Source organism: Papaver somniferum, chromosome 8 (assembly GCF_003573695.1).
Source record: "Papaver somniferum cultivar HN1 chromosome 8, ASM357369v1, whole genome shotgun sequence".
NCBI classification, from domain to species: domain Eukaryota; kingdom Viridiplantae; phylum Streptophyta; class Magnoliopsida; order Ranunculales; family Papaveraceae; genus Papaver; species Papaver somniferum.
The window spans coordinates 108,723,020-108,795,108 of record NC_039365.1 but is presented as its reverse complement, the minus strand read 5'-3'; the positions used below and the strand labels follow the sequence as shown (position 1 = coordinate 108,795,108).

Sequence of the window (72,089 nt, the reverse complement as noted above, 5' to 3'; positions counted from 1 at the left end):
TGTTATTAGCTTGTTTTATTTATTGTTGCCTAGTATGTCTTCTTTTTGATTTAGTTGGAAGAATAACTAGTGCTTTGAATAGAAATGATTGTGACTACACATAGCTATTATTTTTCATCTTCTTGTTCTTTTTTAGGTTTATTGGTTTAAATTCTAAAACTGTTTGGAGGATGATGTTTTGCAGTACTAATCTTTATGATTTGGTATATTGCAATGTGTTATGGGATATTGGTGTTTACGCCCGTGAACTATGTTTGTCCCATACTTTGTCAAAAGTAAAGTCATTCGTGATCGGTATTCACGTATTGATAAAAGAATGAATGAACTTTTGACAAATAAAAAAGTTAAGCCTATGTTGTCAATTATTTGATGGAAGATAGGTTAAAATCTTTTGTTTTCAAGGATTATGTCTATTAATATCGTTATGCAAATAGTGGTGGAAAATAGAATTAATCCTTATGTATTCCGCAGTATTGATCATCCCTGATCCATATCTTATGTATTACCGTGAGGCTCTGTAATGTGTCTTATGTTGACCACTATACAACCAAGTTGATTTGTTAGCTTAGTTGGTGTTCCGTGAGATATTTTATGTCGAGCATATTGAACTAAATTAACCATCTTGTTTGGTTATTTAGTTATTGCTCCGTAAGATTTCTTATGTCGAGCAAAACAAATGACAATTAAATTGATTACTTTTGTGATTAGTTTGGTTGTGTATTCCCATTAGATTAATTATGGGTTCACTTGTAATTAATATAGTTGAGTATTTTCGTGTCTCCATAAGTTCTCTTATGTTGAGCATAATCAATTGAATTTATCACTTTTTATGTTTAATTTGATTGCGTATTCCGATTAAACTAATCATGGGTTTACTTGTGATTAATTTGATTGAGTTTTTGGATATAAAAATCATCCTCATGGTTTTTGGTGTCCAATAAAAATCCTTTCTTTCTTTCTAAATTAAGGTCGCTCTTGTTGTTCTTTCGGGAACGACATCAAATGGGGGAGAGTTCTTTTGAACTTGTGCTTAATCGTCATATCTTGAGGGGTGTGCGGCTGTGGAATTTTAGAGGGGTTATCTTGTATCTTTAAACTCCTTGATGAATCCATTTAGCTTCGGCTTTATGATTGCATCTAAATAAGTTGGTATGTATTTTTTTCCTTTTGTACCTTTGCCAATTTCATTATGATCCCGTTCTTGTACCTTTGCCAATTTTATTGACAAAAAAGGGGAGAATTAATATGTAGTTCACACTACAAATACATATGGTTTTCGGATCATTGTGTAAGGGGCAGTGGTTTCCATGTGAGATGGAGTATTGACTAAGGGGGAGTGATACATATCACCGTAGTATTATTGTTGAAGTTGTGATACAATTGGACTTTGACACTGTGTAATAATACTATGACACTGTATAACAATGATCGAGACTGATGCTTTCTCATTGTTATAGCTATGGATCTTCAACATCGGTGATGCTAAACTTACAACCTTTGGGATCATTGGAGTACTTGGAAGTAACGAAGATTTCGAGGAATGTTTAAGATTAGACATGTGGAATAGGAGCTACTAAAGTTTCTTTATCTTTTTTGTATTCCATATGTATTGATAGTTTTGTCACTAAAATTGACAAAGGGGGAGATTGTTAGAGCATTGCTCGGTCGAACTCGCATGTGTTGCTATCTCAAGTATGTTTGTCAATGTTAGTGATCAAAACTATAAGTCTTGATTTCTAGTCTATTATAGTTAAGTCTCGGACAAGAATAGAAAGTGTAGTTGAGCTCAAGGCCTTCATGGCGATTCATCATACAAGTAGAAGAACTACTCAAGGAACCGGTGGAACGTCTCGACAAAAAGGTATGTGAAGACTTGAACTTATCTATCACTCAAAAGTATATATACTCTATCTCCTACTCTTTGAGACAGGAAGTCGTATGCTATATATATAGACTTTGATTATACACATTTGGTATTTCGAGCCGAGTATACCTCGCCTATCTATATCTCGAAATATGAGTTGGTAAGATTTTCGCTTTTGCCAAGTTTATCTTTACCATGTGACGAAATTCATGATATGTTTCAATCATCTTGAAAATTGCTTTGACGAGAAATGGTGTAGCAACTATATAACGTCCTCTAAGAATGTTTCAATGATTGAAATGAGAGTTTAGATTACATAACCAATGGTGGACATAAGCATTGTTGTGGAAACACATTTATGTATAAGTCCTATTCCTTGAACCAAAGTTTGCGAACTTTGTTGATCAAGAGAACCGGAAGAATGGCGTGAGCCAAGTCCGCGAACTCAGTCCGCGAACTTCCGAAGTTCTCAAACCCGAGAATTTCTACTGGAGTTGACAAACTACTTGCGTGAAACTAAGTCCGCGAACCCAGTCCGCGAACTGGCGAAGTTCTCATACCCGAGAATTTCTGCTGGAGTTTGTAAACTCTGCCCGGTAACTTAAGTCCGCGAACCTAGTCTGCGAACTTGAGAAGGTTATATATCTGAAGATGATTTATGAATTTTAAAAATACTAAGGAATGCAGTTTGCAAACCGTGGCTATAAAAGTTCATGAACCAATTCAAGTGAATCAAATCATCTTTTCTTCAATTGTGTCTTGTGTAGTACATGAGATTTCCTTGCAATTGAACAACTCTATAACTAGTTCATTTGAATTCATTTGAACTAGTTATGGTGAAGAAGAACGTGGTTGATATGAAATGCTCATATGGCTAACCTTTTAGTTAACTATTGTTGAACCAACAAGTGCATACGTTAGGGTACGGTTAACAAACCTAGAAGCGTGCATTGTCAAGTGTGTATAACAAGCTAAGTTTTCGATCTAACGGTTGAGAAATATTTTCTTGAATCTAAATCAGGTTTTCATCTAATGGTGGATATTTATTGCTTTGTTACCAAGGTAACTTAATTGCAAACCCTGATTTGAAAGACTATATAAGGGGAACTCTAGAATCTGTGCAAAACTAATCCCTACACCTCATGTGTGATACTAGTTTGCATATTAGAGTTGGTTCTCCTTTAACCTTTGGTTTTCTTCTTCTAAAACCAGGTTAACGACTTAAAGACTTCATTGGGATTGTGAAGCCAGACCGATACTACTTTTATCGTAGTTGTGTGATCTGATCTTGCATCTTCTATCGTACGAGTATAATCAGATTGATTGGCTTGGGATTGATATCTCCGATAGGCAAGATATAAAAAGTAATCACAAACATCTTCGTCTCATTGTTTGTGATTCCGCAACATCTTGTTTCGCTACCATACGATTAAGATTTTTGTGAGTTGATTGATAACTATAGGGTGTTCTTTGGGAATATAAGACCGGATTATCAATTGGTTCCTGTTCACCTTGATTATTATCAAAAGACGGAACAAAACCTTTTAGGGTTTATCTGTGGGAGACAGATTGATCCTTTGATAGACTTGTCTGTGTGAGACAGATTTGTTTATTGTCAAAGCCTGCGATTTTGGGTCATAGCAACTCTTAGTTGTGGGTGAGATCAAATAAGGGAATCAAGTGCGCAGTATCCTGCTGGGATCAGAGGCGTAGGGAGTACAATTGTACCTTGGATCAGTGGGAGACTGATTGGGGTCCAACTACAGTCAAGTACGAAGTTAGCTTGGAGTAGGCTAGTGTCTGTAGCGGCTTAATACAGTGTGTGTTCAATCTGGACTAGGTCCCGGGGTTTTTCTGCATTTGCGGTTTCCTCGTTGAAAAAATTTCTGGTGTCTGTTTTATTTCTATTTCCGCATTATATTTGTTTATATAATTGAAATAATACAGGTTGTGCGTTTGAATCAATGAATTGGAAATCCGACCTTTGGTTGTTGATTGATATTAATTGATCCATGGATATTGGTCTTTTATACCATCCAAGTTATTCCTTGTATTTGATTAGAACTCGCAGTTCTTGCTTGAGTAAATCAAATCAAGAAGAGAGATATAAACTTGTTGATATACTTTTGATTGATTGATTCTTGTTGATTCTCTTAAAATTATAACGAGTTTGTCCATACAGATTTCTAAGCGAAATACTGGGTGGTGTTGTTAGACCCCCGCAATTTTCATATGATCTTATTCAGAATTTCATCACGAATGTAAGATGAACATGTCTAAAGAGAAAGCTTTCCAACACATATTTCGAGAAATATATAAGCAAGATAAACTCAGCTCGAAATCTCAAGTGTGTACAATAGAAAACTATATCGTAACACGACTTATGTCTCAATATAGGAGATAGAGTAGAAGTAGACTTTCCAAGTGATAGATGAGTTTAAGTCTCCACATACCTTTTGTTGATGAAATTCCACAATCTCCCCTTAGTAGTTCTTCGTCTTCAAATGATGAACGCCGAGAGATCTAAGCTCAACTACACTATCTATGTCCTAGTCCGAGACATCTATAAATAGGATAGAAATCAAGACATATAGTTTTAATCACTAACATTGAAAAACATGCTTGAGATAGCAACGCATGCGAGTTCGACCGATCAATGCTCTAACAACTTGATTAACACTTGGGTATTGGTCTTTGGTACTGTCCAAGTTATCCTCATATCAATCAGGCTCTTGGATTTCCATCTGTTCGATTTGCTGATTGTATTGCGAAGGAGATAAATCTCTTTGATATATTTCTTGATTGAGTCTCACTTTTAAGTTGGTGCTCTCGAAATTATATTGGAGTTTAGTCCATATAGATTGATAAACGAATTATTGGGTGTGGTTGTTGTACCCTCACTTTTTCAACCTGCACAACAACACTTGAATCCTCTTGTGATCAATCACACACAGAACAGGGTCTGTTAACAATGGATTATCACAAGATATCTTTAGATCCGAAGATGGTTCTCAAGATCCCGTCAATACTTTGATCTAGTTTGAGTGAGCCTTATGTCAAAAGAGAGGGTTCTCAAGAATAAACAAACCAGGTGCAATCAAAGTTCCAACAACTGTTAGTTAATCAAATCAATAATGGAAAACTAATAACACTACAATTATCGAGTTTCCCACCAACGGTACTCATGGAGCTTCTTGATCCCACAAAAGTCTTTAAACGAGCGGTCATAAGAGATTTCTCCTAATTAGGGTACTTTCCTCTCCAGATAGACGGCTCTACCAGAAACAACAAGAAATGAAGTTTGACTGGCTCTTGAAATAGTTTGCTGTATGGGCTGTCGTAGGCTCAAAAAATTAATAAATATATTTCCCACTAATTAACTGGTAATATAGAGGTAGTAAGAGATCGTTCCCACAGAGAGATGTGTAACTGATAGGTTATTTGATCAGTAAAATAAAGTAAACAACAAAGGGTTTTTTGTTGTGAGATAGATAAAAAGACAATAAAGAAGAAAGAGATGATTAAGTAATCCTTCGCCGTTACCAAGCGATAGCTGGATTAAAATACTTATCTATTGTTCGTAAGAACCATTCATCACCAACCGTAAAATAACAGCTAGATCAGTGTTATCCCCAAAACTCCTTCAATCACCGGATACAGAAGTTCTCGACTACCAGATTCTATCCAACGAACCACCAAGTATTAGATCCCTCAAGGTGTAATCCAATCGAACGCCTTAAGCTTTGTAAATTTAGGTTGATCTTAGTAGTTAAACTCTTAGATCAAGGTTCACTTGCTGGTGTTGTCTTCACACACGATTGCTCCATAAAATCCCTTTGTAAGGTCTCGCGATTTCTACTTGTGTAGAGAGTTAATCGACGATTACTTATCTCATAACTTGTATTAGCAATAGAACAATCAATAGACTAATATAGTATGCATCCCAAATCAATCTAAGAATCACTCATAAACCCTAGATATGGTAAAGACAAACGATGATGATAAAAACTCTCAATAGATTTGTATTATTAATGAAGCTCCACGCTTAGAACATTGAATTCATCCTTAATCAACAAAGGATTTAGCTACTCATATTACAAAGAAGATGAATAATGGTGGTTTCCCCCTAAAGGGGTAAACCCTAGGTTTTTGATGTAGAACTTGTGATATGAGATTAGATTTTTTTTTACATAACCTAATACCTTTTGTGGATGGGGAAAAACGAGCCGCCGATTTTTTGGGAAAGTGAAGAGTCGAGCGTGCTGTCGAGACTCCTCAACCGGGAAAAATGTTAATTCTCACGCAGATGCACCGCTGCAAAGGGGGTGCTTAGATTCAGGAAATCAATCTGTATGACTCCGGCCTAAACAAAGACAATGGACGTTCCAGAGTCAATTCGGTCGCAAAGATGGAGATGGGTTGATCTGTAGGAAGGAAGCTGAGAGTTGTATGGGATCAGTGATGATCAAGGATTGTGGGTGTGTTGAAGGTTTCTGCAATATTGTTGAACTGCTGAAGTTGAGTTCTGTGAATAAGTTTATATCGAGTTGTTGACGGATAATGATGATAATCGATGATTGATGATATCCTGATGTCCTCGATTTAGACTTATTTATATTTCAAGATGTACCACTAATCTCTGTAAGTGTGATAGTTTCTTGAGTGAAAGAGTGGGAAAGTGGGAGATCATGGTAAAGTCAGTTCCATGTCGTGCGGAGACTTGACTGATCGTGCACCCACTACTTTGCTAACTCCTTCAACCGTTTACACGATTTACGAACATTTCTCGTTGTGGATGAATCCACGTGCCGTAGACCGCCAGACCAAAACCCTAAGTGATATCCCCCCATTTGTGACATGTTTGATATTTCACGAATCATGGAGTCTGCAAGGCAGACGTGTATTAGTTAGTCCGTTGTTGACTGATTTAGACTGTGAGTCTAGTTATGTTGAATCGAGCATAAGTGGTGAATGCTCAGTGATTCATGGATTGAACATGTAGTTCTCTGAGATGTCAATGAATTACTGACTAGACTGGCTGAGCAAGTATTGCTCAACTCGAAGAATTGCTGAATATTAAGAGTTTGTCGAGCAATTGAGCAAATATTGCTCAATTCGATGAATTTGATCATTTTGGCGTGCAGCTGAGCAAGTGTTGCTCAATTCAACAAAATATTGAATATTGATAATTTGACGTGCAATTGAGAAAGTGTTGCTCAATTCGACAAACTACTGATGAATTACTGAACATTAATGGTTGGATCACTATTCGAGCAACTGAGCAAGTATTGCTCAATTCGACGAATTATTTACTGGTGCCGTGACCCAATAAAATATTAATAAAAAATATTGGTGAATTACAGAATATTATTAATTTGGATGTTGATTGCTGAATCAACATTATTTTGTGTTTGAACTTGCTCAGAATGGTGATTCGTGGAGCGTTTGTTCGAAACCCTAATTTTATCAATCCTTCATCAATTGTTGAATTGCTGAAAATTGGTCATGAGTGAGGAGGGACCGACCACATGGAGTGATGAGCTTCCATGGGTGCCCAGTGCTCGAGTGAGCACGCACCAGGGTTCTCAGTTCGAGAGTTTTTAAAAAAACGATGATTAAATGCAGGATTCATTATTTATTGAAATATTGTTGGATTCAACATTAGGTGATAAAACCTAGGTATGAGAGATGAGGACCAACTAAGAGAGCATGGTACCGGCTCTTGGTGTTCCCGGGACCAGTTGTTGGTCATTTGGAGAATCCCTCAGTTGGTTGGAGAGAGTTCGGGCCCAGTATGAGCAATTGAGCAAATTAGGTCAGAATTATAAAAACGTGTGGGACCGGGCTTGTGAAAGCCTTAGGAATGACCCTGGTCGATCATGAAGGCGTGCACGTTTTGCCGTCGTGTCCGTGATTCCATACTGAGGGTTTCAGTATTTTCTGATGCGCGTTCGAGCAATATCGTGAATTTTCAGAAGAGTTTCATCTTGACTGAGAATTCTCGATTTTTGTTGGAATGAGCATGTATGCTCAATTCATCAATATTTTGAAAATATTAAAATAAAAGTGTTTTAATATTTAAAATTGTCATGAGAGGCTAGCCAGTCGTATGACTATGTTGGCTTTTGGTTTTTCGTGATTTGAGCAATATTTGAGAATATATGTAGAAATCATGAATTTTGCTCAAACCCAGGAGTTTCATGTATTGAGGAAAATAATAATTATGCAAGATTAGGAATTGCAAGGTGTGGGACCGACCATGGCTAGGGCATGGCCGTCCGGCTAGGTTGTCCGGTCCCACGCACCTTTCCCTATTTTATTATTTTTCATGAATCCTTGAAGTTATGGAGAATCCATGAGTTTTTGTTGAAATAGAGGAGTTTCGTGAGATTAGGGAACAATAATTATGAAAGCTAAGGATTGTGAGGTGTGGGACCGACCACATCTCGGGTATGGCCGGCCGGCTAGTTTGCCCGGTCCCGCACACCTCTCCTTATTTTATAATATTATTTCGTGAATCCACGAAGTTATGGAGAATTCACGGGTTTTGCAAAAACAAGGAAAGTTGCTAAAACCAAGGAATTTTCGTGAGTTCACGAAATAACAAAAAATAAGGAAAATAATGGGAGAGGCACGGACCGACAAGGGCTAGGGCACGGCCTTGGGCGCCTCTTATTATTTTATTAATATTTATTGTTTTCTCCTGTTTTGCGAAGGATTCCTCAATATTTCATATTTTTGGACACTCGTTCGTGCATCCGGGTGCTCAGTCATGCATCATTGTCGAGTACACTCGCACCATTTTTGTGGGGCTTAGTCAGTGATGTTCCAGATGCCCGGTTGTTGAGTATTTATTACCAATCTATGAATTTAGTGGAGAATAATTCATGAAACTGAGTAATAAAAATGAATAGTTGTTCATTATTAATTCGCGGGATCAGCTGTGGATTCGACTACGAATTCAGAATAATAAAATAAGCATTACCATCCTATGGGATCGTAGATTCGACCATAGAATCAGAGTAATTAAGATTATCTATTACCATTTCATGAGATCAGTGGATTCGATCATGAAATCGGAGTAATGAGATAGCACAGTTGTTTTATTGCCATTCTATGAGATCAAGCAGTGGATTCGATCATAGAATCGGAGCAATTGTTATTGCCATTCCATGGGATCAGGCCGTGGATTCGTCCATGGAATAGGATTATTCTGGGAATTCAGTAGTGAATATCACGGCAGGATTAATCTATTACAGAAAATATATTAGCCAGTTAAAGCGTCACATCTATTCTGAATGGTGCATAGTCAGGGAGTCACGGTGTTGTTTACAACCTGAAGGCGTTAGTGATCTCAATCTACGGAGAACCGCCTGAATCTATGCACAGTCTCTCCACATAATCAGGGAACGATGAGTGTCACCAACGTCCTGAAGGCGTCCGCCGCCCAACTATTTTTTTATGTGGAGGTGGGTCTCTCTCATGCAGTCAAGGAACAGTGAGTGTCACCGACGTCCTGAAGGCGTTAAGCTCCCTATCTACGGAGAACCGCCCAATTATGTTATTCTGCACAGAGGTCACGATGAGATGCCAGGGATCAAAACGCTCAGCTAGTGGAGGCTTTTCGAAAACATACTCATCATGGCTTCGTAAAATATGAATCGTTGCATGCCTGAAAGCCGTGTCGAAATATGCCTCACGATTTTACGGTGTTTCCCTTTATTGAAAATCCACCATCAACATTAAGTCCCCCGCTTAGTGGGGAACATTCATGTTTCGCAGTAATGCATTAAATGGTGATTTTCAAGAAATGGTACTTCTGGGGCCTCTGAGTGATGGTGAGAGATCCTTCATACTGAGTTGTACTCTTGATTATTTCATTAAATGTATCACAAGATGATCGTATAATGAGGTTTCGGATCAATGTAGACTCCTCGGAAATGGAAGAAAGTCTTCGGGGCGAAGCACCCAGAAGTAAGGACTACAGGATGTTAGCAAATGACATGCAGTACCCAGCCATTTCTTTGGTGAGTTGTTAACACACTCATGACTTTTTCTTTCCCGTGCAATTAGGATCACGAGACCAAGGTTTCGTTATTTCTTTTCAGACTTTTTCTCCATCGATTGACGGTCTTGAACTTGTTCCCAGGCGAACAATTCAGGAATCCAGTACTGATGAAGAAGTCGACATTAGTATCTCTTTCGTGCAGGTGATCGCGGCATCTCCTTGAATGAAATAATAATAATTTTTGTTGATGAATCCATGAAGAAACCATTGTAGATAAGCAGCATGTTGATGAAGCGCACTCTTCTTTGGGACATGGGAATATGGAGAATTCCCGACATCCAGAACCGAATGGAGATAACGGCGTTTTCAACGGAGATTCCGGCATTGTCGAGCCTTCAAATGATTTAGAGACTCCCTTAGTAAGTATATCTCCTGGAAATTTTAGACTTCAGATTTTACTAGAAACGCTGCAGAATCCTCGTCCGAAGTCGGATTTTCGCGGTCTGCGTATGTAACTTCAAGCCCAGGAAATTTACAAGCTTTGTCAATGAATTTTTTTGAATTTGGAGCATTTTTAGGGCCTGAAAAAGGCGAAATAGTGAACTTCCAGGAGACCTTCAGAACTTTTCTCGATTGCATGTTGTTTGATGTTTTGGCCACATCTGTTAGCTCGTTCATCCGATTGCTATGAAATTTTGATATGTTGTAGACAACATCCATACGAAAATAATGGTATGGTATATTACCCAACCTTAAATTCCTTACCAATTGCTCCCAGTTCGTCGTTTAATATAGGGCAGTGTAGAATCTCTTCAGATGAGCTTGTTTGAAAAACGTGTTTCATGGCTTCTACACTATTTTCTCATGTTTTAGATGCATAGTAAAGAACTTAGATGATGTTAGTTCACTTACATGCTGGATTTTATGGTTGTGTTGGGTTTCCACGCTTGAATCACATTAGGTTCCAAATGCTGAAGTTGGGAATAATGGATCCAACAATGATGACTTGAGCAACCATGGAGCCGTCGATAATGAGACCTCCATCCCTGTACCTCAAGGTCATGTAATGCTTGTTGTGATGCCGTGGAGGTGACTGAAACTCCAATTATGCGTGAGATGGTGGAACCCGAATCGAGAATGGAAGAAGCTTCTCCAACCGAAGTTGTTCATATGATTGCTGACGCTGCTCCATCGACTGAGAAGCGGATAATAGCGCATGAGTATCCCAACGCAGGGACTGATTTTACTCCTCCATTTGGTGAGATACTCCCATATCACAGGTTTGTTGGTGGATTTAGCGTTCCCATTGGATATGTTGATATGTACAAGAAACCGTGGAAGATGTATGGGCACATCTTCGTTACCAAGGATCCGGATCATAGATGTTTCTTGACGAGGCAAGTAGAAGCCATCTTGCGTGTTATAAATGATATCCGCATCACAACTAGAAATATTGTCACCCGGGATGTACTCTTTGATTGGGAGTACAACTTGAAGAAAGCTGAAGAATTTGGCTTCAATCTGAAGTGGCTTCGTCAAAAAATTGATGCTATCAGGAAAGCAGTGGAAGGTGACACTCCTTTCACCACCAGTGATGCCGTGTTTAAGAAGATGGATGAAGTTGCTGAGCTGACCAAGAAGCTGGAGACGGAGAAAGCTTCTTTGCAAGTCTGGAGGATGCAGAAAAGCAGAAATCTTATTTTGCTGACTTTCTTTAGTTTTCTTTCCATGATATCTTGAACCTTGGACTTTTGAGAGATGCGATGTTTTATTTTGGTCTTGATTTCTTGATTGGTTTTGGATTGTGGAATCGATCACCTTGACCAGTGGACCTTCAGTCCCAAGTATTTTGTTAAGTCTCTCCCTTTCGTTTTCCCTTCTTCTGGTGAGACCTGGTGGACATCGATCGACTGTGGAGGTTATGAATCCCGTCTAAGAATTGCTGCTTGCATGTTGTACGCTCTGGAAGTTGTAGGAACCTCATACGACGTCGGAATTCGATGCTTGACCCAAACTTTTGAAGTTAAGAGAATGAATTATCACACGAGCAAAGAATCACTCAATATAGAGTTGCAGAGGTCAGCCAACGAAGCGTGCACATTTGTAATTTGTAATCCCGTACAAATTTTTCAGATTTCGTAGACCTGACAGTAAAGGCCATATATTTCAGCTCGTATGTCCGATTGATGCGCCTTTTTGGTATGTTATAGAAGAGACATAGACGAACATATTTCGTTGAGGAAGTATTGTCCCATTCCCCACCCATTGGTACGTTTTTGTAAACCCATGGACTGAAGTGTGTTGTATCTCATTTGTAGAAGTGATGAAAACATCTTGTGGGAGACTTTGGTTTATGCCCGCCTGTCATGTAAGTTTTGGGAAGACGTTCATGTTACCATGTTTTCAGGTATAAATATCTTGATATGAATCATTAGAGCTTGAAGAAGTACGATACATAGAGTAACGCTTCAGAGAATGGATAGTTGATGAAGCCGGATGTCATGAGGATGTTGCTCCTGGGACCGTTGTCGATGCTGAGATCACGATCAAATTTTCTCTAGATATTCTTGTTGATGCTGAGACCATTGGCTAAGTTCCTCCAAATATCCTTGTTGATGCCGATACTATGGTTGGAGTTGCTCCGGAGACCGTGAAAGCTAGAACCATGATTGTGGACATAGTCTTGCTCCTCCATCTAGAGCCGCGAAGTGACTTTGTCAGGGAATTGATGTTGTTGCGCGGTAGATAGCAGTAGCAGTCTTCATTCTGAATGCGATCGGTGAAGAGAGGAAGTTCTTCAATCGTGCAAGGGCTTGTGATGTAGAGAGGTCCCGTTGATGAAGTTTCATGAAACTACATAGGTTGCAAGAACTTGTTATGTGGATAACATTTATTGAAATTGATTTGAATCGATTTCTCCAATAAGATTAAGTCCCCAGTGTATGTTCAGGAGCTTGTGCCATCCATGGATGAATGATGTTGCATCTACTTCAGAAGTCTTATCATGGGATAATGAAGACTTATCGATTGTAGTTTAGTTACACTTTGATCGTGCTGTTGTTGAATCAATGTGTCATCGTCGAGATATTTGTGCTGAAGCCAGAGGAGCCAATTTGAAGGTGTACTCTTTGATTGGGAGTACAATTTGAAGACTTCTTAGATGCTTGATAGTTGAAGATTTATACCCCTTAAGCTTTGAATGTCTTAGGCTTGATCATCTCGGCCCAGAGTATCTTCTGTCGATTCAGCATTCCTTTCGTTGCGGTAGTGGGATTCAACACTTGTGCAGACATCAGAGCATTCTGATTTTGTGGCACAGATGGATACTCCTGATAGACTGTGGAGAAATGACCAAATTGTTCTTCGCCATGCTTGAACATCATCCCAATGAATGTCTCAGTGAGACGCTCGATTCGGAGAAGTGTCAGATTCAACCACTTGGTAAAGTATTGCTGAAGTGAGATTACCCACTTATAACGTCTTGCAATAGCAGAGATGCTAGAAGAATTGAGTCCCCGTACTAGAATAGCATGCGAGGAAATAAATGACATAATCACGGGATGAATAAAACTTTCCTGAGTGCGGAACCTCTTGATGAATGTCTATGCATCTTTACAGGTTCTTGTTTCAACCTTGTCACAGTTCGAAATTCCTCCAAGTCCTTTGATGATGGAACGTCCGCCAAATCTTCTGGATCAGAACTTTCTTCGCTGGAGAGATGTGCAACCAAAGGACGCTTTGTTTGTAGTCATGTTTTCAGCATGGATCCACGCTCGTCTGAGGATCGTGTCATATCTTGGATCTTCCTAATTATGTGAAACTTGGTATATGTTCAGGTTGAACATATTTTCACCTTGAGAGTGATGTAGACATAAGCATCTCTGAGCATTCCTTCATGGTCTTTAATTGAAATGGGAGCATGAGTATCTTCTTGTCGAGTGATGCCAGCCGCTCTGAAGGTTTTCAGTAGAACGATGTTGATGAAGGTGTCAGCATCGATCAACATTCTTTCGAATTCATTTCCTCTGAGATGGACTGGTAAGCAGTCCCCAGTCGTGCATCTCCTTGTTTGTTGCTGGAGGTTCATGGAGTGTAAAGGTTCTGTCTGGGAAGGATTCTTGTGTACTCCTTCAGTCCCCAGTTGAAGCTATTATGAATCAACCTTCTCTTTGAAAATATTGCAGTCACCTGTTGGATGATTGGTGAACTTATGAAGACAGAAGTACCTGGGAATATTCACTTATTCTTCAGTTGGCTGTCTCCTGATGAATGTCAACTGGGTTGCACCATCTTGAATCCAGACTTCCAGTAACTCGATCACTTCTTCAATGAGAAGAGGGAAGTTTGAATCTGTCTGATCATTTCCTCATTTGTTGATGCAGGGTTGAGGTTTGTGCATTTCAGGATTGACTATCCTTTCTTTGCGCTTCCGAAGGATCCTGAGAGATTGGAGAAGTATGCTTTTGGTGTGGTGCTTCGGTTTTCCTTTTGCTTCCTTCAGCAACAATGTTCATGGAAGTTTGGAGGTTATATTTTCTGTTGAAGAGACGCTGAGTACCACGAGGTTCTCAGTCTAGGTCTTCCTCTTTCCAGTAAAGCATGAGCGATAATTGCTGATCGCTTGGTTGCTTCATGAAGTTTTGAGAAAGTCTGGAATAGCAGATTCTCCAGCAAGGCTCTGTAAATTGGGATCATTCCGTTGTGTTCATGCTCTCCTAGTGCCTCCATGAATAGACAGACGTGTTCTCGAGCGTTCCATGTTCCGTTGTACAGCGTTGACGTTGGAGAGGTATAACCCTTCAGGAGAAGAATTATTTGAGTATAAGCAGGATATGGAGGTTGATGACGGTGGAAAGATGGTGTCTTGTCTTTTCCTCGATCCTCCATGAAGCGTTCCAGGTTCTCGCGAGTGATGAATCCTGTAGGTTCCTTTGTTGGTGGATTATCAGCCTTGTGAAATTCATCATCGTCTACTACATGGATTGGAATGACTTCAGGATCAGCAGTCGAGGATGTCTCTTTGGCCTTTCCATTCTCTTGAGTTTTCTCTGACATCTTGTCGGTGAGAGTTTTGAGATAATTGCATAGCTCTTTCTGTGTTGCATCCATGTCAATCTTATTTTTGGCAAGAGTCTCTTGCACCTTCGTAAGATCACCTATGGTAGGCGAATTATCTCTGATTTCCTCAGGAGACCGGATTAAGAGAGGATGGTTTCCGACGTTGGTTTGAGGAGGAGTGGTATCAACAACACCGATGTTGGAAGCATGAGTAGTTTCTGGAGTACCACCGTCGTTGCTAGTGCTAGCGTTGTTTGTGTTAGGATTTGTAACTGAACCTGACCTAAGATAAACCATTTTGTGAAAATATGAAATTCCAACCGAGAGATTAATCTCCCACTATGGTCGCCAATATGTGGATGGGGAAAAACGAGCCGCCGGTTTTTTGGGAAAGTGAAGAGTCGAGCGTGCTGTCGAGACTCCTCAGCCGGGAAAAATGTCAATCCTCACACAGATGCACCGCTGCAAAGGGGGTGCTTAGATTCAGGAAATCAATCTGTATGACTCCGGCCTAAACCAAGACAATGGTCGTTCCAGAGTGAATTCGATCGCAAAGAGGGAGATGGGTTGATCTGTAGGAGGGAAGCTGAGAGTTGTGTGGGATCAGTGATGATCAAGGATTGTGGGTGTGTTGAAGGTTTCTGCAATATTGCTGAACTGCTGAGTTGAGTTCTGTGAATAAGTTTATATCGAGTTGTTGACGGATGATGATGATAATCGATGATTGATGATATCCTGATGTCCTCGATTTAGACTTATTTATATTGCAAGACTGATGTACCACTGATCCCTATAAGTGTGACGGTTTCTTGAGTGAAAGAGTGGGAAAGTGGGAGATCGTGGTAAAGTAAGTTCCATGTCGTGCGGAGACTTGACTGATCGTGCACCCACTACTTTGCTAACTCCTTCAACCGTTTACACGACTTATGCACATTTCTCGTTGTGGATGAATCCACGTGCCGTAGAACGCCAGACCAAAACCCTAAGTGATATCCCCCCATTTGTGACGTGATTGATATTTCACGAATCGTGGAGTCTGCAAGTCAGACGTGTATTAGTTAGTCGGTTGTTGACTGATTTAGACTGTGAGTCTAGTTTTGTTGAATCGAGCATAAGTGGTGAATGCTCAGTGATTCATGGATTGAACATGTAGTTCTCTGAGATGTCAATGAATTACTGACTAGAGCGACTGGGAAAGTATTGCTCAACTCGACGAATTGCTGAATATTGAGAGTTTGTCGAGCAATTGAGCAAGGAATACTCAATTCGACAAATTTGATAATTTTGGCGTGTAACGGAGCAAGTTTTGCTCAATTAAACAAAATACTGAATCTTGATAATTTGACGTGCAATTGAGCAAGTGTTGGTCAATTCGACAAACTACCGATGAATTACTGAACATTGATGGTTGGATCAATATTCGAGCAACTGAGCAAGTATTGCTCAATTCGACGAATTATTTACTGGTGTCGTGACCCAATAAAATATTAATCAAAAATATTGGTTAATTACCGAATATTATTAATTTGGATGTTGATTGCTGAATCAACATTATTTTGTGTTTTAACTTGCTCAGAATGGTGATTCGTGGAGGGTTTGTTCGAAACCCTAATTTTATCAATCCTTCATCAATTGGTCAATTGCTGAAAATTGATCATGAGTGAGGAGGGACCGACCACATGGAATGATGAGCGTCCATGGGTGCCCAGTGCTCGAGTAAGCACGCACCAGGGTTCTCAGTTTGAGAGTTGGTGAAAAAACGATGATTAAATGCAGGATTCATTATTTATTGAAATAATGCTGGATTCAACATTAGGTGATAAAACCTAGGTATTAGAGATGAGGACCTACCAAGAGAGCATGTGACCGGCTCTTGGTGGTCACGGGACCGGTTGTTGATCATTTGGAGAATCCCCCAGTTGGTTGGAGAGAGTTCGAGCCCAGTATGAGCAATTGAGCAAATTAGGTCAGAATTATGAAAACGTGTGGGACCGGCCTTGTGCAAGCCCTAGGAATGACCCTGGTCGGTCATGAAGGCGTGCACGTGTTTCCATGGTGTCCTTGTTACCATACTGAGGGTTTCAGTATTTTCTGATGCGCGTTCGAGCAATATCGTGAATTTTCAGAAGAGTTTCATCTTGACTGAGAATTCTCGATTTTTGTTGGAATGAGCATGTATGCTCAATTCATCAATATTTTGAAAATATTAAAATAAAAGTGTTTTAATATTTAAATTGCCGTGAGAGGCTATCCAGTCGTCTGACTATGTTGGCTTTTGGTTTTTCGTGATTTGAGCAATATTTGAGAAAATATGGAGAAATCATGAATTTTGCTCAAACCCAGGAGTTTCATGAATTGAGGAAAATAATAATTATGCAAGATTAGGGATTGCAAGGTGTGGGACCGACCATGGCTAGGGCATGGCCGGCCGGCTAGGTTGTCCGGTCCCACGCACCTTTCCCTATTTTATTATTTTTCATGAATCCTTGAAGTTATGGAGAATCCATGAGTTTTTGTTGAACGGAGGAGTTTCGTGAGATTAGGGAATAATAATTATGAAAGCTAAGGATTGTGAGGTGTGGGACCGACCACGGCTCGGGCATGGCCGGCCGGCTGGGTTGCCCGGTCCCGCACACCTCTCCTTATTTTATAATATTATTTCGTGAATCCACGAAGTTATGGAGAATTCACGGGAACAAGGAAAGTTGCTAAAACCAAGGAGTTTCCATGAGTTCACGAAATAACAAAAAATAAGGAAAATAATGGGAGAGGCACGGACCAACCATGGCTAGGGCACGGCCGGCCGGCCGGCTTGTGGGCCCGGCCTTGGGCGCCTCTTATTATTTTATTAATATTTATTGTTTTCTCCTGTTTTGCGAAGGATTCCTCATTATTTCATATTTTTGGACACTCGTTCGTGCATCCGGGTGCTTAGTCGTGCATCATTGTCGAGTACACTAGCACCATTTTTGTGGGGCTTACTCAGTGATGGTTCAGATGCCCGGTTGTTGAGTATTTATTACCAATCTATGAATTCAGTGGAGAATAATTCATGAAACTGAGTAATAAAAATGAATAGTTGTTCATTATTAATCCGCAAGATCAGCTGTGGATTCGACTACGCATTCAGAATAATAAAACAAGCATTACCATCATATGAGATCGTGGATTCGACCATAGAATCAGAGTAATTAAGATTATCTATTACCATTTCATAAGATCAGTGGATTCGATCATGAAATCGGAGTAATGAGATTGCACAGTTTTTTTATTGCCATTCTACGAGATCAAGCCGTGGAATCGATCATAGAACCAGAGCAATTGTTATAACCATTCCATGGGATCAGGCCGTGGATTCCTCCATGGAATAGGAGCAATAATAGATTATTCTGGGAATTCAGTAGTGAATGTTACGGCAGGATTAATATATTGCAGAAAAGATATTATCCAGTTAAAGCGTCACATCTATTCTGAGTGATGCATAGTCAGGAAGTCATGGTGTTGTTTACGACTTGAAGGCGTTAGTGCTCTCAATCTACGGAGAACCTCCCGAATCTATGCACAGTCTCTCCACATAATCAGGGAACGGTGAGTGTCGCCGACGTCCTGAAGGCGTCCGCCGCCCAACTATTCTTCTATGTGGAGGTGGGTCTCTCTCATGCAGTCAGGGAATAGTGAGTGTCACCGACGTCCTGAAGGCGTTGAGCTCCTAATCTACGGAGAACCGCCCAATTACGTTATTCTGCACAGAGATCACGATGAGATGTCAGGGATCAAAACGCTCAGCTAGTGGAGGATTTTCAAAAACATACTCATCATGGCTTCGTAAAATATGAATCGTTGCATGCTTGAATGCCGTGTCGAAAGCATGCCTCATGATTTTACGGTTTTTCCCTTTGTTGAAAATCCAACATCAACACATTTTTATAGGTTTACATTGCTTGATCTCCAAGTATTTAGTTTGGTTCAAGAACCCGACCCGAAATAATAAAATCAAACGTGCCCTTAGGATTTCCAAGGTGTGCATAAACGTTTTCCACTTTCTAAGTACGCGAACCCAGTCAGCGAACTTCAAATTCCAGCAGATATTTTCAGAATTAAAGTATGAAACCCGTCCGCGAACTTTACTGTCTTCGGTATTCAATAAAAGCTTGTTTTGGCCACAACTTCTTCATCCAAACTCGGAATGACCTCATTCTTTTTGAATTATTTTTTATCTTTTAGTTCTCTTTAAGATGATGATGAGAAATCCTTAATTTGAATGAGTTAAGATCGGCCTTTGGCCCTTCTCTTGATTTTGAACGTTTTGCTCCTTTTCGTCGCACTTCTTCCGCTTCTCTTGGACTTGGGCACTTGGATACTTGGAATACTTCTCTTCCTAGATATTTTCAGCACTTTGTAGCTCATTTTTTTATGATTCACCTAATATATACAAATAAGAGAAAACCAAAGTAATAATACGAAAATATGCAAGAATAATAGCTAAAGCAAGTATGGAATAGACACTAAAATCATATGAATTATGCACTTATCATTTGAAAGAAATGCAAACTCATGTATTTATAGACCAAGGTTGTTTGGACAACAAGGAAATTCCAAAACCGAAAATATTCTCAAGATATGCATTAAAGTACCTAAATTCGGTTTTCCTATTTCCAATTAATGTTAACCAATATTTCCGAAAACTCTCATGGAAAAACTTCTATTATTAGTCTAGCACATCAACTAATAATATATTCCAGAGGATATGCTTTAATTGCTGGTAATTAAAACATATATGATGAAATCATAATTAATGCTTTTCAATATTTCGTACCACGATCACCTTGAGCATCAAGGAATATCTTTGAACAATAAATGATAAGAGTTATGTACATGTTCAAATATGTCGATATCTGGAAGCTTCTCATCTTGACAAACCTAAAACCCTAATTCACACACACCATGAAGAAATATGTGAACCATGGATATTGGTTTTGTACATAGAACCGATTAAACCATCACTCCAAAATATGTTGTGACCGGTTATAACATGATTCCCAATATAGGTTGTAATCGGTTACACCTTGCTCCACAAAGTAGCTTGTGACATGTTACACCTTGCTTCCAGAAGTATCTTGTGACTTGGTACACCTTACTTCCCAAAGGTAACTTGTGACCGATTACAACTAACTTCTCAATTCATTTTGTGACCGGTTACAAATTGCATTCCAATATAGATTATGATTGGTTACACCTTGAATTCCAAAGTTACTTGTGACCGATTTCAACAAACTATATGTCATAGGCTATGACTGGTTATACCTCAAGTCTCCGCAACAAATTTGAGATAGGTTCTGCCATAGTCATCTTCCATTTTTCATCCAAAAGATATTCAATGAATAACAAGACCAATCATGATTTCCCTTTCGATTATGAAAACAAGTTCATACATCTGCTTCCTTAAACTAATGTAAAGATACAAAGTTTTCTAGGATGAAATCACACCTATATAATGCACACATAATCAAATAACTATATACAATAGATTATGTCGTATTTATGAAGTTCCAAAAGACAAGCGTTTATACTTCGTAATATGTTTCCTTGATACTTTGATCATACTATTATGACCAAGTCTCACCACTAGAGTTCCATAATTGGAAGAATTCATATTCAATTATTTAGATACGACTAGATTGATCTTGAATATTGATTTTTGAGATCGTCCAAGTACTCTTCTACACAATCGGGTTCACGGATTTTGTTGTCTTGACTTTTTATTTGTGAAAAGGTAAAGATATAAACTTTATATACATATTATTCAAGAATCATTAAGTTGGTCTAGTTGCAATTTCCCGTGTCGTAACGACACTGGTTAGAATGAACCAATATTACGTGTAGCAGGATTCTAATAATTTGGTCGCATTTTTAAAAGTGTAACATGATTCTAATAATTTGATCACGGTTTTATTTTAAAAAGTGGTATAAAAAACATGGTAAACTATCTTATCAATATTCCTTTAAAGAATTGTCATAAGAAAATTATGAAGATTATGAGTTTTTCCTCTCAGTGTTACGGTTCCTTTGAGTAGAATCAATGGGTGGAAACATTTAGTTAATACTGGAGATATTGTGCCCGGCTAAGAATAATTATTCATATTGGTGGAACATATTATATAACCTATTAAAAGGTTACATGTAGTGGGAATATAAGAGTTTATAAGTGGTAACACAACCTAAAAACAATGACGACTTATTTAACTAGCATGCTTAGGATCGTCATAGCTAGATATAGCTAACCACGTAATGGGAGATTATATTCCTTTAAGCCATGTATGGCATATTTTGAATACTTATGTCATATTTCCATATTTCATGTGTACTTACTGAAATGAACTGTGCGTCTAGGAATGGGCATATCGCGATTATGTTTCTTTTATTACAACAATTCTTATATCATCAAAGCTTAGATAAGCATATTTTCAAATAAATATATTATTTTCAATTTAAAAAACAAAATGAGATTTTCTAAAAAAATTAAACAAATTAATTTCCTTTTAAATTTTGGGAGCCCAGCTCGTTGCTAGGATCCCCACCAATTTTTTATTGGACCCTCTTTGTATTGATTAAATTCATTAGAAGTGATACATTTTTCAAAACAATTAAATTTTATTTTTTATTTTTTATATTTAGAGGATTTTCTCTAAATATGATTTACTTATAAATAAGCCCACGCTAATAGAGAAGTACTCAAATAAATGTCACCATTGTTAATAATTTGGGATCCTTACATGTTGAGAACCCAATTTATTGTTTTTAACTCACTTGAGTTGTTAGGTGGTGTCAAAATACATAAATTCCCTAGTGGAGGTATGTTGAGAAAATCCACCAAAGGTTAATCAATATTATACAATTATCTAAGTATTTATTAGTTTGTAGACGGAGAATACAATGAAAAAAAAATCAAATAATGAGATAATTAAAGTTAGTGTTTTTATTTATATTTTTCTTTCCATATTCAGTTTTTTTTAATGATCTAATTATGGGGCAAACTAATTGATGCAAAGTCATAATGAAAAGAGGTTATAACTCTTACATTTGTCAGATGTCTTTGGCTGAGATGAAATTGAGATGGTTGGATGCAACGTTTGTCTCTAAAAATGTTATGCGTCCGTCCAAGGCTCAAAACCCATTTTTTTTTGTATTATAGATATACAGCCTCGCATGTTATGTTTTCTATATATCACGAATTTAAAGATATGTCAGGAATGGAAACAAGATCAAGTCAATATTACGAACCTCAAGTGGAAGGATGATGTCGTTGTTGTAGTCGTTACTTCTTCTCATTCTTCAAGTATTCGGAGTAATACTTGTACGTCTCACCATTCCTAAACTTTCTAGTCTAACCTAAACGAAGTTGACTCTAGTATTTAATCAAGGGGAAAAAAACGGTTTAGTCCAAAAATCAATCCAAAGGTACAGTTTAGTCCAGTACGAGTCAACTAGGTACATATTAGTCCAAAAATATGGAAAGTACACTAATAACCCTCATTATTTATTATTTAGTCCAAATATTTTCAATTTAGTCCACACTGACTCATGATGATGTCAGCAATTTTGAATAATATAAAAAATAATTAAAAACAATTTATCTTTTGAACCGCTCGTCCAAAATCGACAAACTTTATATATTTGGAAAGCATTTTCCGAGAGCTACAAAAAGAGTACCCATATGACTATATAATTTTCATTTTTAAATTTTTTTAATTTACATTGGTTTGTACAATTATGTACACCGCTCCAAAGATCCCAAAAATCCAGAATCCATGATAGCCAAACTGCCACCCTAATCCGCACAGACTGAGAAAAATACCAACCACACCAAGCTCCAGTTGGATAACATCCAGATTTGCAGAGGTAAGTTTAGCAGATAACCTGCATCGAGGACAAAACTTTGAAAATAAGAAATTGCAGCTTGAAAAGAAAGTGATTATCCTTTCACTAACATCCACATAAGAAAACAAAACAAGAAAACGATCAAAATAAAAAGTTACTCAGTTTATGGTCAGAGACACAATCCTTGTTGGCATTACTACACAAGCTTAATATGGTTTTGAAACATCCCAGTACCGTGATTCATTGCACTTTACCAAAAAGGAGATTACTAACATGCACAACAGATCAATCATACTCACACCCAGACCTACTTTTTCATGAGAAGTATATTGGTGCATCAATATATTCATCCCTATGAAACATACCTAAAACCGATCCTTCATAGACACAAACAAACCTACTTTTTCATTGAAAATACACTGGTGCACCAATGTGTACACCCCTGCAAAACATGCATAAACATGTATAAAATCGATCATTCATATTCACACTCGAGCACACTTTTTCATGGGAATTATACAGGTGCACCAATGTGTACACCCCTGCAAAACATGCAGAAAAACGATCATTCATAACCACACACAAACCTACTTTTCATGGGAATCACAGAAGTGCACCAATACGTACACCGCTTCAAAACATGCATAAAGCTAATCATTCACAACCATACACAAACCTATTTTTTCATGGGATTTACTTCCCACAGGTGCACCAATATGTACACCGTTGTAAAACAAGGGAAACGTACTTTTTCATAATATTTACACAGGTGCACCAATATGTACATCCCTGTAAAACATGCACAACACAAATCATTCATATTAACAATCAAAAAGTGTACAACTATATACACATTAGTTATCTACATGTGTACAATTATATACACATTAAGAATCAATATGTTATTTCATTAAAAAAAGGTTGTACTTATCAAATTTAACTAAGAAAGCCTAAAGTACACAATCGTGTTATCAGTTAAGACCAATATTAAGATAGGACTCATCAAGGGAACCAAAGTATATAACTAGATCAAATACCTTGCACCGTGTTGCATCATCTTGGGCTGCAACCATAGCAACATAAGTTGGGAACTCATCGTTATCATCTTTGACCTTCACTACAACTGCAATTGGGATAAAGAAAAAGGTTGAGAACTTGAGATACTAACAACGGTATGATTTTTGTTATTTTTTCTAAATATAGGAAGTTTGATTCTCAACATTTATATCGACCCCAGAACTATTTTATAGGCAATGCTCTAATTTGCGGTTTATAATAAATACTAACCAATGTCTAGAAAATCTCAGAGGAGGAAAGTTTACTACTATTACAAAATGTAGGGGCGAACCTGATCCGTAACTTATATTAAGTCCGGATTTTTCGGTACTGGCTTCCCCTCCTGTCAGCACGGTGTACAATACAGAGAAGCTTTACTTCACATATTGCTGATTCCATACTCAGGTGAGTTACCCGAGCCAATCAAAAAATCTGGACAGTTGGAGCTTAAACTCAACATCAACAGTAGTTGAAACCATAAATGCTATAAGCATACCGAAAACTAAACAACATGCACAGTAAAAATAATCTGGAACTTTGGCAACATCATCAATCAAGACAAAGGAATACATTCATCCAAGTGAAATACCTTGGAAAGCTACATGGAGATGAAATGCAAATTCTGCATGTAATCATGTTGACAGTAATGCTTCGTCGACATTACATATATCAATATGTTTACCTAATTTCTTAGACTTCAAAATGAATAACATGTATACAACTATGTACAACTATGTACAACTAAATAATAAATATGTGTATAAATATGTGCAACAGAAAAATAAAATATTGCACATCAATAAATTGATCTAACGGAAAAAACATAAACAACTAATTACAGAATTATGCCCAGCTTCAAAAAGAATCAACACGGTTTACAATTAAAATGTAAACAAAAAACAACTAAACAAAAAGATATCACAATGGTGTATAACTATGTACACAACTACAATAGTGTACAAGTATGTACATATATTAACGTGTACATGTATGTACACATGTTGTCCACATAAGTACAACTTATCAACAATCAACTTATCAAAAATGTATTATATTATATGGTGTACAAGTATGTACATATTAACAATCAACATGTACACATGTTATCCACAGGTAGGTAGTTTCTATTTTGAGTAAAATAGGAAAGTGATAATGCTAAAGGTTCAGGAATCTGATTTGCTTTCGTGTAATTATGTACAACTTATCAACAAAAAAACAGAAAAAACCCAAAATGCCAAAAAAGATAGGAGATTGGAGATAATTAAAGTGAAACATAAAGATCTTTGGGTTTACAAACATAGATTTTGAGAATATAAATACATACTGGGTTTCATTAAATCATAGAACTCATGAAGATTCTTGCGCACATTGCATGTTTTTTTTTAACTGGTCTTGTACTAGTCAACATGCACGCCCATCCCAGCTAATCATACTCCCAAAAAACCTACTTAAGTTCTTAACCAACATAACATGTTCTTAGCTAAATGAGAACTGGTAAGAGATATTCATGCAAAAACTACAAGACAAAATATAAGCATTAAGCTGGAGTGAACAGCCTATCAACACCTAGGTTGAGTTTGTTATGATCCTTACATGAACTCCACTAACCAGTGAAGGGTCATGTATCAATATTGACTTTGTGACCATAGCAAGAGGCCAAGTATGATCCTAAGAAAGTATTGCGTTAGATGTTGTCATTAAACAGATCTTATAAAAAGTAAAATATCCAATCCAAGAACCAATATGTGCCATCATTAACAACCAACAGGTGTACAATTGTTTGCACGTTAACGATCAACAGGTGTACAACTATGTACACATTAAAATCAACATGTGTACAATTATGTATACATTAAGAATCAACATGCGTATAAAAACAGAGACCTAATGTAATGGCATGAGACGGTGTCCCCCTAACAATTTATTCACTGCAAGTTCTCCTAGTTTGTTGACACATAATTGAATTAATGTAATAATACTTATATGTGGAGCATAAAACAGAACAACGGTAATTTACAATTAAATAGTCGAGATTGAGATACAACATTCAACAGTGAGAAGAACCAAACCATAGAAATAAAAGATTTTTTCTAGTTGGAAAACCTACCTTCGAAGAAAACTCATGCGGTCTTGTTAAATGCCAGAACCAAAGGAAATCTGGTCTTGTAGAGTATGTTATAGGCAAAGCATATTACTCATGAATGAATTGGGCTTGATGAACGAGGTAATAATCGATCCTGAAGCAGACCAAGTGAATATCTCAATCTGACTAGGAGTATCTACAAGTACATAATCAAGCTGATCAACATGCTTCTGAATCACTAATACAACTTGCAGAGGAAGAAAAATCCATAACACTATAAAGAAGCCAAAAACACTGTACAATACAACAAAAATACCACAGTCAAGACCCCATCATATCCAACTTTCATCTTGACATTGTATAATACCTGTCCACATTAGTGCTTATCCTAATTTTTGGTTTGTATATATAAAATATAGTTTTGCAAGTGTACAACTATTTACACCTAAATAATCAACATGTGGACAACTATGTACACCTAAATAACATAACATGTGTGTACAACTATTTAGACATTAATGCTTTCCCTAGTTTCTTAGATTTCAAAATGAATAACATGTGTACAACTATGTACATCTAAATAAGAATAAGAGATAGAAAAGAAAAGAAAAACAAACAAACAAAAATAACTAGTACTGACAACCCTTTTCTATCCTGCTAGTGGATTAGCAATCTGTGTTTTTTATTTTTCATTAAATGATGAAACTACTTTTTTATTCTTAGCAGTTAAAGAAGTAACATTCAAAGTGGCAATGGGTGGTGGGCACATGTGATAAAATGGTTGAATTGTCAAATTTTAAATTTTTTGAGGAGCTTATTATTTCATTTCAAGAAAATCAAATAAAAAGCCTAAAGTAACCGATACAAATCAAGCAAATTATGCATTATTCATTAGGTGTTGTCTTTCACACTTTACATCTTACATACCTTACTCATATGTGATCCAATAACTTTCCATCTGGAAATCCTTGTCTCCAATAAGATCGCCAATACTATCTCAACAGCCTTCCGTGATAGGGTGTTTTTCACAAACTGCCAAACAAAACGGACACAAGAGTTTTTAAACTAGAAGGCAAAGAATAATAGAGAGGCATGGTTGATTGAAAAAATGTGTTCTCTTTCACACTTCACATCTTACATACCTTACTCATATGTGATCCAAGAACTTTCCATCTAGAAATCCTTGTCCCCAATAAGATCGCCAATACTATCTCAACAGCCTTCCGTGATAGGGTGTTTTTCACAAACTGCCAAACTAAACGGACACAAGAGTTTTTAAATTAGAAGGCAAAGAATAATAAAGAGGCAGGTCACAAGCTAAAGTTACAATTCTTACACTATCAAGGATTACTTAAAATGCCGATAATAAAAAGTCTAGTGTCAATGAAAGCAAAATATTTATGATAATTTGAATCATAGACGGTAGAAAAAAGTTAGTGCCATGAAAATTTGAGCCTTGATAATGAAATATAACATATTATTTTATTATCCATTTTGTTGAGCAAAGTATCAAACATGTCGTGGGTCTGACAACAACAACATTTCAATCACAGTTCACTTAAAAAATAAACAATTACCTATTGAGTACTAGTACTCCCACCTCCCTTACTAAACCAAAATGAAACCGCACAAGTAATACCAATAAAATCAACACCGTAACGTCGAAATCGCGATCTTCGGAAGCAATGACAGGTTCCCATAAATGTGAAGGATATTTATCATACACTCCAACTTCAGCTTTTTCAGGAAAAGCAACCAAGTTCTTCTCCATTGATAACAATCACTTCTTCTTCATTGATAACAATCACTTCAGATTTCTGCAAATTACAATTTGAAAATTGTACAGTTAGGAGATAAAAATTTAGAAAATCTATGAGAAGTTTCTGGAATGGATTCTAATGAAAACAAAATTTGTAAAAATGGTTTATTATTTTTCGGTTGATTATCTTGTGAAACCAACTACAAATGAATGGAACAATTTTCAGAACTCTTGATATCAATCAAAAATAATTGACCAAATAGATTCTCACACACGGAAGTTATAAAAATTGAGATTTAAGCGGATTTTAACATAGTAGATCCAAATAGAGATATGAGACTAAATTCACATATATTGGCAATTGAAAGATAAAATTAACAAATAATTGAAATTAGTTATGGAACTTATTACTTTTCTTAACAGATGCAATCAGATTTTCTTTGTAATTAAACTCACTTTTGAGATTTACATATTCAGCGAAATTAAACAACAAGGACAATCATAGATTTTCGTAAATGAAATGAAGAATACTTGATGTAAGGAAATATTAAGGGCTAAATGGAGTTGAATGAACTAAATATGATATTTCCATAGATATATGAAACCTAGAGAACGGAAAAAGAAGAAGAAATGAAGAAATCAACATCAAATGAGATCAAGATTTGATATGAATTACGAATCTTTTTCGAAGAACAACGACATTAAATCGCCTCTGGCTCTGTCTCTCTCAAGAAAAGAGAAATAAATTTAAGATTTGAAAATGGAATACCGAAATATCAAAAGGGTAATCAGGGTAATATGAAAAAACACGCATTTTCTAAATCGGCTGAAATTTGGACTAACTTGTACAAGTTTGGTTTAAATTGTACGCATAATTGTAAATTAGTACTAATGAGTACCAGGCTTCAGAGGCTAGGACTAGAGGGTCCAAAGCCCAATAACTTTGGGACTAATCAATTTCTACTTAATCAAGCGACTCTAGATGGGTTTTGATACTAAAATATGACAACCAAACTTGACATACCAACGCTTGGTGAGTTCAACCGAGATATGCTCTAGAATAAAATAAAAGTATCATAAAACATGTGATACTCATAGGTGTAGCATGATTGACATTATACTTGGGTTTCAAAAACTAATCCAAATTCTCCCTTCCAATAGGTCTCATTACCATATGAAAATCCGGGCCGCATATTCGATCATGCGGAATTGTTGGTGCATATGAGAAGAGATGACGGTCGATCGGCACTAACTCTTCTGTATATGTGGATTGCCTACGCGGTGCTAGCTGACGTTCATAAGTTTCGACATCTTGCGTACCATACACAATTTTATTTCCTTCATGTTCAATTATACCTGAGTACTTCCCAACTGACTGAAGACTCCACCACAACTTATACTCAAAATCTTGTACTTCCCCATAATGCAAGGAATTACGTGCAGTGTCGGTGTACAAGTTGTTGGTGGTGACGTCTACCATTGAATCATGAGGAATGCACGATATTACTGTGATTCCAAGAACTTTTTTAAGACATTGTTCCCCTAGGTATAAGGTGTTGTGCCCAAACGGATCATAAAAGACCCTCTGTGTTTCAGAGATTTGTTTTACATGTAGCACCTCATTATTATTTTTCCATTCACTTTCCTCCGACGACATCCATACTACTAGATTGAACGAGAAGTTGTCTATTTGGCTACGCACAACTGCTAGTGAATGGGAATCGGTATCATGTTGTACGCCTCTTACTCTTTGGGATTCATCGTACAACCTACGCGCCGTCCATGGATCTAGATCTACCTCATTCTCCGGTTTTAGATTGGGAAATAGACATCAGAAATGTGACCAGAACCAAGGATACAAAAAAATCATTAGATATTGTTAACGACTAACGACATTATACTTTCAAAAATAATAAACAAGTAAAGAAAGTAAATTTAGAATTAGGTATGATATCTTACCATTAATATATACGAAAAGAACTACATCTCATCCGTGGCACTAGGAACTCTCTTACTCAAACCCCATAAAAAACGACCATAAATCTTTGAACCCCCATCATAAGAACAAAGCACATTCAAATCCCTCGATATCGGTAGCCATTTACTCTCAACAACATTGTTCTTGTATGGGAAAAGCACATTCCCAAAAAACCACACCAAAAACCACCTTGTCATTTGTTGATGAAATTCAATATCGTTGTCTTGGACGACTCTATGGTCAAGAAACATTTTAATCAAACGAGTCTTGATCCCTTGGGTTCTACTCACAAGTTCTTTTCTCAACCCGACTTTGTCTTCGGGTCTAACTTTTCTAAATCCTATTACTCTTGATTCTTTTCCTTCCCTCATCAATGTCGCGCCAACATATGGGAGCAAACAATATATGGTTGTGGATGCAATTTCATGCAATTCTTCAGCATTGATTTTCTGCAGTAATATGGGTTCTCTTTGGACAATAGGAATTCCAGTAAGTTTTGTGAAGTCTAATGGGGTAAACTCTATTTCAAAACTAGGTAAGTGAAATGTATTGGTGGTATGCCACCAACTTTCGAACATACCACTAATTAGGCACAAGCCTTGTAGTTTTGGAAAATGTATTTTGAAAATAGATCCAAACCCACAGTTATCCACCTATTGTCTAGCGTGTGAAATTTTCAAATTGCGCCATACAATTGATCAAAATTGCTTATACTACCTCGATGTCTCCTTGGTTTAATCCTAGCTTCTCCCGTGGAGCGTTTTATTGTATGGTCACTACGGTCTCTTGATGATACCGAAATTGTATTTTCCATGACACGTTGTAAATTTTCGGAATACATCTAATTCTACAACATATATACATAAAATTACATTCCAACACATTGGTTAATCAACATTGAAAAAACAACATATTGGTTTGATCAATTTTAATCACAAAATTATTACAAAACAATGCTTCAAGGTTTTTTAACAACATATTGCCTCAAGCAACAATCAATCCTAATCACATTACCCATCACAATACAATGACTCAAGGTTTCTTAAACAACATCTATTTCATACAACATATTGGTTCAATCAACAATCAATCCTAATCACATTATCCATCACAATACAATGTTTCAAGGTTTCTTAGATACATCTATGTCATACAACATACCTAAGAAGACATCAAAAGCAACCTAAAATATCAACAATTTCATCAAAATCAAAATTAAATTAACTTTAAACCCTAAAATTAGAACCACTCACCTTTGATGATTTTGTGGATGAAATTCGAAATTGAAAAATGAAATTGGTTCACCATGGAGTAATGATCAAACCTTTTGAATTTCAACCAACGAATCGCAAGAAACCACCATGAAAATCAAAAAGGGGATGAAAGTATTTGAGAGTGTTTTAAGAGAGGAAAAAAAGAGTGAAGAAAGGGAAATATATGTTTCGTGCGTTTACTGGATACTTATGCCCCCTGAAACGGATACTCAGTTTTCGTTTTGGTCAAGTCAACGAGTTGACTCAAGCGCAAACGCAGTATCTGTTTGACACTGTTTACATGGAAACTGAGTTTCCGAGCAGTGTGGAGAAGGGATAAAAGCATAACATAGTGAGGTTTCCTTGTGACCCATATCCCTTCTCTACAAATAGGAGATAGGGAAGGGAAATGAGGTGCCATAGTGCTTGGCCTAAATCTAGCGCTTTTCAATTGGTAAATTACAACATTCTCCATGGGCATCTAGACATCTCAACTTGTGTAATTTCATTCATTAAACGCTTTATTTTAGATAGATTATCCAGTATTAGTTTGCTTTAGCGTGTTGGTCTAGTTAAGTTAGAGTTTGTAAACGCTTTTGTCCTGTAATTTTTTTTTAATATTTCCTTTATGTAAGTTTGTTATTTCAAGTTCTCAACTCAAGACTCGAGTCAAAAAAGTCATTACGGATCAAGCAAGAAAACAAGGAGATAGAAAGGTAATGTTCGAGCGTCACACCTCAGCAACTGGATTCAAATTCATGACTAGCACTTCAGATCAATTGCATCGAAAACCACCACCAACATTGTTCCTCTGGACACTGTTATGTCCATCAAAAGTACAACTTTTCTTTTGAAAAGCATCCGTCGAAGGCCTACGGATCCTCGACACCATATTTACCTTACCATTTCCAACAACTACCCTAGTGCAACTCCAATCCGGAAACTGCTTTTCACTATGTGCTCCTCTATGCTGAAGATTTCTTGTATTCTGATTAACTGTAATTGATAACTATCTGGGTATCTCAGAACCTAATGTAATGACTCTTTAGAGCAGTTTCTATGGTCATTTTGATCCCATTATGGACTCCACAAATATGAAAAACTGATGAACAGTTTGTTGAGTGAGACAGTAGATCAACCGGGCAATTAAAGAAGAGCCGCACGGGCCTACAAAATCCGCACTGACCAAGAACATCCGCGGCGTTTCTCATAGAATCGCCCATTTCAAATTCCTTTTCCCAAATATTATTTTACTAATCTTTATCTTACTTTATCCTATTTTATCTCACCTAAATCCAATACTTTAAATTTAACTTTACAATATCAAAGATTTTATATTAAAAAGAAATCGTAATGGGATTCTAAAAAATCAAATTTGTTGATTTTGTTCTGATTTACCATAGTGCAAAACCGTGTTTGTTCATCCACGTGGCTGAATAAAAAATCATTTTTTATTGATTGTCGTAGGAATTGCGCTTAGTAGATCAATAAATATCATGCTTCCAAAACAAAAGAAACCACAAACCTGCTGGAAGAATGAGTTGCAATGTGTATCAAAAAAATATCAAAAAATCAAAGCTTCAACAAAAATGGTGGCCCCAACAATAGTACTCATCAAAGCCACGTGGCACATTGTAACAACTGGAGCTGCCGTTTTTAAAATGATGATTTAAACTCACATGAACACGCGGTCACGCACCTATAGAAGCAAAAGATACACATGGAGAGCCCAGCAGAGTGCGAACCAACGGCTAATTCAGAGAAATACCATCTTCTGTTTCGTTTCACCACCTTTGTTACTATCGCCAACTATATACCTTCTTATCTCTTCCTCACTTTCCAAATGCGACAAAGTAAACCACTTGTCACGTAACAAAACCACTTCGTTTCAGGCAGATCTCACACGCGCCACTCCCTTTCCAAACGTGTCAACCGTTTCTATTTTATATAATCCCTCCTCTATCACCACCTTCAGTCACATCATTTCTGTTCCACTCTCTCTAGGAGAACAAGAATCAAACCCTAATTTCTTTACAACTTTTCAAGCATTTATCAGCAATGGCTGATCGTCCGCAGCATATGCAGCCACACGGCCCACAATTTCCACACTTCGGCCAGCAACACGGTCAACAACTCGGACACCAGCAACAGCCACGATCTTACCAAGTAGTGAAGGCAGCAACAGCAGTGTCAGCAGGAGGATCATTCCTGATATTATCAGGATTGACATTAGCTGGAACTGTCATTGGATTGACAGTGGCAACACCAGTTTTGGTAATATTTAGTCCAGTGATAGTACCAGCAGCAATAACCATTTTCATGATATTAGCTGGTTTTGTAACATCTGGTGGTTTTGGAGTTGCTGCTGCTTGGGTTGCTTCTTGGATGTATAGGTATGTTACTGGTAAACATCCACCTGGTGCTGATCAGTTGGACTCTGCTAGACAGAAGTTAGCCAGTAAGGCTAGAGATATGAAAGAATTTGGTCAACAGCAAATTGGTAGTGCTGTTGGCGGTGCTGAGCAACGCGGTGGGGATCGACCTAGTCATCAGGATCGACCTTGAACTGTTATGATAAGTAGTGGATCTTAATTAAGAAAAAGAATAAAGTACATGCGTGCATATTAATGATTTTTTGAGTGCTTACCATCACTATCTTGCTGACCTTCAAGATTTGCGATGGTGGACTTGATGATTATTGATGTATGCATGGGTGGTAAGTGATGCTGATGATGATTCGGAGGCTGGAGCTGCATGCAGTGGAGTCTTTCTTAGATTTCTAGGGGTTTTTAATTATGTGTCTGTAACTGTTACAGCTGTGTTGTTGTGTTTTATGTGTAGCGTCTGTCAGTGTCTTTGTTTTGGTGTCTGTTTTGAGTGTTTGTTTGTTCAGCGTCTTCTTAAGAGTAAATGTTGTGGTTATGTTCGCTTTGTTATACATTACTTCTATTTTTTGTATTGGAAAGTTACTGGATACAGACACCGCGCGCGAGTGAGTGCTAGGCCTTGCTAGATAGCTCTAGCTGAACAGGCCTAGGGAAGCCATTGATCAGAAAGCATATTGGATTATCAAGGAAACAGAACACAAAAATGATAGAAAATCCAAGTAGGAATTAAACAAAATTTCTATTTGCCTGCACTAATTATACAGAAGTTTGAACTACCAGGTTTTAACTCAATATAGGTGGAATCATCTTAAAGAACTAACGTATAGTGTATACCCATCTTAAAGAACTACCGACGGTGGCCGCCTGAACATAATGCAGAGCCAAACCACAATGGGCGTGCCTCACCCAAAGTCGACCCACTAAAGATTGCAGAGACATCTTCTAAATCACCTCCGTTGAAAACAACACACATCTAAATCACTACTCCGTTTTAAAATGGGGAGGAAGCAGAAAGGCATCAACGCATCTCCATGAAGCATAGGCATCAACTTAAATCAGAGTTAGTACAAAGGCATTAGCTTCTTTGTTAAAAACTAGGCAGCCAAACAGACTACAAGGGATTCGCCGTCCAGTAACAGAAAGATGAAATTTTTTATGGTTTACTTAACAAAATCAAAAGTAGAAAAGTAGCAGATCCTAGAAACCTAGATTGTAACAGAAGTAGCAGATCCTCACTCGGCTTTCCTTGATAGGGCAATTAACCAAGTAGCATATCCTCTCTCTGCTTTCCTTGATACGCCAATGACGTTGAAGTTTAGTTTTGTCACTTGGCTTTCCTTGATAGGGCAATGACGTTGAAGTTTATTGAATTTGGGTTATGCTCAATCATTGCTTTGATGACTTTTGCAGCATCCTGCATAACAAGAATAGAGCATAGTAAGACCACAGACCTAAGTTACAGCTATTATAAAATGGAAAGATCGAACACATACTTTCCCTACTGAGCATTCCATCATTTGAATTCCAGTTTAAAGGGATACAAAATTTTCACAAAGATTGCAAGACTCATGACTGATGTACACAGAAAAGAAAATATAGACCAGAACACTGGGTAAGTAACGACCTGAAGCAAGGTGCCAGGTGAAGTAGCACCATGAGATATTGGCTGCGATTTTCGTCCATCAAGCTCGTACAGTTCTCCTACAGAGAGACATTTTGTAATTTTGCAGTGTTTAATTCCTCTGAAACACTGACCCAGTGGGAGGGCTATATCTTAATAAATTGAACACAGAACAAAAAGGAAGTTGCACAAAAATAAGTCCATACCATCTACACAGGCAAAGCATATGAAGTGCAGGTCCAATTGTGTGTTAATGTTAGGAGCCTGTTGAAACAAACACTTTCATTGTAAGAACGCTAAGAATATGGTGACTAAATAAAGTATAATTGTGGTCAAGGAAACCCAAAAGTGTTCTAGCATTAAATTTAATGCCAACAGCCTAAAATTTAAGAAGGTTCGAGCTCAACTCCTTTTGATGGGCGCAGCTCAAAATATATTGAATTCAACCATCATTTTGAGACACTTATATCCTCTAATAAAAAACACCATAACTTGTAGAAATAACAATTTTCCTACAGCTTCATTTGTCCCTGATGCTTCTGTTACCTAAATACCTCCTGCACGGGCATCTAAACACAAACTATCTTAATTCTAATTCACATAATCATATCCATAAAAAAATGTAGAAATAGGACTTACCTCCGTATCACCAGCAGTGGCCGCTATTGAATGTGCAACCTCCATCTCAGTGTCTTCCTCAAGAAACTCAGCACGCTACATACCACAAAAATGTATAGAATAATTTAGTGGTAATAAGTTGAATAATTGAAGATCATCCAGGTCTTTACTAATGTAACTGAGGGAGTTTCAAGTAAAGAAAGAACCTCCAACGGATTCATTTTTGCTGTTGATTTATAAAATCTGTCCAAGTAAGATCCCTCAGCTGTAAATAAGATGAGCCCACAACAGTTACTCTGACATTAGAAATCTCCTGAGCTACTAATGAAATTCCTTGTTTTTTCTTTACAAATGGAATATCTGTTTGAATTTTCTCAGGTAAATGAAGGATTAAATGAGATAGACCTTATGAGATATATAGCTCATCAGAATACATGTTCTACCTGACTAAGTAACAAATATAAATAATCAGTAGTTTTTCCTTTTTGATGTTTTAACATGTGTCGACGGCCCGAAGCCCTTGCACCGATACAAATGTACATGACAGCATGAACTTGCTAAGAAAAATGTTGGCTCTGCAATTCCAGCATTGCACATGATTTATTGTTCTAGTATGTACCTTCCTCATACTGTATAACACATCACAACGAAAATTTGAAGTACAAAACTATAGATGGAAAATGAAGGCACATAGTTGGCTAGTAACCAGGGGAAAAATATGTTTCTGTGTACAGGACCTAAAGTTGCCTTTAGATTGTTGCTTTAACGTGTCCAAAACCATCAGATGTAACCATATCGTCGATAAATTATTACAAGAAATAATACTTACTGAGCTTGATTTCTGACGTTAGATTCCCTACTGCATGAAGAAGCCCAATCGTTCCACAAGCATTTCCAACAGTTTGCCTAAGAAAATAAACATTACCACTTGTTTCCTACAAGACACGGATCAAATGGGACTATTAATACCTATTTAAATGCAAAAATAAAAGATAAATTTTTCGAATTTATAAACCCCAATCACATAGACATGCTTCCAGAATCAAATATAAATATAACAATAATACAATACTAACAAATTTCATCTGGTTTCTGCCAGTTGCTTGGGCTTATCAGAAACAAGGTTCAACAGGCAACAAGGACTCCGCCAAGAAACGGGGGAGTCCAAAATCCAAGTGTATTAAAACCTCAAAACAACTTCACATCTATACAAAATATGTTAATTGCACATCATTCAACCTAGAGTACTTCCAATGTCATGAAGACTATTTTCAACTATATGGAAGGACTACAGTTTGAAAAATGGAAACCAAGGCCTAATAGAGATTATCCAACATCTGAAAATTGACCTACACATGCAAGTAACCGACTTTGTCATAAGTGGGAAGATGCTAAAATCAAATTAAAGTACTTACCTTCTTCGAACTCTCTTTCTCCAACTTTCTTTCTGCTTCGGTCTGAAACAAGTAACACCTCATTCAATGCTTCATACACGTGTTGAACATAAGAAAAAGATTGTTGGCTAAGGTGAAAATGAAGTGTCACCGTGACAGTGGTGACCATAGAAATCCAAAGAAACAACATATATGATCTTAACAAACTCAGTAGGAGAAGGAAGGAGACTGACCTCAGCGGTGAGAGGATAAAGACACAAAACAGCAAGTACAGGCTTTGGAACCATTTCCAAGAGTTCTTCATCTAAACCATACACGTCATAGCACTCTGCTTCATCTATTGGAAGTCCAAGGCCCCAGAGGAACTGCAGAGTGAAAAACAAACAACATGAATAAAAGAAAGAAAAGAAAGAAAACTAACCAAGGCAAGAGAGACAACCAAAAAACCACAAAAAACTACCTTTTACAAATACAGGAGCTATTGCCTATTAACAACAGCAGCCCAATTCCTAAGGAGGTCCTGAAAAGCTATGCTTCTAAAGTTGTCTAAACTCATGTTGGAGATATATTCTAATGCTGTAAAACTAACCCTACAGTTTCTTTTGTTCCAGAGAGTCCAATAGATGAAAAGGGTAACAGTGACCTAATGACCTTCGCTCTGTCAGGCAGGTCCTGTATTTGTGAACCAGTGTAAATGCACCCAGTCTCGACTAAAATCATTCACAAAACCATGCCCACTCTGCACGAGTAAGGGCAGCACGAAAACATCCACCACATTTGAAACTTCTTTACTTTCAATTAATTATTCCAGAAAGAAAGTCGTAGAAAGTCGGCAACAAATTTGCAAGTGTTCAAAGAGCTCCGGAATCCTCTAACTCCCAGAATTGAAGGAAAACATTACGCCCCTCTTTACCATTTGAATGAAATCCACTAACACAGATATAAACATTCCGCATCCTGCTTAAGCAAGCATTCTACCAGAAACTAGTTTTGAATCCAATTCAAAACATTTTCTTACATACTGAACTCAAAAGTTTATTGCCTAAACCGTTGAAACAAAAACACACAAACATGAACAGATTCAGTCAGAGACTTCACGCAACATGGGTCAAACCACTTTACACAATCCGCAAATTCAATAAACAATATTTTGATATTCTTATTTAAGGAATAAACTAGTAAACTACGACTAAGTGAAAGTCTAAACGTCCAAGTAAGGTTCCAATATAAACCCTAATACAACCAAATAATCACAGGAAAATATCATAAATGTATACGAAAAGAAGTAACATCAGCATTAAAAATCGGTGAAATACCTGGTTCATTATATCAGGATTAGCTTCAAGAGGAAGCCACTTTTTGGAATTAGGTCTTTCATCAAGTGCTGTTGTTGGAGTGACAGTCGATTCCATGGATTTATTTTTGTTCGGGATTTTTCAGTTGCTCTCTAAACTCTCTCTGGTTTTAGACCTTAGGGATTTCTTTCTCACTCTTCAGAAGAAAAAAAAGTGGACGACGTGACCGACGTGATCAAAAGAAGCTTCTAAACCAGGCTAAGTTGGGGCATCCCTCTTTTACTGTCAGTTCTTGGAGAACGACAGGATAATGAAGTACATGGGCATATTACCTTCCGTTCCGGTGAGTCTAGAGAGGATATGAGTCATATGACCTTGTCAACTTCAGGTTTCCGACGGCACAAGGATGCTAACTGGGCTACTTTATAGCCATTTGAGCGCGGCCGAGAAGGCGTTAACAGGCCTACTTGGACGTGAACTTCCTTTGTTAGGCTATTTGGACTCTTGGACAGCTATTTCTAGTCCAGTCATAGGGGTGTGCAACGGACGGATGGTTGCGGATTAGGAGTCACTCGTAACCAAACCGTCAAAGTTGCGGATTTGGAAAATAAAACTGTGTCCGGCCCAATCACCCGCGGATTTCATATCCGCGGATCAGCGAATGATACGGGCCGGATACGGAGTAACCACGGATTTAGTCAGGAAAAAAAAAGTAAAATAAACAAAAAGAAGTTTCCTGAGTTTTGATAGTTGATTGACTGACTAGAGAACCTACTAAATTGCTTAATGATGTGCAACAGAAATTGGGAGGATGTGTAAGTTCTAGACACTAGTTTGATATGACACTGAGGATGTTTAAGCTCTGTTTACGTGGTCTGTGTGCATCTTACTTTTAGAATCTGTAAACTAAGTTGGAATGCGATTATGTTGAGGCTGAAAGAAATTACTACAACCTGCACATCTCTACATTGTTAGAAAAAGAGCTATGGTATAATTAGTTTTAACTCGGCCATTATTCGTTACTTTGTTTCTGTTGCTGTTAGTAAAAAGAAAAAGAAAAAAAGATTTGCTTTCTTAATTTGGGCTTGCATCAGATGCCTCGTGAGCTTGGGATTGCCTTAAAGAATCCTCGTACCTTCACTCCAGATAAGATTCATTTACATATAAAACTTAAACTTTCAATATTATCCTCAGTAATTTTATTAAATTTTCTTATTATCCTACGATGCGGGTGAATCCGCGGATTACAAGACCAACCGCAACCAAACCGCAAAATCTTGCGAATTTGAGAAATCACCCGTGTCCGTCCCATAGATGATTGCGGATAGGTTTTCACCCGCACTTTTGTGGACGATTGCGGATGAAATCCGCAGTTCCGTATTTTATGCACACCCCTAAGTCCAGAGGTTGGGGTGAGTACCAGGTGGAACCCGTGGATTTGGTGTCACCCAAATCCAATCCATCAAAATGGCGGGTGCTAGATTTGTATTCATGTCCACGTCCATCACTCGCGGGTTTGACACCCACAGATCGACGGGTGTGCGGATTGGATGTGGGTAAATTCATGGATTGTTTTCTTTGTAAAATTATAAAATAGGTTAGAAAATAAAATATTAACACCTATTCGTATAAATGAAAAATGGACTAGAAAATAAAACATTAACATTATATAAAATGGAGTTGATTTCTTTAAAGAGAAATCGATCTTAATTCTTCAAGTTGGAACGATATTGTGTTGGTTGCTACTTACAAATTGTCGCAAGAGAAACAATTAGGTTATAAAATAAAACATTGACATTTATATATAAAATATAAAAACATTCTTATACATTTGCTATATTTTCTCATTTACCCCTAACCTAGCGGGTGTGGATGTCCAATGGATTATTAGACTCGCATCCGGTCCCAACCCAATATTTATTGGGTTTTCATAAATGCATCCATGTTCAACCCACCATTAAACGGGTTGGGTGTCCACCCGTCAAATTGCGTGTGTGTTGGGTTGAATTGACGGGTTAGGGTTCATATGCTCACCCATATCCAGAGATGAGCAAAACACCCAAACCCAGGGGTGAGCATGGGCCGGTGTGCGCCATTTTCCACCTCATCCTAATCCAATCCAATTCATTACGGATTTCAAAATTGGCATCCACAACCAACCATCATCTGATGGATGCACGGATTGACGAAATGGATGTGGATAATCAATGGATTTGTTTTATAACTAAAATTTATAATAGAGAAATAAAGGAAACAAAAATGACTTTATCAATCCACACCTGTAAAAACAAGAATGCCTAGGTTATTTCAGAACGGAGAATTAACCAATATATACTTAAACACCACAACACCATGTTACTGTTCTGTCACAAGCATAAAATATCATCCTAATAGGATCGCCTGTGAAAGTTTCTCATGACAAAACTGGATAAAATTAAGATAGTTAAAACATGTTAATATGCTAAGACGTAAATATATCTGAAAGCTACTTCATGTGTCTTCTCAAAAATTCGAATTTATAATCTAACGACTACAGATGTCCAACGGATTTTCATGGTTCCACCCGGCCCAATCCGTAATCCTTTGGATATCAAAAATTTTATCCGCATCCAACCAATTACCAAATATTTCAGGCACCCACCCGCAAAGATACGGTTGGTCCGGGTCGAATCCACAAATTCCGTGTCAAATGCTCACCCCTACAAAAATCGGCGGTTTCACCCGACCCTATCTGCAATTTAACAGGTGCACACCCGATCAACTTGTATACTAGACACAGGTGGATTTCTGAAATCTGCAGTTTTCATGGGTTGAAAGCGGGTGAAACATCACACTTCCTTTGACACCCAACCCTAAGGATAATACAGTATTATACATAACTGTAAAGGTTATTATGGAAAGTTGGTAGATAAGATATATAGTTATTTAATGATTAGGCTTAATCTTTTCTTAGATTTCAACTTTCTTAGTACTCGATGCCTTATGAACAAACATCTTCACATCTTCTGTATTATTTCTCAATACATAAAGAAGATAAAGCTTTTCTCACAGATTGTTACTCTATGGTTTGGTCCCGTGGTTTTTTAAGAAGGTTTTTATCATTAGTTTCAGTTGTGTTACACTTATAGAACGTATGAATTTCTATTTTGGCATTTGCTTTGGAAAAACTCAGGTGCAAGGAACATCGTGTGTGCAAACATTATATTCTCATAAAATCAGTAAATCCACCTGCATCCGAGAATAGAGCATTTCTCGGTCGAACTTACAAGTGTTGTTATCTCAAGCTTGTTGTCAAATTTAGTTGTCAAAACTATATCTTGATATCTAGTCTACAAATAGTTAGGTCTCGGTCTAGGATAGAGATAGTTGAGAAACGAACCACTCCTTATTTGCGTTCTATCCTTTGAAGGCGAAGATAAACCGAAGCTTTTGAAGAACTTCATCAAAAAAAGGTAAGTGAAGACTGAACCACCTATTTCTCAGGTTATCTTCACTTTTTCATCCTTGAGACGTTTGTCGCATAACTAATTAGACTAGCTTGCATAGACATGAATTTCGAGTCAAGAACTAATTATTTAGTTTACGAATTTCTCAAAATATAATGACTAAGCTTAATGAATATTTTTTTATACTTGATCAATCATGATTCAAGTTTATCATTCAAAAATATCCTGGAACAGTGATATGTGTCATTGATGTTATTCAGGAATATTTCGAATTGATTTAGAGAAAAATATAGAACTACTATATTCGAAATACAAGACAGTGTTATCAGTATTACAAACAGAGAGAATTGTTATAAGTCTGAAGTCGTATTACATGTACTCGCACACGTAGCGAATTATCTATATATCGACTCACAGATTTGTGTGATACGCATATTCGTATGCACATAATGGGAAAATCTGTTTGTTTCATGGTCCAGATAGGTATGCATATTCGTATGCAAACCATTTTGGAACCGTGGTAAGGGAACCGGGTTTAAGTATCCAAACCGGCATGCGAACCAATACAGTTCTATGTTTCTGAACCAGTTTAGTACCCAAACCAGTACGCAAACTGAAAAAGTTATGTGAACTCCGGAAGTGGTAAAGTCTTAAGGTTTCCAAACCGGTTCACAAACTGAAAAAGTTCTGTCAACTTCGAAACTCAGTTTTGCACCTAAGTTTGCAAACCGATACGTGAACTGAAAAAATTATGTCAACTCCGGAACTCAGTTTTTTTCATAAGTTTGCAAACCGGTCCACGTACCATGACTCAGCCGATTCACGAACGACTCATGCATTTATACTTTGTGCATTTACCAACTATATACGTCGATTATGATTCAATTGCGATTAAATTATTTATATGAGATAATTTGCATCTGATTAATTCTCTAAAAACACTATACTTATTTGGTCACATGATTGTAACTCAAGATCAGTGTCTTTGTGTTCACGAAAATGAGTGTTAAGCTTTTAAGTTCAAACCGGCGAGTTTCGGCTAACCATGTTGGATATAGTCTTTATACACGGTTCGCTTACGGTTTACCTAACCAGAGTGTATATCTTGTTTATGTGAATGAGGTTCAAAGTTTTTATCTAATGGTGAATATTGTTTGCTTAGTCTAAAGCTATCTTAGCTTAAACCTAAAACAACCTATGCTTTGAATGTCTATATAAGGGGAACTCTTGGCAACTGGGATTTTTGAATCCCGACACTACCTTTTGGTGTGTCCTAGTTGTTTCTAGAGTCGTACTCTCCAGAAACCCTTTTAGGGTTTAGTGACTATCAAATACTTCATTGGGACTCGTGAAGCCAGGTCCACTTTTCTTTTATCTTGATAACTTGAGTATTTTGATCTTGTTCGATCGTTGATTTATTACTTGAACAAGATAGATAGAAATCACAAAGTTCTTCCCGTCTCGACTTTGTGATTCCGTAAGTTTTATACTTATGAGGTGAATAATAATCTAGGCTGCACTTAGGGTTGCATAAGTCCGGATTTTGAGAATAGCTAGACTTCTGTCAAATTGCTATCGATTTCCATTACCTTGATCCTACGTTTGATTTGATCATCCGTTTTGATCGTAATCAGGAAATCAATTATATAGGCTCAATTTGTAGGAGGCAGATTTGGTTTAAAGTCTTCAATTGAGTTGAAGCAACTCTCAGTTGGTGTAACATCATGTAAATGAATCAATTGCGCGGAATCCTGCTAGGATTCAAGAGGCATAAGGAGCGCGATTGTACCTGAATCGGTTTGAGACTGAGTTCGGGCTCAACTACATTCCAGACCAAATTTAATTGGTAGTAGGCTAGTGTATGTAGCGGCTTAATACGGTTTGGAGTTCAATCTGGACTAGGTCCCAGGGTTTTTCTGTATTTGCGGTTTCATCGTTAACAAAAAATTTGGTGTCTGTGTTATTTCTTTTTCCGCATTATATTGTTTATCTTTATAATTGAAATATCACAGGTTGTGCATTGATCAATCATAGTAGATACGTCCGACCTAGTTTTTTGGATAAGACTTGATTGATCCTTGGACATTGGTCTTTGGTACCGTCCAAGAACTCTCTTTGTAATTAGGTTCACAGATTCAATTCTGTAAACGTTCTAATAACAAGAGAGATAGAGATATAACTCTATACACTTTCCTTGATTGAGTTTTAACTCTCGGAGTTGTGTTGAGTTTGTCCATACAAATTGCCTGCGAAAAAGTTGGTGGTGTATTTTGGTACCCCTAGTGTTTTCAATTGGTATCAGAGAAGGCAAACACATTAATACCTAATAAGTATGTGTTTGAAGCAGTCTGACTATATGGACAGGAGTGCAATCTCTATAAATGTACCGCTAGCGTTTGATGGATTAAATTATTTATGGTAGAAAATCGCTATGAGTTCCTTTTTACAAGCCCGTGACTTTGAGACATGAAAACTTATAGTTATTGGATATGGAGCACCAACAGTTGTTAGAGACGGAAATACTATTACGAAGTCATTAGGAGAATATACTGAATCCGAGATAAGTGTTGTAAAGCATAATTATGACGGGTTGAATGCTATTATCCACGCCATAAGCCCAGATCTTCAGCACCATATGACCTCATGCACTAAGTTTAAACATGTTTGGGATGTCTTAGAAACAGTATTTGAAGGAAATACCTCGGAGAAATATGCTAGGCTTCAAAACCTAACTTCTGACTGGGAAAATATTTGTATGTCTGATGAAGATTCGTTTAAAAAATTTAATCAAAAGGTGTCTAGTATTGTTAATGCTTGTTTTGTATTAGGGAGACTATCTTCCAAAAGGACATTGCGATGAAAATTCTCCGATCTTTGCCATCAAGATACGAGTCTAAGAAACATTCCATCGTGAAAGGAAATAACCTTGATACACTTTCCAGAAACAGTCTCGTTGGGAAGTTAAAGATCTTTGATCACGAGCATAGTGTGGCCAAAGATAGCACGACTGCACTTAAGGCCACAACCAACACAAGTATGACTTCTTCGAAGGAAAACTTGTCTTGGGTTGACGAATGTGGTATTGATCATGATGAGGAGCCCTTATATTTGGTCACACAGCAAGTCGAAAAAATCCTAAGAAAGTACAGACAAACTGGGAAGAGAAATTCGTGAACCAAGTTTCAAGATGATTCAATTATTCAAGAAGAAACTTTTCTTCAAGGAAATAATGCTCCCATTGTGTCTCTTGACCATGCTGATGAGCTTACTTTTGAACATCAGACATAAAATCCTTCTCCCTGTGCAGAAATATATGTAGATTCTGATTAACTTCTGATTCTGAATCAAAAAATGAGAATAAAAGTGAAGAAATTCTTCGAGAAAACCCATGTTTGAAGAAAACTGTGGAAAAACTCGAATCATCTCTTAAGGTGAAAAATCTTGAGTTAGACAAACTTAATGAGAAATTCACCGAAAAGAAGATGAGATTGATACCCTCAAGTGTGATCTACAAAGGCTCTCAGGTAGTTCGGACAAGATCTCAGATATGTTGTTTGGGAAAAAGTCCTTTGGTAACACTAATGGTATTGGGTTCTCCGGAAAGACCTCCATCACTAACAATTGTTTCATTCCTACCGGTTCGCTTAAAGAGAAAACAGTTGTTTACGATCAACAGGATTAAACTTCAAAATGACATGCAAAAAATGAGTCAAACCGAGGAGACAAAGGAGTAAAAGAACCAGAAAAGGTAACATTCCTGATTGCACAAATTTCCTTGGAAATTCACCTAGTTACACAAGCGGTGATTACTTAACTGTGGTAATGAATGCAACCTCAACATTTTAGCTTAAGAAAATGAGGTTGTGTTAGAGCATTGCTCGGTTGAACCCACCAAGCGTTGCTATGTCAAGTTTGGTTGTCATATTTTAGTGAACCAAAACTCATTTAAGAGTCGCTTGATTATTTACTAGAGTCAACTTCGATTAGGTTAGCTAAAAAGTTATTAGGATATGAGAATTACAAGTATTACTCGAAGACTAGAAGAATGCGAAGAAGTAAAGAGCTACATCGACGACATCATCCTTCCTCTTGAGGTTAGTAATATTTTGACTTTAACTGTTTCATTCCTAACGTATCTTTCAAGTCGTGCTATATTGAAAACATAACTGCGAAGCTGTGAATGATTATACTCTAGTTAGACGTAGTATTAAGGAATTATAATACGAAGTATAATGCTTATCTTTTAAACTTCGTATATAAGACATCGACATAATCATATGAATGTTATTGTGATTATGTACGGGTATGGGTGAAGATTTCGTCATAGGAAACAATGTTTCGTATTCTTTTAAAGGAAGTACAATTCATAAACTTGTTTTGTGAATCGAAAGGGAAATCGCTAGGCTTATTGGTATTGTTTTCATTGCAAATCTTTGGATTACCAATATGTGTGTTTAGTATAACCGCTCATAACTTATTTATGCATCTTGGTAAAACTATTCACAATGCCTGACTTATGTATCAATATGACTTTTATTAGTGAAACCAATCTTAAGTAATCACCTGAGATAGTATGATCGATATTTGTAATTGGTGTGACCAATCCTAGTCATTGGTAACCGATCCTAGTACTTGGTGGGACTAATCACAAGATGTGTAATCGATCCTTGTAGTAGGTTAACAAGTTTTAGTAATTGGTGTAACCGATCATATAACTTGTGCAACCGATCACAAGTAATATCATGAGATACTGGTAACCGATCCTGGTACTTAGTTAGCCATTTTATGGAAACTAGTGTAACCCATCCTAGTAGCCACTTGGAGGTAGAACCGAACTTTGTGTTTGGTAGAACCTGTTAGAGTACTGCTCGGTCGAACTCGCATGCGTTGCTATTTCAAACATGTTTGTCAATGTTAGTGATCAAAACTAGAAGTCTTGATTTCTAGTCTACTATAGCTAAGTCTCGAACTAGGATAGAAAGTGTAGTTGAGATCAAGAACTCCGTGGCGATCATCATACAAGACGAAGAACTACTCAAGGAACTGGTGGAACTTCATCGACTAAAAGGTATGTGGAGACTTGAACTTATCTATCACTCAAAAGTCTATCTACTATATCTCCTATCTTGAGACAAAAGTCGTTTTGCTATATAGACTTTGATTATACACATTTGCTATTTCGAGACGAGTTTATCTCGCCTATCTATTTCTCAAAATATGTGTTGGTAAACTTTCGCTTTGGCCAAGTTCATCTTTACCTAGTGACGAAAGTCATATTATGTTTCAATCACTTGAAAATGGCTTTGACGAAAAATGGTTTGTGAATAACAACTGTATAACGTCCTCTAAGAATGTTTCAATGATTGAAATGAGAGTTTAGAATATATAACCAATGTTGTAAATAAGCATTGTGTGGTAACACATATATGTATAAGTCCTTACTCCTTGAACCAAAGTATGCGTACTTTGTTGATCAAGAAAACCGGAAAACCATCCCACGAACTGTCGGAGGTTATCGACCCGAGAAAATCTGCTGGAGTTTGTAAACTCTTCCGGGAACTTAAGTCCGCGAAATAAGTCCGCGTACTTGAGTTGGTTATCTCTAAAGACGATTATTCGTGAACTTAAACTTATATAAACTAAGGAATGCAAGTTTGCAAACCGTGGCTATAAAGTTCATAAATCGATTCGAGTGAATCAAATCGTTGTTGCTTCGATTGTGTCTTGTATACTTCTATATGATCTAATCAATTGAACAACTCTCTAACTAGTTCATCTGAGTCATTTGAACTAGTTACGGTAACGAAGAATATGGTTAATATGAAAGTGATCATATGGCTAACCATTTGGCTAACTATTGTTGAACCAACGAATGTACATGTTTGGGTACGGTTACCCAAACCTAAAATCGTACATTTCATTTGTGTGTAGCAATCTAGGTTTTCGATCTAACGGTTGAAAGATATTAGCTTGAATCTAATCAGTTTTTCATCTAACAGTGAATATTGAATGCTTTGTTACCAAGCTAACATTGTTTGCAAACCCTGATTTGAAAGACTATATAAGGGAGAACTCTAGCAACTGCGAAACCTAATCCCCACACCTTACGTGTGATACTAGTTGTATTAGCTAGAATCGATTCTCCTTTAACCTTAGGGTTCTTCTTGTAAACCAGGTTAACGACTTGAAGACTTCATTGGGATTGTGAAGCCAGAACGCTACTACTTTCTCGTAGTTGTGTGATCTGATCTTGCATATTCTATCATACGAGTACAATCCTAAAGATTGGCTTGAGATTGATATCTCCGATAGGCAAGATATAAAAGTAATCACAAACATATTTGTCTCATCATTTGTGATTCCACAATATCTTCTTTCGCCGCGTCGATTAGGATTATTGTGAGGTGATCGATAATACTAGGTTGTTCTTCGGGAATATAAGCCGGGTTATCAATTGGTTCCTGTTCACCTTGATTTATGAAAATACGGAACAAAACTCGTAGGTATTTCTGTGGGAGACAGATTTATCTATTACTGTAGACTTTTCTGTGTGATACATATTTGTTTATTAAAGTCTTCGACTTTGGGTCGTCGCAACTCTTAGTTGTGGGTGAGATCAACTAAGGGAATCAAGTGCATAATATCCTGCTGGGATCAGAGACCTAAGGAGTATAACTGTACCTTGGATCAGTGTGAGATTAATTGGGATTCAAATACAGTCCTGACCGAAGTTAGTTTGTAGTAGGCTAGTGTCTGTAGCGACTTAATACAGTGTGTGTTCAATCTGGACTAGGTCTCGGGGTTTTTCTGCATTTGCGGTTTCCTCGTTAACAAAATTCTGGTGTCTGTGTTATTTCTTTTCCGCATTATATTTTGTTATATAATTGAAATATCACAGGTTGTGCGTTAGTTCAATCAATTAGAATATCCGACCTTTGGTTGTTGATTTATATAGATTGACACTTGGATATTGGTTTTTCGTACCATCCAAGTTATCTCTCTTATATTTAATCAGACTCGCAGATTTCTATTTGCTCGAGCAAGGATTAAATCGAGAGATCGAGATATTATAACTCTTTGATATACTTTGTTAAGATTGAGTCTGGTTGATTCTCTTGAAAGTATATTGGAGTTAGTCCATACAGATTGCTAAGCAAAATATTGGGTGTGTTTGTGGTACCCTCGCTTTTTCAATTGGTATTAGAGCTGGAAAACACGTCTAAAGACCTTACAAGTCTGTGTTTGTGGCGATCCGACTCTATGGATGACAAAAATATCTTCTTAAACGTACCACCCGTCTTCGATGGTTCAAACTACCCATGGTGGAAAGTTATTATGTGTGCTTTTCTTCAAGCTCGTGATTTTCAAACATGGGTACGTGTTGTTAATGGCTATAATCCTACGGTTAATACAGAAGGCGACGTATCTGTACCTAAAGATGTTGATAGATATAGTCCAGAAGAAATCCTTGCTGCAAAGAAAAATTCCGACGGCTTAAATGTTATCATACATGCCATTACCCCAGGTCTTCAGCACCATGTGTACATGTGCACAAAGTCTAAATAAGCCAGGGACATCTTAGAAGCTGTATTTGAAGATAATAAATACAATTCTAAGAAGCATGCCATCATTGAAGGGAATAACCTTCATACTATTTCCAGAAATACTCTTTGTGGAAAGATAAAAATTCTTGATCAAAATTTTGTTCATACGTCTGCATTCAAGTCTGTTTCTAACACAAGTGAAGCCTCTAACTTATTTTGGGCAGATGAATCTTGTCCAAATAATGGTTGTATTGATAAACCACTGATAACAGAAAAGATCAAAGAATTTGTAAAAAGAAGCAATAAATGTGATAAACGTCTTTTGTCAGCATTTTCTTGTGATGATTCAATAGAAGAAAAATCTTCAAGTGTCAACGTTGTGGATGCGTCCGGTGGATGTTATGAACCCTCAGCTCTTGCAGCAGAAACATTCACATACTCAAGTCCTGATTCAGAATTTGAGTCTGAACACAGAGATTTCGAATTCTTGAATAGAGAGGTTCTTCAAGAAAATCTTCAATTAAAAGCTTCATTGAAGAAAATGGAATCATCAATCCAGGTGAAAAATCTTGAGATAGATTGTCTTAATGATAAGCTCACAAGAACCATTGCTCTAAAGGAAAAGGAGATTAACACTCTTAAGGATGATCTACAAAGATTATCTGGAAGTTTTGACAAAATTTCGGCAATGTTATTTGGTCAGAAATCCTTTGAAAACACAAGTTGTTTAGGATTTAAAGGCAATTCTGCAGACACAGTCAACCTTGTTGTTTCTATTGATCATAGAAACATTCACATACTCGTTAACAAAATTCTGCATTTGCTGCATTTGCGGTTTCCTCGTTAACAAAATTCTGGTGTCTGTGTTATTTCTTTTCCGCATTATATTTTGTTATATAATTGAAATATCACAGGTTGTGCGTTAGTTCAATCAATTAGAATATCCGACCTTTGGTTGTTGATTTATATAGATTGACACTTGGATATTGGTCTTTCGTACCATCCAAGTTATCTCTTTTATATTTAATCAGACTCGCAGATTTCTATTTGCTCGAGCAAGGATTAAATCGAGAGATCGAGATATTATAACTCTTTGATATACTTTGTTAAGATTGAGTCTGGTTGATTCTCTTGAAAGTATATTGGAGTTAGTCCATACAGATTGCTAAGCGAAATATTGGGTGTGTTTGTGGTACCCTCGCTTTTTCAATTGGTATTAGAGCTGGAAAACACGTCTAAAGACCTTACAAGTCTGTGTTTGTGGCGATCCGACTCTATGGATGACAAAAATATCTTCTTAAACGTACCACCCGTCTTCGATGGTTCAAACTACCCATGGTGGAAAGTTATTATGTGTGCTTTTCTTCAAGCTCGTGATTTTCAAACATGGGTACGTGTTGTTAATGGCTATAATCCTCCGGTTAATACAGAAGGCGACGTATCTGTACCTAAAGATGTTGATAGATATAGTCCAGAAGAAATCCTTGCTGCAAAGAAAAATTCCGACGGCTTAAATGTTATCATACATGCCATTACCCCAGGTCTTCAGCACCATGTGTACATGTGCACAAAGTCTAAATAAGCCAGGGACATCTTAGAAGCTGTATTTGAAGATAATAAATACAATTCTAAGAAGCATGCCATCATTGAAGGGAATAACCTTCATACTATTTCCAGAAATACTCTTTGTGGAAAGATAAAAATTCTTGATCAAAATTTTGTTCATACGTCTGCATTCAAGTCTGTTTCTAACACAAGTGAAGCCTCTAACTTATTTTGGGCAGATGAATCTTGTCCAAATAATGGTTGTATTGATAAACCACTGATAACAGAAAAGATCAAAGAATTTGTAAAAAGAAGCAATAAATGTGATAAACGTCTTTTGTCAGCATTTTCTTGTGATGATTCAATAGAAGAAAAATCTTCAAGTGTCAACGTTGTGGATGCGTCCGGTGGATGTTATGAACCCTCAGCTCTTGCAGCAGAAACATTCACATACTCAAGTCCTGATTCAGAATTTGAGTCTGAACACAGAGATTTTTGAATTCTTGAATAGAGAGGTTCTTCAAGAAAATCTTCAATTAAAAGCTTCATTGAAGAAAATGGAATCATCAATCCAGGTGAAAAATCTTGAGATAGATTGTCTTAATGATAAGCTCACAAGAACCATTGCTCTAAAGGAAAAGGAGATTAACACTCTTAAGGATGATCTACAAAGATTATCTGGAAGTTTTGACAAAATTTCGGCAATGTTATTTGGTCAGAAATCCTTTGAAAACACAAGTTGTTTAGGATTTAAAGGCAATTCTGCAGACACAGTCAACCTTGTTGTTTCTATTGATCATAGAAAAATTAGGGGTGATAGTTGTATTAAACAGAAGGTATTTCAACAAAACAAAGAATCCTTGATTTGTTCGTTTTGTGTTAATGCAAATCATGTTCAAAGAACATGTTGGAGGTTCAAGAGGAACAACAAAAGAGCTTCCAAACTGCAAAAGAACATGCAAAAATTGAATCTGGATAATCAACATGGTTCTCCTAAAACCAGTGCTTCCAGAGTCAGAAGAGGTAGGAATTCTGTTTATACAACAAACCTTGGTAAATCACTTTGTGGTAAACAAGGGGAGCGATTGGCTCACAACGTCACTGTCTAATACCAGAGACGTTCGCATCCTCATCTTTAACTTGAGAAAATGAGGTTTTGCGTCTATGTGGCTCAAGTGTTGTATTTAATTTTGTTAAGAAAATTCCTAACAATATATAATTGATCATTAAACTACAGAAGACTCGTTCTTCTAGGGTTTAGACATTCATAAGTCTATTTATTAAATCATTTTTAGACTTCCTCTTTCCCTAAAAAGATACAGTTTCATGGCTCCTATAGCTAGAGGTACCACAAGCAGGGATGCAGTCAAAGCAACTAACGTGTATCTGTGTAAAGGAATCTCTTCCTCAAAGGTGAAGAAAGTAAAGGCTACAAATAATGGAGAAGGTTCTTCCTCTAATTGGTTCTTGTCTTTTTATCAGCTTGATGATAACTTCAGGGGCTTGGTAAAAGAATTCATCAACAAAAGAAACGATTTAAAATCTCAAATTGTTTCGTTTTTAGAAGAGTTAACTCACTATGAACGAATGTTGTCTCTAACAAAGAACACCTTGCGTGAACTAAAAAGAGAACTTAGTGAGTTGACAGATATTTATGAAGATTTGGAGGAATTGAACGATCCCATAATCAATGGGTTTTTCAATAATGAGAAGGAATTCTCGATAGATGCTCTAAGAAAGATCTACAACGATTAGTAAGTCTTCGAATGGGAATTTTATTTCTTGTTTTGTTTAGAAGAATAACTAGAGTTTGGAATAGCCATTATTGTGATTACACATAGCTATATCCAACGTTTTCATCTTCATGTTTTTAGGTTTATTTGTTAAATTCTAAAAAATTATTTGGAAGGTGATATTTTTGCAGTATTAATCTTTATGGCTTTATATATTGCAATGTGTTATGGGATATGTGTGTTTGCGTCCGTGAACTATGATTGTCCCATACCTTGTCAAAAGTTATGTCTTTCATATGTCGATATGCATGTATTAATAAAAGAATGAATGGACTTTTGACATCACATAATTTTGAAGCCTATTATGTCATTATTGATGGAAAATAGGATGAACTTTTGTTTACGAGGATTATGTCTATTATATGTCATTGTGCAAATAATGATGGAAAATAGAATGAATCCTTGTCTATTCCGCAGTATTGATCTTCCCTGATCCATATTTTATGTATATATTGTGCGGCTCCGTAAGTTTTCTTATGTTGAGCATTTCCGATTTAATTATCATGGGTTCTCTTGTGGTTAATTGAAATGAGTATTAATTGGATTCAAATTCATATTCGTATGTGATTTATTATGTCCAAAGAAATCCTTCTTTTCTTTTGAAATTAAGGTCACTCTTGTTGTTCTTTCGAGAATGACATATTATGGGGGAGAGTTCTAAATTGAACTTGTGCTTAATTGCCAAATCTTTGTGGGGAGTGCGGCTGTGGAATATTATAGGGGTTATCTTGTATCTTTATAAACTCCTTGATGAAAGCATTTAGCTTCGGCTATATGATTGCATCTAAATAAGTTGATATGTGCTTTCTTTTGGTTATGAAATGTCTCTATGGAAATTTCATTAGTACCTTCGCCGATTTTATTGACAAAAAGGGGGAGAATTAATATGTAGTTCATACTACAATTACATATGGTTTTCGGATCATTATGTAAGGGGGTGTGGTTTCCATGTGAGATGGAGTATTGACTAAGGGGGAGTGATACATATCACCATGGTATTGTTGTCGAAATTGTAATACAATTGAACTTTGATACTACATAATGATACTATGACACTGTATAATAATGATCGAGAATTCTATTTTCTCATTGTTATAGCTACGGATTTTCAACAACGACGATGCTAAACTTACAACCTTTGGAATCATTGGAGTAATTGGAAGTGATGAAGATTCCGAGTAATGTTGAAGATCAGGCAAGTGGAATAGGATCTACAAAAGTGTATTATTTATTTTTGTATTCCATATGTATTAATAGTTTTGTTACTAAAATTGACAAAGAGGGAGATTGTTAGAGCACTGCCCGGTCGAACTCGCATGCGTTGCTATCTCAAGCATGTTTGTCAATGTTAGTGATCAAAACTATAAGTCTTGATTTCTAGTATACTATAGCTAAGTCTCGGACTAGGATAAAAAGTGTAGTCGAGCTCAAGAACTCCATGGCGATCATCATACAAGACGAAGAACTACTCAAGGAACTGGTGGAACTTCATCGACTAAAGGTATGTGGAGACTTGAACTTACCTATCACTCAAAAGTCTATCTAGTCTATCTCCTATCTTGAGACAAAAGTCGTTTTGCTATATAGACTTTGATTATACACATTTGCTATTTCGAGCCGAGTTTATCTCACCTATCTATTTCTCGAAATATGTGTTGGTAAGCTTTCGCTTTGGCCAAGTTCATCTTTACCTAGTGACGAAATTCATATTATGTTTTAATAACTTGAAAATGGCTTTGACGAAAAATGGTTTGTGAATAACAACTATATAACGTCCTCTAAGAATATTTCAATGATTGAAATGAGAGTTTAGAATATATAACCAATGTTGGATATAAGCCTTGTGTGGTAACACATATATGTATAAGTCCTTACTCCTTGAACCAAAGTATGCGTACTTTGTTGATCAAGAAAACCGGAAAACCATCCCACGAACTGTCGGAGGTTCTCGACCCGAGAAAATCTGCTGGAGTTTGTAAACTCTTCCGGGAACTTAAGTCCGCGAAATAAGTCCGCGTACTTGAGTTGGTTATCTCTAAAGACGATTATTCGTGAACTTAAACTTATATAAACTAAGGAATGCAAGTTTGAAAACCGTGGCTATAAAGTTCATGAATCGATTCGAGTGAATCAAATCGTCTTTGCTTCGATTGTGTCTTGTATACTTCTATAAAATCTAAGCAATTGAAAAACTCTCTAACTAGTTCATTTGAGTCATTTGAACTAGTTATGGTAAAGAAGAATATGGTTAATATGAAAGTGATCATATGTCTAACCATTTGGTTAACTATTGTTGAACCAACGAATGTACATCTTTGGGTACGGTTACACAAACCTAAAATCGTACATTTCATTTTTGTGTAACAAGTTAGGTTTTCGATCTAACAGTTGAAAGATATTAGCTTGAATCTAATCAGGTTTTCATCTAATGGTGAATATTGAATGCTTTGTTACTAAGCTAACATTGTTTTCAAACCATGATTTGAAAGACTATATAAGGGAGAACTCTAGCAACTGCGAAACCTAATCCCCACACCTTACGTGTGATACTAGTTGTATTAGCTAGAGTCGATTCTCCTTTAACCTTAGGTTTCTTTTTGTAAACCAGGTTAACGACTTGAAGACTTCATTGGGATTGTGAAGCCAGGTCGATACTACTTTCTCGTGGTTGTGTGATCTGATCTTGCATATTCTATCGTACGAGTACAATCATAAATATTGACTTGAGATTGATATCTCCGATAGGCAAGATATAAAAGTAATCACAAACATCTTCGTCTCATCGTTTGTGATTCCACAATAGCTTCTTTCACCGCGTCGATTAAGATTATTGTGAGGTGATTGACAATACTAGGCTGTACTTTGGGAATATAAGTCTGGTTATCAATTGGTTCTTGTTCACCTTGATTTATCAAAAGACGGAACAAAACTCGTAGATATTTCTGTGGGAGACAGATTTATGTATTACTGTAGACTTTTCTGTGTGATACATATTTGTTTATTAAAGTCTTCGACTTTGGGTCGTAGCAACTCTTAGTTGTGGGTGAGATCATCTAAGGGAATCAAGTGCGTAGTATCCTGCTGGGATCAGAGACGTATGGAGTACAACTGTACCTTGGATCAGTGTGAGATTTATTGGGGTTCAAATACAGTCCAGACCGAAGTTAGTTTGTGGTAGGCTAGTGTCTGTAGCGGCTTAATACAACGTGTGTTCAATCTGGACTAGGTCCCGTGGTTTTTCTGCATTTGCGGTTTCCTCGTTAACAAAATTCTGGTGTCTGTATTATTTCTTTTCTGCATTATATTTTGTTATATAATTGAAATATCACAGGTTGTGCGTTAGTTCAATCAATTAGAATATCCGACCTTTGGTTGTTGATTTACATGGATTGACACTTGGATATTGGTATTCGGTACCATCCAAGTTATCTCTCTTATATTTAATCAGACTCGCAGATTTCTATTTGCTTGAGTAAGGATTAAATCGAGAGATTGAGATATTATAACTCTTTGATATACTTTGTTAAGATTGAGTCTGGTTGATTCTCTTGAAAATATATTAGAGTTAGTCCATACATATTTCTAAGCGGAATATTGGGTGTGGTTGTTGTACCCCCACTTTTTCAGAACCGTTAAACCCATGAATGGTGATTGAATGTTTTTGATCAATCACATAGTTCTTGGAAATCAGATGAACCAATTCTAAACTCGTTTGGAAGTGTGGCAAATCGTTTCCAAGATTGTAAATATGAAAAAGGATTTACAAAGTAAAGATGTCGACATAATTTGAACATGTACGGTAATTCTTATCTACTAAAGGAGAATCCCGGATTGAAATAAATTGAGAATTTTTTAATTAAGGTTTTTAATTTTATATGCTTTTAATTTCCATCAATTAACTTCATATCTTTAAAAAATAAAAATTGGTAATGTGCATTTACTAATTGGAGATTTTCTACTGAGATTTCAGTCAATATTTGGACAGTGCATTTCCTGGAATTATGAAAACCGATTTTGGCTTTATTGAATATCTTTGAAAATATTCGGTATTGAAAATTCCTTGGTGTCCCAACTTCCTTGGTCTATAAATATTGAAGTTTGCATTTCGATCAAACTAATCCTCGGAGCCAGCAAAACTACCTAGTTGTGTTGTTACTGGTGGAGCCGTCTATTCAGAGAGGAAAGTACCCTAATTAGGAGAAATCTCTTACGACCGCTCGTTTTAAAGACTTCTTTGGGACTGAGAAGCTCTACGAGTACCATTGGTGGTAAAATAGATAATTGCAGTTTATTATTAGTTTTCGATTGATTTGATTGACTAACGGTTGTTGAACTTTGATTGCACCTAGTTTGTTTATGCTTGAGAATCTTCTCTTCCGATATAAGATTCACTCAAACTAGATCGAAGTATCGACGGGGATATTTAGACTATTTGTAGATCTAAAGACGTCTTGTGATAATCCATCGTTAACAGACTCTGTTCTGTGTGTGATTGATCACAAGAGATTCAAGTTGTTTGTTTGCAGGTGTTTATTGAAGATCTAAGAAGATTTGAAGACAAAGAATATTTCTTATTTGAGTTCATAATCTTTGGTGTGCACAAAACTTGATCGGCTGGGGATCCAACTATAATCGGTTTATCTTTTGATAGATTGGATTGTTTAGTTATGTAGATCGACATCAATACATTTCTTTGTGATTCATAGTATTGATTGCATAGTATAAACAATTACTTTGGTAGTTGTTAAATAGATTGATCTATAACCCGACAAAGGATTTTATTGGTTAAACGGAAGAGCCTTTTGTCAAACTCGTATCACGTTGTTTGAAAACAGTTGTTACCGAACAGATTTGTTGTTCCTTTACGGTTGGGATACGAACCAAAGGAATTGTTCCAAGTGCGTGACTTATTGCAAGTTGGAGGCGCAGGGATACTGAGGGAACTAGATGAACTATAGGTTTAGTTGCTTGGTCTCAACTATACGAAGTTGGTTTAGATTTTGTATAGCGGCTTAATTATGAGAGTATTCAATTCTGGAAAAGGTCCCGGGGTTTTTATGCATTTTTGGTTTCCTCGTTAACAAAATCTTGTTGTGTTTTTTACTTTTCTATTTCGGCAATTATAATTGATTTATTATAATTAGAAGTAAAATACACAAACGTTAATTCCTAATTACTTGATAGCAATCCTATAGTGTTTGGTTAAGTCTGAACCTATTATTAAGTAATCATACTTCGTTGTTGTATTGTCTCGATCTTGTATCCATATTCAATCACGCAAGTTATCTTGTTGTAGTATTGTCTCGATCTTGTATCCATAGACGATCACACGAAGTGTGAACAGATTCGTTGTGTTATCTCGACTCAGTCCATAGACAATCACTTTCGGAGAAAGGACTTATAGGTGGAAAAGTTTTAGATTGAGGTATATTTGGGTACCCTCGTCTTTTCAATTGGTATCAGAGCATGCAAAAAACGAAAGGATCTAAGAATCTGTGTTTGGTGTGATCCAACCTATAAAAAATGAACTCGAGTTCTCATGAATCGTCTTCAATTAATGTATCGCCAAGATTTGACGGAACAAACTATCTATGGTGGAAATCTGCTGTGAGATATTTTCTTCAATCACGAGACTTTAATACATGGTTATTAGTCGTCGATGGTTATAATCGCCCGAAAGTAGAAAATTCGGAAACTGAGTTTAAACGCTTAGTGGATTATTCAAACGAAGAAAGGGCTTTTTCTAAGTAGAATTCAGATGGTTTGAATGCAATTGTACATGTTGTAATTCGTGTTCTACAACATCATGTATCAACATGTCAAACTTCGAAAGAAGCTTGGGATAATCTTAAGATCTTATTCGAAGGAAACACATCAGAGAAAGAAGCTAGACTTCAAACTCTTACGTCCGATTGGGAAATCCTTTGAATGGATGACAACGACACTTTTGAAGAGTTTCATATTAAACTCTCTGAGATAATTAATGCTTATTTCTCACTTGGAAAGACTATTTCTGAAAAAGATATAGTATGCAAAATTCTCAGATCATTTCCATCTAGATACGAATCTAAGAAGCATACAATCATAGAAGCAAATGATCTTTCTACACTCTCGCGAATCACACTCGTTTGATCATGAATCACAGTCTATTCAAACTAAAGGAATTGCTTTCAAAGCTGCAAAAATTCCAAAAGCTCAAATGGAGAAGAATAAACAGATGGATGATTCAGATGAACAAATTACAGAAACTTCTAATGATGAAATTGAACAATCATTATCATTGATCACTAGACAGTTTAGAGATCTCTTGAAGAAAAGAAATAAGAGATTCATATAAGATACTTATCGATCTTCTCTTGATAAGATGCTAGATCAGAAAGATCACTTCAAGAATAAGTCTGCATCTTCTATGGATATTGAGAAATCAAAGAGTAAAATCAAAAATAGAGATTGACTTAGCAAGAAGGAAAGAGAGAATATGCTGAAGAAAGATCAGTGTATCGAAGCATTGACACACTTCTGTGTTCAATCAAAGACATAATTACATGTTCTTAATCGCAGAATCCTTCACAAAAATTTATCAACTACAAGAAATTCTTGTCAAATAACAAGGTTATCTACTTGAAGAATTTCACAAGTTGAAGACTGAAAGTAATAATCTACCTTCCTCCAGCATTGAGATGAAGGATTAGTCAAGGAACATAGACATCAGTTTTTGATTTCTTTCAATAATTGTATAAGGTCTATTTTGAATAAACTATCTATTTATAATGAATAAAATTATTATTTTATAATTTTTTTGGGGGGTAATTTGTGTTTCCTCCCCTGACGAAGATCATAATTTGCGTTACCTCCCCTACAGAGATAAAATTAGTGAAACTTCCCCTCGTTACATTTTCCGTCCAAAGCCAGTTAGCTGAGCCAGCAGCTTTGTACAGGTGGCAGAGAGAAAAGAATTTTTGGTCAACTACCCAAAATATCCTCACCTTCTCCGGTTTAAGTGTTGATTCTCTGGCTTCACAGTAAAGAAAGGAGGTTTATCTCAATCGGTCATGACAATCAAAGTTAACTGTGTAGATAGTGATGAACTGATAAGTCAAAATAGATATTTTGAGATCAATAAATGAGGAAAAGTATTAAGTGATGAGTGATAGTGGTGGTGCTAATAGACATGGAATCAAAGGGTTGATGTTAAATTGTTGTTCATGAGTTATATTAATGAAGATTGAAGAATCATGGTTTCATAACAAAAAACTCAAAGAAGAAATAGAAGATGAAATCGATGTTCTACGGGAGTGATTGAAGTTGGGTAATTAAGTAATTGAATGGATTAGGATATAATTGATGGTGAAATCAACTTTAAGTTGATGAAATTGATGTGGTGACCGATTTCTGGATTATAAGCTTTAATTACAGGGTTTTAGCAAAGATGATTTGGGGGAAAAGCGAAATTCAGAGAACTCAATGCTTGGGTAAGCGTCTAGATTAATTTAGTTTTGGTTTTATGAAATGAATTGTTTTAATTGTTGAGTTTAGATGGTTGAGAATGAAATTAAGATTGAGATAAACATAGAATGAAACTCTGGTCTTCTCAATTGAGTACCAAGAGCTTCACAGTTCAAATTCATATCAAACCCAAGCTGTCTGATTCACTATTCATTCCCAATTCAATCACCACCAGTTCAATCACCATTCACAATACCAGCATCACTTTCTCCACCAATCCAACAGCTCAAATCCCTCGACTCATCAATCCATTTCAGAAACACCATACCCTAACTGTCAGATTCAATTAATTCGTCACTGCCATCGTATGTACAGCTCAAAGACTAAAAACCATCTTCTTAACAGATACCACCAATTATCCACCATCTTTATCTAATTTATCCTCTCCCATAAAACCCATTCAAGATCTTCATAACTGCATCGAACAACACCATCAATACATTCAAATTTGTCTGAATCTTCTTCAATTTCTTGCTTTTGACGATGGCAGCAGCTTGAGTTTCTTTGCTCGAGATCTCTGTACCAACAACTTCTTCCCTGGATTCCATGCCTTCTCTCTTGATTTCAGGTGCAGTAAGAGAAAGAAAGAGTTGGTAAATATTTATTTGTTGGAGGGTGTTTTAGGTATGATATGTGACACGTATTCATTTTTTTTCCACCTGTGTATAATTGGTGACTCACCTAACTGGCTTTGGATGGAAAAGGTAACGAGGGGAGGTTTCACTAATTTTATCTATGTAGGGGAGGTAACGCAAATTATGATCTTCGCCAAGGGAGGTAGCGCAAAGTATACCTTTTTCTTGTGATAGTTTTTCGATTACATAACATGTACTTGAATGCTTTATATTATTGATGTGTGTTTATGGGATGTTTGATTTCGGTTTTCATAACCTTAATATTCGGTCTCATATTGTGTGAACCCTTATGGTTTGGGTGACTTTTTGATTTAGCGGGATTGAGTTCTAGCCCATGTTGGTAGGCTTTATCAAAGGATCATAAGGGGTTCCGATTGAAACTCATGTGTGAGAAAGTCACAATATGTTGAATCGTTTTTGGTTTAGCATAAAAGCATGTGTGTTTCGGTTTTTCAACTTTTGCATCGCATTAGTTAAAACCGTATTTCAACCTTTCTCTGGTAAAGGTTGCCTTTTGTTATTGTTCTTTTGTCTTGCGAGAGGATGACAACACAACGGGGGAGAGTTCTATGTGAACTTGCGCTTAATGATATATCTTTCTGGGGTGAAGAGGATGCGGAACTTGAGGTAACGAATTTTTTACTTAATTTTGCTTTTGCTTAACAAAATTTCGGTACAATTGATGTTTATTCCATTATTTGTATATGGATACGTGTGTGATTCAATTGTTTCTGGTTGAGAAAAACTATTGTTATCTTGGTTTATTGTTTGGTATCAATTGTTTAGGCTTAACGAAATTTCGGTGCAATTGCGGTAATTTAATGTCTATGTTTGTTTCAATTGCTTCCGATTAAGATAAATAATTATGCAAGTTGATTTATTTGGTTTGTATGAATTGTTTATGTCTTAACAAGAAAAAAATAAAAAAAATCGGGATCATTTGTTTAGTACAATTTGATTCTGAATAAGAGAAACTAAGTTAACTCTGATCTTAGTTAGACTTATCAAAGTGGAGGATTCGGTTATTCAAGTCTAACTGAATGCCTTAACAAGAAATACTACTTAACTAACCTAGCACTTGTCTTGTTTAAAGTGAAAGGTCTAAGTTATTGTTCGAATAATTAGAACCTCATGAGAAAAATAAAGTTAATTTTGATCTTTATTTTGGTCTTATCAAACAAGCGATTGTATTTGTACAATCGGTTTAGCAAAAGAACTAAGGTGCTTAGTCAATTTTTAATTTGCTAAACTATTAGGGAAAATTGCTTCGGGCAATTGTTTCCTTGATAGCATATCAAAATAAAATTACTTTATAGTTTCGGTTTTGATATTGGTTATCTAAAATGGTATATGAAACCTTCGTTCTTAACTCTTATAGGTCATGCAAGTCTTTTAGATTTGTAAGATCCTTTCAGTTTGTCCTTTATTTGCTCGTACCTTTATCATTTTGTGACAAAAAGGGGGAGCAATATATGGAGTAAACAAGTGATGTGATTCACTAAGAAAAGGACAATGGTGCTAAAACGTTATATCTAACGAAAGAGTAAAGCATTGACTAAGGGGGAGAAACATATCATATGATGATTTGTAGTCATATGGACTACAATAGGAAATAACAAAGATGTGCGGATTGAAAATCTACCTATCTCACCTTTATGGGGAATATTAACTTTGTTATTATACTGTCAACAACGACATCTACGGATTGAATATATGCAGGTTATTGTGTTGTTGAAACTTGGAATCAAGCGTATATATAATGAATTCTTGTAATATGATTATCCATATGATGTAAGAGTTTTGTCACTAAAATTTACAAAGGGGGAGATTGTTAGAGCATTGCTCGGTTGAACCCACCAAGCGTTGGTATGTCAAGTTTGGTTGTCATATTTTAGTGAACCAAAACTCATTTAAAGAGTCGCTTGATTATTTACTAGAGTCAACTTCGTATAGGTTAGCTAGAAAGTTATTAGGATATGAGACTTACAAGTATTACTCTAAGACTTGAAGAATGCGAAGAAGTAAAGAGCTACATCGATGACATCATCCTTACTCTTGAGGTTAGTAATCTTTTGACTTGAACTGTTTCATTCCTAACGTATCTTTCAAGTCGTGCTATATTGAAAATATAACTGCGAAGCTGTGAATGATTATACTCTAGTTAGACGTAGTATTAAGGAATTATAATACGAAGTATAACGCTTATCTTTTGAACTTCGTATATAAGACATCGACATAATCGTATGAATGCTATTGTGATTATGTATGGGTATGGGTGAATATTTCGTCCTAGGAAACAATTTTTACATTCGTTTAAAGGAAGTACAATTCATAAACTTGTTTTGTGAATCGAAAGGGAAATCGCTAGGCTTATTGGTATTGTTATTCATTGCAAATCTTTGGAATGTGTGTTTAGTATAACCGCTCATAACTTGTTTATGTATCTTCGTAAAACTATTCACAATGCCTGACTTATGTATCAGTATGACCTTTATTAGTGAAACTAATCTTAAGTAATCACCTGAAATGGTATGATCGATATTTGTAATTGGTGTGACCAATCCTAGCCACTGGGTAACCGATCCTAGTACTTGGTGGGACTAATCACAAGATGTGTAATCGATCCTTGTAGTAGGTTAACAAGTTTTAGTAATTGGTGTAACCGATCCTATAACTTGTGCAACCGATCACAAGTAATATCATGAGATAGTGGTAGCCGATCCTGGTACTTAGTTATCCATTTTATGGAAACTAGTGTAACCGATCTTAGTAGCCACTTGGAGGTAGAACCGAACTTTGTATTTAGTAGAACCGTTAAACCCATGAATGGTGATTGAATGTTTTTGATCAATCACATAGTTCTTGGAAATCAGATGAACCAATTATAAACTCGTTTGGAAGTGTGGAAAATCGGTTCCAAGATTGTAAATATGAAAAAGGATTTACAAAGTAAAGATGCCGACATAATTTGAACATGTGCAGTAATCCTTATCTATTATTGTTCAAAGATATTCCTTAATAACTAAAGGAGAATCCCGAATCGAAATAAATTGAGAATTTTTTAATTAAGGTTTTTAATTTTATATGCTTTTAATTTCCAGCAATTAAATGCATATCTTTAGTAAATAAAATTGGTAATGTGCATTTACTAATTGGAGATTTTATACTGAGATTTCGGTCAAAATTTGGATAAAGCATTTCCAAGAATTATAAAAACCGATTTTAGCTTTATTGCATATCTATGAGGATATTCGGTTTTGGAAATTCCTTGGTGTCCGAACTTCCTTGGTCTATAAATATTGAAGTTTGAATTTCGAGCAAACTAATCCTCAGAGCCAGCAAAACTACCTAGTTGTGTTGTTACCGGTGGAGTCGTCTATTCGGAGAGGAAAGTACCCTAATTAGGAGAAATATCTTATAACCGCTCGTTTTAAAGACTTCTTTGGTATTGAGAAGCTCTACGAGTACCGTTGGTGGGAAACTAGATAATTTCAGTTTATTATTAGTTTTCGATTGATTTGATTAACTAACGGTTGTTGAACTTTGATTGCACCTAGTTTGTTTATGCTTGAGAATCTTCTCTTTTGATATAAGATTCACTCAAACTAGATCGAAGTATCGACGGGGATATTTAGACGGTTTGTAGATCTAAAGACGTCTTATGATAATCCATCATTAATTGACTCTGTGCTGTGTGTGATTGAGCAAAAGAGGTTCAAGTTGTTTGTGTGCAGGTGTTTAATGAAGATCTAAGAAGATTTGAAGATAAAGAAGATTTTTTATTTGAGTTCATATTTTTGGTGTGCACAAAACTTGATCGGCTGGGGATCCAATTATAATTGGTTTATCTTTTGATAGATTGGATTGATTAGTTGTGTAGATCGGCATCCATACATTTCTTTGTGATTCATAGTATTGATTGCATAGTCTAAACAATTACTTTGGTAGTTGTTGAATAGATTGATCTAGAACCCGACAAAGGAGTTTATTGATTAAACGGAAGAGCCTTTTGTCAAATTCATTTCACGTTGTTTGAAAAGATTTGTTACCGAACAGATTTGTTGTTCCTTTACTGTTTGGAATACGAACCAAAGGAATTGCTCCAAGTGCGTGACTTATTGCAAGTTGGAGGCGCAGGGATAGTGAGGGAACTAGGTGAACTATAGGTTTAGTTGTTTGGTCTCAACTATATGAAGTTGGTTAATATTTTGTATTGCGGCTTAATTCTGAGAGTATTCAATTGTGTACAAGTCCCAGGGTTTTTCTGCATTTGCGGTTTCCTCGTTAACAAAATATTTCTGTGTCTTTTACTTTTCTATTTCCGCAATTATAATTGATTTATTATAATTAGAAGTAAAATACACAAATGTTAATTCCTAATTACTTGATAACAATCCTATAGTGTTTGGTTAAGTCCTAACCTATTATCAAGTAATCATACTTCGTTGTTGTATTGTCTCGATCTTGTATCCAGAGTCAATCATGCAAGTTATCTTGTTGTAGTATTGTTTCAATCTCGTATCCATAGACGATCACACGAAGTGTGAACCGATTCGTTGTATTGTCTCGACTCATTCCATAGACAATCACTTCCGGAGAAAGGAATTATAGGTGGAATTTTTTTAGATTAAGGTATATTTGACCCTCGTCTTTTCAGGTTGCATAAAATTTCATCACATTGTTTATGGGTGAAAACTGTTTCTACTGGTTTTGGGTATATGGGTGAGAAACGAGCCTAAACCTTAAACAAATGCACTACATAGGAGTACTTTAAATTCGAGAGATCAATTTGTACAATCCTGGCCTAAACCAAGAAATGGCCGTTCCAATCTTGCTTCGGTCACAAAGTGAAGGAGAAGGGTTGGTCTTAGGGATGGAAGCGAAGAAGGTGTTGAGATAAGAATTGTTAATTATGAAGGTGTGGCTTTTTATGACTTGTATCAGAATTTGAAACTGGCTTGCGGAATGTAAGCTATCAGTTCTTTAGTATTTTCTGGATACTGTGTTGTTGTTAACCAAACTGTTGTCGTTTGGTTGAAATAGGTATAGCCTATTTATACAAGTCATATTGAACGCACCCTGATCTCATAGAAAGGAGGAATGATTGAGTGATGGAGAAGTTGGGTCGTGTGTAAACGCCAGAAAACCACATTCCCATTATGAAGGAGACGGGTTAGTTTACACCCACTACTTCTTGCCTCCACTAACTTCCCTGCTTTCTGACACTTTCTTATAATGTGCGTGTGTTGCACGCTGCACGCTGTAAACTTCCAGACCAATACCCTGATGAGTATCCCCCAGTTTGTGACATGTTTGATGTCTCGAGGGTTTTCGTGGAAAACGTGTAGCAGGTTGCTATGTGTGGCAAGTCAAAGTCAAGAGACTTGCCGCAGGAGAATAACATGTGATGCTATTAGGCTTGTCTTGGATGGTCACCTAAGACTTGCCACATGCCTGTCAATTCTGTGTCAAATTTGGACGGCTAAGATTGTGACCCATGAGAAAGGGTGGCCATTGATTATGGAAACATTCTGTTGGCGCCTGATAGTGACACAATGGCGTGGTTGGCATAGTTTGTGCATGCCAGTGGCACGGTGGTGCAAGTAGCGCCTAGCGTAGCCATGGCCGCTAGATTTTGGCATATTGGTGTTAGACCCAAATATGGCTTGGAAACATTAGTTCTAGTTGCCACATCAATCCCAATGCTTCGGGTAGCATGATTTGGCTTGGTTGGCGTAACAACTTCGCCTAAATTAGGTTTTGGCATGTCGAAAACCTAATTAGTGCGTGTGGCATGCGGCCGTGGCATGGTAACACTTTTTGTGCAAACGGCGCCATAGTCATGCCAAAGGAACTATAGTAAGGCCATAATGTGGAAACGGCCACATGAGCAAGAATTGCTATGAGTGACTATGATATGGCGTCGTTCCTAGGGTTTCCTGGGTCCAGCATGGCTCGTGGAATGTTGTGGGGCCCAAAGTGGCGTAACTTGAGCCACAACTGGAAATTAGGGTTTTTGTTAATGCGCCTAAAGCAGAGTCGTGCTTCTGACTAGAAAACCTGGATTTAAGCACATCATGACGTTGGCCACGAATAAGAGGTAGGTTAGCACGTAAGGCGCTATTTACAGCACGTTGGCATGTTTTGGCATGCTACCATGGAAAAGTGGCACGTTTGGCATGTTTTGGCATGCTGCATCTTTGGCGCGGCGGAGTGGCATGTTGGCATGCCGTTCAGCCTATTGGCGCAACATGGCACGTTTGGCATGTTGGCACGGTTTTTGGAAAACCAATGTCTTTGTGACCATTTGGCGTAGTTTGCCTCTTTTAACACTCAAGTTTGTATCAACCTGATTGGTTAATATATGAGAGTCCGTCCAAGCATGGGCATGGCCACACTTATGGTATGTGTGTGGCGGATTTAAAGTGACCTGATAGGTCGATGGGAAATAGGGTCGGCAAGTATGGGCCCAGCCAGCGTGTGGGGGGTTTAAGGCGACCTGATTGGTCGAAGGAAAATAGGGACGGTTGGGCAACATGGGGCGTGCCTAAAGCACGGCCACACCTCTCTTTGCTGCTTCTCCTATTCCACGGATCCTTTCTGATTTTGGGTAGGATATTGCACCTACGAATCTGTGGCGGATTAATTGCTTAGTTCGCCTAAGCTTAATTTCGACCAACGGGGTCTAATATATTGCGCAAGGCGTAAAACCCTAATTTTTGCAAATTAGTAAGGGTAATATTCGAATCTTGTGAATTATCACAAAATTGATTGAATTTTATATGTTGACATAGAGTTCTTTAAGTTTATAGCTAGAGAGCAGTATGCTTTCTGATTGAGTACTTTATGCAAGGACCTTAACCTTGATACTTGGAAATTCGTGTTACTCTGCTGCGAGTGAACACAAATTCTCATGCCATATCAATATTAAGGGTTCTTCCGGGGAACATAGCACAGAAAGCATAAAAAGAAACTTATAATAAAGGCAATGCAAGGTGCCGAAATTTACAGAATCTCTGGGATTGTTGCTACATGCACCATTCTGGATAAATTTCATATGAAAATATTGAATTGCTCAATAAATGCGCCAGTGAAGAGGTTGAATCACTCATCACTTTTATATGGCTCCATTTCTTTGCAGACTAACGATATATTAAATGCAAGGTTTACAATTTTGACCCTGAACTAAAAACCACCATCAACATTAAGTCCCCTGCTTAGCTCGTAACAGTGGCATTGTTGAGGGGTAAGCATGAGATGGTGACATACAAGGATAAAATCAAAAGGGACAAAACATGCGTAGATTGCCAGGAAAATTTCTACTGACCTTTGACAAGAGGCATGGGTGGTCCATGATCTTTGTGTTGGCGTACTTCTGGCTTGGCCGCAGGGTACGTATATTGGCGCTGCGACTTCGGCCACGGAGTGCTGATACTGGTGCTGCAACTTTGGCCATGGAGTGCTGATCCTGGCGCTGAAACTTTGGCCACAGAGCGCTGCAGGTTGAGCGGCTGGCTTGGCTACAGAGTATTGCAAGTTGAGAGGCTGGTGCCTCTCGTGCTGGCGCGTTGCTGATTCGATCATGGAGCTTCGTATCTTGGAGCATTGGCACTGATTTGGGTGTGGCTGAATCCAAAATGGATTCCTTTTCCTACCCAAACTCTCAAGGTGTCATGCATTCAAAAGGGTTTACCCTCTCTTCTACTCTTGTTTTGTTGGCTTTGCTTCTGTAGCGGCGAGCTTCCTTCCATCAGAAACCCAGGTGATCCAATTATCTCATATATATAAGTATCTAATCCAGTTGACATCCCGTATACCGATCCTTCATATACGGCAGGTGAAAGAGTTTCTCTTTTTCAGGTTTCGTCAATCTTGGTAAGAGGAATGAGTAGTCTATGATATTTTCATTGACGGATTGGCCACAAGGTGTTGGCGCTTGGCGTACCTCTGGATTTGCTACGGTACTGGCGCCTGGAGTACTTATGGCTTGGCCACAAGATGCTGGTGATGTGGAGCGTTACAAGTCTGAGTGGCTGGTGATCTTGGCACGCTACAAGTTAGGTCGTGGAGCGGAGATCTTCGTACGTTGCTTGTTGGGCTATGGAGTGGTGATCTTGGCGCGCTGATTTTTAGGCTATGGAGCATGAGTATGGTGCGCCCAGTCATCTATTCCCTCTCATGGAGCAAAGAGGAATCTTTCTTCTGTTCAAACTCTAGAAACTCCGTTCGTATGAAAAGGGGTATCGACCCTCTTCTGTTTTTGTTGCTCGTCCGGCTCCGTGATTTCATCTGCAGCGTCTGGCTCCTCTTCGTCATTTGTTAGCGGTGGTAGAGTGATCATTAACAACAACAAATCAATCTCCAATAGTTATAACCAGCAGCAAGGCGAGCCAGGAGAACTCAAGGTAGGTGCTCTCTCCTATTTTTCACATGTAGCCACCCAACAGTACCATCGATCTTCTCCAGAATATGTAATAAGGTTCTGACTCCATAAGAATGAGTATCTAACCTCTCCAGTGGATTTCAAAATTTACCAAACTCCATTGCACTCTTGGGATGGATGGATGAAATATGTGCTCGACATGTCAGGGCTAATCCTGGAGATTTTGGTTGCGTTGTTGGTCCATCCTTGACTTTAGGTTATTTGGTGCATGGACTTTCTGATTGCGATGATGATCTGCTGCGGATGCTTGTACGGTCGAAATCTTCCGGAGCCATTGGGTGAAATAGATGAGCTCAGAGGTGTGCCATTGCCGATGTGCTGCTATCAAGTCTTCAAGGACTTCGTTCCAAGCGACGTCCTTTGAACCATCTTCTGAATCTTGGACTATTGTATGAAATGAGATGCGATGATCAGTCTCCAGTTACATTTTCATCTGGTCATAGATCCGATGGTGTGGCCAGATATGTGAATATCTCTATGGCATGCTTTTGGAGTCTTTGATGCACGTGTACGACTTCATGTTGATAATTTCTTGCGGCTCGTAAAGCTTCGGCAGTAATGATGTTGAAATCAGGAATAACATGGTTGAGGGAAGTGAAGGCATCCCATGCTGGTAGTTCCCATGTGTAATTATCCCGAGCCTATTGATGTAGTTTTTAAGTGGTAGTAAAGTTCGTTCAACTCGGACTTGATAAGATTGGGTTCTAGACTTAAAATAAAAATAAAAAATATATATACAAAAGGTTTGTCACAATGTCGAGAGAGACTGAGACTCAGGATTCCACCAAATTCCATTCATGTGATTCAAATAATAATTCCAATCAATTATAGATCAAATATTAAAAATATGGACTCTTATTCTTTGCCAAAAAGTAGATTTTTGAAAAGCATTGATTGTAAATCAAAAGCATGATGTATCAAAAATACATAAACCAAGCATACACCATCAAACGAAATCACACCCATTCAATAAAAATCATAAATCGATTAAAAATCAATGCAAATAGTCATAAAGAATTATTAGAATTACCACAAGCGTGAAATAGGGCTTCCTCCGTCATCCCAGTGTTTGGGTTTAGCTCCTCATATTAATCAATTGCTCAAAATACATGTTTATAGCCCAAAAGTTGATTAAAAGATGAAATAGTGCTAAAGAAGTGAGTTTAAGACTGCCAGAAAGGGTCACAGAAGAACGATAAATTAAAAGTGCTGCTACGCTGTTGTTTTAAGACCGTCAGCTGCTGGTCGTAGTCACTGTTGAAGAACGACTGTCAGTGAGGGTCTGTTCTTCGTGTTCTTCAGCAGCAACAGCAGCAGAAAAATATTTTGATCAAACTCTGATTTCTTCTTCTATGGCTCTCCTAAGGTTCCCAAACTTTCGACACCTCTTCTATATGACCCAACCAATCTATTTATATCAAAAAGACCGATTAAATCTCTCCAGAATCTTCCAAAATCTCTTCCTTTCTCTTCACGGCAAAGTTGCGGCAATTTTGTGTTTTAGAGTTTCTACGCGTTTCTGAGCTTTCCTCTTGATTCTAAACTCTTCCTTAGATATATATGAATCTTTGGGAAGGTTTATAGCTATTTAGTCTCTCTAGAATTTCCTAAAACAAGTCACACATGTGACTTTCCATATTTTGATGTTGAGGTAAAAACCCGTCGACCGAGCCAAAGTTAATCGTTTCCAACACCCATATTAGATTCCTAGACCCATAAGGAGTCTATCCTATGAAAATCAGAGGTTTAGTCGACTTCAAACTCCTCCAAATCACGCACAAAAAATCTGCCAGAGATGTTTCTCTTTTCCCGCCAATTTCAAAATTCAAAAGGTGAAGGTGACCTCCCCCTAGTAATTAGGTTACCCCTTATCCAGGGTGCTGGGGTCCGCATAACACTTGTCCCTTGGATGCCTTTAGTAATTTTTCTGGGATGTTTTCAACACTTTTTCGGGGTTCCTCCGGGGTATTTCTGGGGTGTCTCTGGCATACTTCTGGGGTACTTCTGGTACGTTATCTACGGAGGTTCAAATGCCACAATTTGAGCCAATTTCGCCGCAAAAGCTTATTTCTCCAAAAACACCTACAAAGACATAAAATAACCAAATAAGTACAAAATCGAGCACTAACAATATATACAATTGGGACAAATTAGACACAAAAATGTGTCTATCAAATACCCCCAAACTTATTATTTGCTAGTCCTCGAGCAAAACTAAAATAGAAAACAAAATCCTAACTCACTGTCGCAGGCATCGTCGATTGCATTTAGCGTATGCAATAAGCCTTTAAACCCCTAAGTTTCCCTAGTGGCGGAGTGTTGTCTCCGGAGGGATTACAAGAGATATACCCACAAAACCTGTACTCCAGACCTTAGCTATCTACACAGAACCTTGGAAGGCACTAAAGAATCTCCTTGGTTGGCATACTTATTAACTACATGAGGAAGTACCCTGATGCGAAATTCCAATTGTTGTACACGAGTTTGCACTCAAGCATACTAAAATTCATATAAAGTGACAGAGCTCTACTCAGATAGTTGCACTATGGACATCAATATTCGGAGTCAAACCAATCACATGAATAGATTAAGAGATGGATATAGAAAAACGTAGATAGTTTTGATGTTTACTAAGTGAACGGCGTTTTCCATATCTGTCTGAAGGCCTCTGCCAAAATGAACCTATCCTAATGGATTGAGGTATTAGTCTGACTAATATCAACACACTGGCATATACAAGGGAACCAATGGTCGATAACCTAACTCTAGGTCAACACAACTGGCATATACAAGGGTACCAGTGGTCGACTTTATTGAATTTATTCCTTTTGGTCAAATGCTCTGGTCTCAATTTTTTTATTTTTTATTTTCAACTTTTTCAAATTTTATTTTTTTATTTTTTTTATTTTTTTTCATGGTATCTCA

General features: G+C 37.1%; 2 protein-coding genes and 1 long non-coding RNA gene across 3 annotated transcripts; 1 reads left to right on the top strand and 2 right to left on the bottom strand.

Moving 5' to 3' along the window:
- Positions 1-22,752: 22,752 nt before the first annotated feature.
- LOC113303437 lies at positions 22,753-28,411 on the bottom strand. Its single transcript, XR_003337485.1, has 6 exons — positions 27,525-28,411; positions 27,090-27,202; positions 26,875-26,979; positions 24,157-24,296; positions 23,846-23,931; positions 22,753-22,847 (listed from the first exon to the last, which is right to left on the bottom strand). It is a non-coding gene; the product is annotated as an uncharacterized LOC113303437 (long non-coding RNA).
- Positions 28,412-32,929: 4,518 nt separating this feature from the next.
- On the top strand, positions 32,930-33,869 carry LOC113306995 (oleosin 1-like). The gene has a single exon (XM_026555934.1). It carries the CDS (start codon positions 32,996-32,998, stop codon positions 33,500-33,502), a length of 507 nt encoding a protein of 168 aa, XP_026411719.1. The 5' UTR covers positions 32,930-32,995; the 3' UTR covers positions 33,503-33,869.
- Positions 33,870-34,338: 469 nt separating this feature from the next.
- On the bottom strand, positions 34,339-38,564 carry LOC113302540 (ubiquitin carboxyl-terminal hydrolase 3-like). Its single transcript, XM_026551463.1, has 9 exons — positions 38,274-38,564; positions 37,191-37,322; positions 36,979-37,020; positions 36,393-36,498; positions 35,770-35,828; positions 35,585-35,659; positions 35,152-35,209; positions 34,949-35,025; positions 34,339-34,738 (listed from the first exon to the last, which is right to left on the bottom strand). Exons 1-9 carry the CDS (start codon positions 38,367-38,369, stop codon positions 34,649-34,651), a joined length of 735 nt encoding a protein of 244 aa, XP_026407248.1. The 5' UTR covers positions 38,370-38,564; the 3' UTR covers positions 34,339-34,648.
- Positions 38,565-72,089: the final 33,525 nt, after the last annotated feature.

Excerpts from the sequence above, each read along its gene's own strand:
- LOC113306995 (XM_026555934.1), top strand. The coding sequence starts at position 32,996 with ATGGCTGATCGTCCGCAGCATATGCAGCCACACGGCCCACAATTTCCA.
- LOC113302540 (XM_026551463.1), bottom strand. The coding sequence starts at position 38,369 with ATGGAATCGACTGTCACTCCAACAACAGCACTTGATGAAAGACCTAAT. Across the intron at positions 37,323-38,273 it reads ATCCTGATATAATGAACCAG|TTCCTCTGGGGCCTTGGACT; the intron begins GTATTTCACCGA and ends TTCACTCTGCAG. Across the intron at positions 36,499-36,978 it reads AGAAAGAGAGTTCGAAGAAG|GAAACAAGTGGTAATGTTTA; the intron begins GTAAGTACTTTA and ends CGTGTCTTGTAG.